This window comes from Bidens hawaiensis, unplaced genomic scaffold (assembly GCF_021521415.1).
Source record: "Bidens hawaiensis isolate Kalapana, Puna unplaced genomic scaffold, B.hawaiensis_p1.1 tig00015047_1, whole genome shotgun sequence".
Classification (NCBI taxonomy): Eukaryota; Viridiplantae; Streptophyta; class Magnoliopsida; order Asterales; family Asteraceae; genus Bidens; species Bidens hawaiensis.
The window spans coordinates 65549-137637 of NW_027492334.1; the positions used below are offsets into that span (position 1 = coordinate 65549).

Genomic DNA, 72089 nt, shown 5'->3' on the forward strand with positions numbered 1-72089 from the left:
CACAATCAAGCCATTTCTCTCATGGTTTCGGTTATGATATAAAAACAAAGATTTAACCGTAAAAAATTCGTTTTTGGTTCGTTTAACTCCTTTCTTTGACCAAGATCCCTTGTATAACCCGTATACATCACTTGATCATGCAAGAATCGGTTTCATCTCGGGTTTTCACCCTTTTTCACTTGAAACTTCATTTTCTTGTAATTAAACTCGAGAAAGGAAGATGAACACGTAATTAACTCGGTTTTTACCTCGTTGTTCTTGCTAAAACTTTGGATTTTTGGATCTTAAAGTGGATGGAATTGATGAAGGTTGAGAGATTTGATGAGAAAAAAGAAAATAAGTGTGGGAAATGAGGACCTTGAGTCCGATCGGATGGGTAAAGGGGTGGGGTGGGACCCACCTCTCCATTCTTGGCCATTCATTCAGATTTCCGTAATCTGGATAATGTTTTGGATAATCTGGTTCAGTTCGTTTTTTGGTTAAACGTTTAATTCGGCTTAAAACGAGGCTAAAACGGTCGTTTTTTCGGCTCAAAAATGAAATTTATATAAAACCGATTTAAAAACTTCAAAAACTTAAACCATGACTTTCATTAACTTAAATCATCATATTATTAATAATTACGCATCTTTTTCGGCTTGATCGATCGTCTCTTGCTCGGTTTGGTATTAAAGGTTTCGTTTAACGTACCGACGTACCGTTAAATCGAAAATTCTTTTCTGTGCTTTAATTCACTTATCCCGAAGCTTTAATACTTCGTAAACATCACTAAATATCATATATCCCGTCTATAATGTAATCCTCGATTCGTTCGGCCTTCAATAACCGTTAATCGGTTAATCGTATTTCCAATACGATTAACTGTATAATCGAGTATGATTCGTACTATGAATCATACATACTCGTATAAACGCATCATAATTCACATATTCATTCCTAAATAACACATAAATAGTATATTCCGGTTAGGGTATACCTGATTCTGCCGGAATCGTTACATTAATCCATTTTTTTCAAAATCAATTCATTTATCTATTGATTATTTTTGTGCATTGTCATATAAATTTATAAATTATAAATATATGATTTTGAATCTGTTCATTTATTTTTTGGTTAATTAGTTAACTATATATATATATATATCTGTGTGTGTGTGTGTGTTAAATTGTAAGAATAGTATATACCAATCACTTTCAAATATAATAACGTTTACCATATTTTGTTTATTGGTTTTTTTATATAAGATTGTTTCGAGTTTTTTGTGTAACTTAAATTTGATTGTTACGAGTCAAAAGTTGGCAAATAGGTTGTTTAGTACAAATTAATTACAGTTTGCTCAAAATTTGTTACGAGTAAGAAAGGTAATCTGAATATTTTTTTAAAAGTTTAAGAATGCAAATAGATTTATTGTCAGACTTGTTACGGGTTCAAAGTTTTGACTTGAGTATGTAAAACAAATAAAAGTTAAAATTTTAAATGTGATTGGGTTTCAAAATTATTTTCAATGACATTTTTGGAAATAATCAAAAGATTTGGGATTCGGAAAATTGAGTATTTTCCCACGATTATTAATATTTAAGAAAAAATGACAAACACTTCCGACATGCCATATTCAGGCCTATCAATAATTCTACCTTTTTGAAATATTTGTGTCAGCATTAATTTTTCCTTGAATAGTAATGTTGTATGTGAAGCATGTCATACAAAATTACGCCAAGTGAAACAAAACATTCACAAAACTGAACAGGTTAACGTGTTATTTTCTATGTATATTATCATTATCGCAAAGTCGAGAAACTCCCTCAAACTTATCAAAATCTTGTTCATGATGTAACTCAAAGCTATTATTTTATAAGAAGTATTCTCCGAAATTGGTTTATAACAAAAAATCTTTTAGTTATACATATATGATACTGAGAATGAAATTTCCAATAGATAGAGCGTTCTCGAGTATGTTTTATTAAATTAATTTTATTTTGAAAAAAAATCATTTTGTGATACAAATAAAAACAATTTATGTACACATATTATTGATACAAGCATAAATGTAATACATTTTTCCATATACATTATATATTGCTTTATTTGTATTTATTATTTAGATCACTTCGTGTGTTACATGAGCTCTAAAGCTAGTTATATATATATATGTGTGTGTGTGTGTGTGTAGGGTGGGATTATAATAAGAAGTGGAGTGTGTCTAAGAAGTGTAAGAAGTAATCCGGTGCGTTAGATATGTTGATTTGACGGTGAATATGGAAAGTGTGTTTATTGTGCGGTGTGTTTTATTTTAGTTGTGGTGTTTTTAATTAGATCTAATGGTGTATATATATATATATATATATATATATATGTGTGTGTGTGTGTATCAAACTCATATAACCTTGCTATATAACCTCGCTATATATATATATATATATATATCAAATTCATATATTTACTTTTCATTCTTGTAAATTAATATAATATACATATAACATATGTTTATCAAATCAAATCAATCAAGCCCAGTACATCCCACCGCATAGCACGCTATCGGTAGGTTCAGGGGAGGGTGGGATGTAGGCAAGTCTTTCCTCTATCCGTGAGAATAGAGAGGCTGCTTCCAGAGAGACCCCTGACTCATAAAGCTACATACAGGTAAACAGAGTAAACATACATCCTACAAGCAACGACACTTAGCAATATATAGATAGAAAACTACCAAATAACAAGGAATCCGTAACCTACTAACAATAGGGCATAAGAAGCAAAAAGCAGCATCAAACTAAATATATACATAAACAACAAGGAGCCAGGCTAGCCAACTAGACCCTAAATACAAAACTTAGCTAACTTGGTACCTTCCCCTACAAGTCGCTAACCTTAATCCTGCGTCTCCACGAATCTCTATCCTGGACCATGTCCTCAGAGAGGTGCAACTCTGTCAAGTCATGTCTAATTCTGTCATCCCAAGTCAATTTAGGCCTGCCTCTACTCCTCTTTCCTTCCACATTGAAGGTTTCCACTACTCTAACTGGCGCTGTTGTCGGTCTCCTCTTCACATACCCAAACCATCTCAATCCCCCTTCCTTTATTTTCTCTGATATGCTAACTATTCCTAACCTTTCCTTAAAGACCTCATTTCTAATCCTATCTAATCTAGTGTGTCCGAACATCCACCTCAGCATCCTCATCTCTTCTACCTCCATATTGCGCGCCTGTGTCTTCTTGATGGCCCAACAGTCTGTTCCATACAACATTGCAGGTCTAACTGCGACTCTATAAAATTTCTCCTTTAATTTAGATGGGTACCTCTTGTCTCACAAAACCCCAGTGGCTGCTTTCCACCTACACCAGCCAGCTTGTATGCGGTGGGTTATGTCACTGTCTATCTCTCCATTGCTTTGGACAAACGATCTTAGATATTTAAACTTCATTATATGCGGAACCACCTGGTCCTTAATAGTGATATGGGTGTCATCGCTATCGCTAACACCACTGAAGTCACAACAAAGGTACTCTGTCTTAGAGCGACTAATTCTTAAACTTTTATCCTCTAAAGCTATACGCCACTCATCTAGCCTTTAGTTCAAGCTTTGTTTAGTCTCAGCCACTAACAAAATATCATCTTCCAAAAGGGCATGCACCATGGGACAGGCTCCTGAATTGACTTGGACAGCTCATTCATGACTACCGTGAAAAGAAGCGGGCTTAACGCCGATCCTTGGTGGAGTCCCATCTCCACCGGGATATAATTAGTATCTCCTACCGGCGCACGAACACTAGCTTTAGTTCTGTCATACATATCTTTAATTAAGTCTATATACTTTCCAGGTACCCTTCTACCTTCTAAACTATCCCAAATTAGTCTACGTGGCACACTGTCATATGCTTTTTCTAGGTCGATGAATACCATATGTAGGTCCCTCCTTTTCTCCATATATTTCTCCATTAATCTTCTCAGTATGTGTATCGCTTACGTGGTTGACCTTCCTGGCATGAAATCAAATTGGTTAACCATAACCTGCGTTTCTCTCCTAATTCGAGTCTCAATTACTCTCTCCCATAATTTCATAGTATGACCTAACAACTTAATTCCTCTGTAATTTCCACAACACTGTGCGTCTCCCTTGTTCTTGTATAGGGGCACTGCTACACTACTCCTCCACTAGTCTGGTATTTTTCCATTCTTGAAAATAAGGTTGAATAGATCGAGTAGTGAGCCATTGAACTCCTTCATCCCCTAAACACTTCCAAGCCTCAATCGGTATGTTGTCTAGACCAAACTCCTTAGCCCTTTCCATCTTCCTAGGTGTTATCCTCACCTCTCCCTGTGTAATACCTCTACAGATAGGAGTTACTCCTTTGTTGTCTCTGCGCAACAGGGTTGTCTATTTCTCGTTGGTAGGTCTGTCTGCATTAAAAAGACTGTTAAATTATAGCATATGTTTAGATAGTAATATATATGGGAATGTGATCACATTTTCACTTCAAACATATACTTTTGTTGTCAAATACAATGTCAGTGTAATAGAAAAGTAACAGTGTCTGCTTTAACAAGCAATTACTGATTTTCTTTTTAATTTAAAGAATGAAATTCCATTTTTGTCCCTGTAGTTTGGTCAGTTTTGCATTTCCATAAAAAAAAATTTATGGTCATTTCTGTTCTCATAGTTTCATTTCCTTGCTATTGCAGTACAACTTCACTAACCCCTTTAGTTTTGGTTTGTTGATTGAGGGGGTATTTATGTCTTTATAGGTGTGTTTCAAAAATTATAGCATATTTTTATTAATATATATATATATATATATATATATATATATATATATATAAATAGCTAAAGACATCAATATGCTATAATTACTCTTGTAACAACATAAATAATAGCTAAAGACTAATGATATTGATATTTACTATAACATTTCGAGTTTTATTTCTTATTTTGTAATCTTTACCCGACTCGGTTTAAAGTCAGGTATTTCTTCAATAAAAATCCCGCATTGTTTAGTAATTTTTTTTATTCTATCGATAACAATTATTAGAAATGTGTATATTATACCCCCTAACTAACATTTTAACCCCCACAACTAAAGACCATGGTCTAAACAACAAATATTATCCAACTTTTGGTTTCCCTCCTTCTCCCCTTCACCACCGACGTCATCTCCATCCCCATACCGTATTCAATCCTTAAAACCCGGCCCAAATTAACAGAATTGGTGTTACCAAATCATTCTCAATCCTAAAAGTGTTCCACTGACATCATAATATTGAAAAACAATGACTATTTGATAGTTATTGATTCGCCTTTAAAAACCTTAACAAACCGGCCTAATCGAACCTTGTTACACTATTTAAACTCGTCCTTAAAACAATTAAATCCTACCACACCATCTTCTTAACATCATGACACAAAACCCTAACCTAACTGCATAGTACCTTGGCTGTTCAGACCTGTTTTGATTTTCCGAGTTAAGCCGTGAGCCCTAGTTCTTCGTTCTCCCTTATTCATTATTTACTTCAGCAATTGTTACATGCTTTCTAGTCGTTTGCATATGCTTAATCAATACCATAACTTAATCTTAATCAACAAGAAGTAACTAAAAAAAATCGGATTATAAGGTTTATCTTTGAATTGGGGATTCACTTTTAAAATATGCTTATATATTTTTCAAATCATCACTTTCACAAGTTATAGCACCAGTGTGATATTTGTCATTTTCGGTTTGATTCGCATCGTATTTGTATTGTAAAACCGACCCGTTTTGTTTCCGAATCATTTGATATTAATAAAATAGTGTATTTTAAGTTATAATCATGTTTCATACTTGTCGTTTTCTTTTAAGGCCCTTAATAGTGTTTTAAACGCTTATTCTATGCTCAATACGACCTAAAACAAACTACAAGTAGCAAAGTTGCCAAAAACCAACCAATATTAATTTCATAAATATTTTACCAACAATAAAGCATGTTTTTGTCCAAATTTACTTTAATTATTTTATTTAAATTAAATGTTTTACTTTAATTCAAAAGCAACCTATGACATTTTTGCATGAGATTCTATTGGTGGAGCCTTGTCACACTCTCAAGACTTTCTCTACACCCTTGGCCTATAAATACAAGTGTTTCAAAACCATTTTTAGCTACTCATAACATTCTTAACTCTCTAAATTATGATTTGCAAGGCTTTCTTTCCCTTTATTCTTGATGGTTTGACTTTTAAAGTCAAATATAAGCTATTTCTTGCTTTTAATCCACTTTGGGTAATTAAAACTTATGTTTTCTAGTTTGTTTATGTTATATTGCTTTTTTCCTTTGTTTTCCCTTCTTCAACCATGGTTGATTAATGTGTCTATGCCATCCTAAGGCAAGCCTTTGCGTATTTAGGCTATTTTGGTCCATTTTGACATTTTAACTTGTTTAAGCTTACTGTTTCGTTCAAGTTCTGAGTTTTTATATTAGATATATGGTTTTGGACATGTGGTAACAAGCCTCGGTCTCATATCGAGTCATGGACCAAACCAAAACCGAACTCCCATTTAAGCACTTTATTTAAATGATTAAAACTGAATTGTGTGTAAAATATAAGTTTCTATGCTCTTTTATTTACTTTTCATATTTGTTGTTATGATATGGATTTTTAAAACCAAGCATGGTCACATACCAAGCCTTGAGCCAACCAAACCAAACAAGCTGAACTAAACCGAGCTCACTCGCTTAAACACACTAGTTGTGTTTCGGGCCACGGAACCTCATATTCTTCTTTAAGATTTTGTTGTAAACTGATTTATAAATGTTTTCTCAAAATACTTGGCATGTCAGATCCAACTTGATCTTATATGTAAGGCCCTAGTCCCTGCGCCCTACTTTGGCGTTGGCTTTACTCATAAACACTGTTTTAAATATCATAGTAAATTAAAACTTTTCATGGAATTTAATAAGTCAACAATATATTACATAACATTATAAATATTGTCTTAACATCATTCAAATATAACATCATAACATTCTTTTCAAAATGTCAGTATCTTCAGTCAAATGCCATGTGTCTTCATTCAAGATAGCTGTCTTAGCCTATTCACCTGCGTGCATACTGAAAGTCAGCTACGCTGAGTGAGTTTTAGTTTAACAAGTCATATATTAATCTCACATAGGGATGGCAATGGTTCGGGTATGGTACGGGTTTAGGCAATCCCAAACCCATACCCGCTTAGTAAAACCCATCCCAAACCCGTCCCAAACCCATCGGGTTTTTGTCGGGTATTTACCCGTCGGGTTTCGGGCAAACCCATCGGGTTTCGGGTACCCGTCGGGTATGCCTAACCAAAAACCCATCGGGTATCTATCGGGGTTTAATAAATTATAACTAATTGATTATAACAAATGAACAATGATATGTACCGTAATATCTCTCAAATAATTGCCTAAACAAGTTTCATATAAATTTATGTATGTTGTTTTAATTTTTTTGTGCTGCTGAGGTAATAATAATAATAATAATAATAATAATAATAATAATAATAATAATAATAATAATAATAATAAGTTATGACGGGTATATAATCAGGTAAATGGGTTAATGTTATCGGGTAATCAGGTCGGATAATCAGGTATTTTAGAAATCCCAAACCCGTCCCAAACCCATGAACAATTTCATAACTAAACCCAAACTTGTCCCAAACCCTAATGGGACGGGTTTTACCCGTCCCAATTATGTCGGGTTTCGGGTATTTCCATCGGGTTCGGGTTTCATTGCCATCCCTAATCTCACACGTTTATAATACGTGTTTGTATCCGGAGATACTATTCTTGCCCTTGACCTATACTTACGTTCTAAATTTTTACATGTACATATACCTAGTCTCACACATTCTTACATACAATATAATTATTCATACATTCTTGCACATATATTATAAGGGTCTGCTGCCCTAACTCTTGCACATATATTATAAGGGTCTGCCGCCCTAACTCTTGCACCGATATCATAGAGTCGGCCACTCTACTCTTGCCCAGGTATTATAAGGGCCTGCCATCCCGACTCTTGCATTCTACTCTTACAATTACGTATATGAAAGCAAGGTATGACAAATTCTTACGAACATTCCCTCATTCTTTACTATAGCATTCACACCTACCACAGGTGTAAATACACACACACACACACACACACATATATATATATATATTCTACTACTTTTTCAAGTATGCACACAGCCTCGAAAACATTCAAAAGGAAGGGGCTAGAAACTCACCTGTGTCCTGTTTATGGTTACACCTCTTCTCATTTGGGCATGACTAACTGTGTAGCAATTAACAAGCATCATTTAACTACTCCTAATTACATCTTATTTCAAGGCTAATGAAACCACTAGCTAACGGGGGTCCGGGTGCAGCGCCCCTGGCAGCGGGGCTTTAGGGGCGGCAGCCCGCAACAGGGTTCTACAACCGATTAACCCAAACACTCGTTAAAATCCCGTTTTGGTTTTTATATAACATGGGGTCGCGCGCTATTGCACTAAACCAATCCCTTCATGTTTATTAATAAAGGTTACGTAAAACCAATGGATATAACACCAAGACTCGATTTTGAGTTAACTTACTTTTCAAATCGTTACTTTAAATACTCAAGTCTTTACACTTTTAAACCCCAAAACCTTGTTTACTTATTTTGTTTTGTCATTTTATATTACTTTAAGTTTTCTCAAGACACAATACTAACTCAATGATCTTTCAATCTAGGATTTGCACGTTAACTCTTTGAGCTAATTTTCTCGAAGTTTTTCTCTTAAGCAATTCTTCATCAAGGTCATTTGTTCCAAGTGAGTAAATTTCATCGCTGTTTTCACTATTATACTTTGGGGGTAACATGCATGTTGATAAAAAAATGATTTAAGATATTAGATCCTCAAACCACAAACTCTATGGTGTATGTTGCTTGGAATAATCGCCCGATTGTGTGTTATATGCCTCATATGATTATTTGCTAGTTGTTTATTGCTCTTGTTGGTTGGCCTCATCCTCAATAACTATGATCATACGTCCCTCCTTGTAATTTGGTAGTTTTACCTATTATAAATGTGTCTCATTTATTTATAATTTATATTCCTCAACTGTTGCTATTATTTATGGTTTCATATACGAGTTGTGGATTTTGCCTTATATTATGTATACACAAAAGTTATGGAATTGCTCACCAATATTTGTGTTGAACAAATATATTTTATGAAATGTTACAGGTTTAATAATTGGTTGTTTGAAGATTGGTTTTTATTGGTCCCAAATTAAACCAATCCCTTCATATTTGTAACCTTTATAGAAAAAATTGGTTTTTATTGGTCCCAACTATCGTCTTTTGGTCACTGCCAGTCCCAACTAACGAATTGGCTGTTGGCAACCCCAACTCTTAACTTATTTGTTCCTAACGGTCCGCGACTAACAAAATTCTAACATCGTTAGTTTCAGGTCGCCGTAAAAATGTTTTTGGCCGGAAAACACGATTTTTTTCCCGAAAACTCAACATTTTTTCCCAAACATCATGGTAACTTTGTATCGTACCTTTAGGAACCTTTTTCTAGTAAAAGCCTCAATTATTGAGATTGCTGGAACCTTAGAACCATCGTCGGAATCAGTTGATGGGGCTTAAGTGATGGTGGTTGGTTGCGGTGAGTCAATTGGTGGTGGTGGCGGTGCTCAGGTGGTGTTTTCTGGCAAAAAATATTGACTTTCCCGGCCAAAAACGTTTTCGGGCGACCTGAAACTAACGGCGTTAGGATTCTGTTAGCCGCGGATCTTTAGGAACAAATACATTAAAATTTGGGACCATCAGTGACCAATTCGTTAGTTGGGACCGGCAATAAACAAAAGACAATAGTTGGGACCAATAAAAACCAAATTTCCTTTTATTTTTAAGACCGTGTAGGTTATTAGTTAAATAAACTATTTATTCCTTATAACTTGGTTTATATTGTATGAACAATATGTGTTATATTTGATGTTGAATGAAATGAATGGGTTGATTAAATATTGTCACTTTAATAGTGTCATTGTGCTCTTGAGCAATCCGTCATGGCCCGACATGTTCCGTCACCTTTGGTCGGGGTGTGACAACTAGTGCGTGTTGTTTAAAGTATTAAGAACTGGGCATGCGGGTTCGAGCCCCCTGGACCCGGTTGTTGGTATTTATTTTTATAACTCCTTTTCTTTTATATTATCTTTATTACATATTAGTAACACTTAATGAATATAATTTTAACAAAACAGAACCTTCGAACCCCTTGGACCCGGTTTTGTTAATTTATTTTTGTTTTAACTTATTTGTATCTATTTAATCCTTATATATATACATATATAAATAAAAAGAAATAAAATTTTTACCACTTCAGTGACAATGTGACTTATAATGACAGGTTCCATGTATTAAGCCTCCTCATCCCGCATATGGTAACTCCTCTCGAGTGTGCCATCAATAAGTATATATCTAACTTTCCTTTGCAAATTCAAGACTCTATCTTAAGTCATGACCCAAATATCCTCCACGATGTTATAACTCGTGTCCGTACCCTCACCAAAAACCACGTTAAGGCTGCAACTTTAAAGCGTAAAAGTACCATAAAGCCTACCGACAAAGACATGACCAAACTTTCTAACGAGGTCAAGGTCGAAACCTTATCAAAAACCACTCACACCAACACCAACCACAACAATAAACGCAAACACCAAAGATATGCCCTAAACAACTCAGACCCAATACCAATCCATGATACCTAAGGTCAACCCAACAAAAATCCATACACGGGAACCTATCCTTTGTGTAACACATGCAGGTACCACCACCCTGCTACCACAAAATGTCGAAGGTGCTTCAACTTTGGTAGTTTTTGTCACACCCCGACTTAGGTCCTAGGCGTGTGACCACCAGTTGGTACCTGTTTTGTAAATATATCAGAGTTATGGGTTAATTTTAGTAGAAGACTTTAAGTTTGAATATAATATTAATTTAAATTGAAAATTTACTTGGGAATTAAATACCCAAGTATTCGTTTACAATATATGCGTTTCATATTACAAGGATTTAGTTTATCAAAAACGGAGCCATCTCGTAACGCGTTTCTGTCTTCATATAGACTCCAATTCTTGCTATTTCTACTAATGCTTAATTACTAGCAGTGGGTTGGAAAAATACGTCAGCTATGTACTGGTGAACACGTATGACTCTAAAAATAATTTGAATAACAGTTACAATACAAATATAGTTTTCTTAACAAGCTCAGCGAAAGTCTTTCTACTTCCGGTATATGTACCACTGCCCTACACACACAAAGGTGTTCTCCGAGCCACGTAGCCCTTAATGGAGAACTAGTTATGACCGTTAGCCTGCGGCCACGTAGCCTTTGACTGTTTAGGCTGAACAATTATGTTTGGATCCGGACACATGTGTAATCGGTGTGAGTTGATTTTATTTTCTACTTTGTATTATAACGTTTTAGAGATCACGTAATCTCATGAAAACGTTGACTGACTCGTTAAGACAAACACCCTTTCATCTTATCGAGTATAAATATGTTTTGACTGTTTGTAAAGGTTAACGTATTCACCTGTACCGTCGGTGTGCGTTTGAAACCTTGACTGTGACTGAGAATGATATTAACCTATACAAGAATAGGTTTGTATAAATATTTTGAATGGTGTTTCTTGATTAAGCATTGATTGCTAAGCTTAACCTTGAAATCGTTTATCTTTGTTTGTGAATGAAATACTTTTTATGTGACGTTTGATATAGCATGCTTTGGCTTAATAGGTTATAACACGTTGGTAAGTTTCTCCAGGTAAGTAAACGGGTCCCTTGGTTGATTGGGATTTGTATGAATTACTTTTCCTTAGGCAAGAAACTTACTACTAGTATTATAACCCTTACATTTATTACATGCCCGCCAAAATATAACTTTTGTTAACATTACTTTGCTATGAAGTAACGTTTATGAAAACTCGTTTATGAATGATTATAGAATGTTTATAAAATACTTTCCAGGTTAAAGGCCATAGCCTCGATTGATATCTAAGTTATAATTCAAATAACTTAAACATAACTCCTACCTTAGTATATATACTTGGAATGATAATACTAAGAAACCTTGACGGTAGGATCTTGATCTAATTGCTTATGTGATTGCTATTCGTTTATGACTTCAAAACTTGCACAAACTTCGAGAAAATGGCACGTCGGTTTGTCGCGGCAATTGAGCACGCTTTTCTATGTTAAGTATGTGAAAGAGAAGTTAATTTTGGGATGAAATGGTTCAATCCCGTCACTCCCCCTTTCATAGGCGGATTTGGTACCCATCGCGATATGCAATGGGTTCCTCTTTACCCCGTCGCGTATCGCGACGCCGCAATATGACGCCGTCTTACCAGATGGTGACACGTGGCCTGTCATATCGTGCCACGTGTTGACACGTGGTTGGACACGTGTCCCCATTACTTAGCCTTGTCATCGCTCTACGCGATGGTCCTATGGGGTGAGCCATCGCGTATCGCTACGCCGCCCAAGGACACGTGGCGGGGGTTATGCCACGTGTAGACACGTGGCGAGACACGTGTCTTGTTGTCAGACTGCGTCATCGCGTATGGCCTACGGCCGTCGCGTATCGCGATCGGTCGCAAAGGCAGAAGTTTCAGTTTTGGTCCTCGAGGTTTAAACTTTGGCAATTTTTGTCCTTTATCTTTTGAACTTGGCAACTTTGATCCAAAACTTTCGTGATATTACAAAAATTGTCTGGACGTTTAGCTAAGTGGGCGATCGAATTGGGGGAACACTCAATTGAGTAAAAACCACGACCCGCAATTAAGGGTCAAGTCTTGGCAGATTTCGTCATAGAAGTCCTAAGAAACAAAGAACATGTGTTTGAATGAGGTACAACCTACTACACCGCCTAAGTTGACCCAAGTTTGGTAATTATTCACTGATTACGGTTGGTTAATCCTGAAGGTTGCGAGTTTACGTATGCAATCAAGTTAGACTTCAAAAGCACTAACAATGAAGCTGAGTATGAGGCGTTCCTCGCATGCCTATGGGACACTAAAAAATTGGGAGATTGCATCTGGAAGTCCGGTTGACTCGATGTTTGTTGCTGGTCAAATCAATGGACTTTATGAGGCTAAGAATGAAACAATGGCTTCATATTTGAAACAAGCAACATAACTCATACAAAAGTTCGCCGGGACCTCGAATGGTCGTTGCAAAAATCATGAACGTGGGATACTATTGGCCGGGAATGCACATTGACGCTGTAAAAGAACTGAGGAAATGCAGGTTTTGTAACCTTCACGTGCCTAATATTTTCCGGCCTAGGAACGAGTTAATACCAATAACCTCAGCTTTGCCATTCCAGAAATGGGCCATTGACATTATGGGCCATTCCCTGAAGCACCGGGCATAGTGAAATACTTGATTGTAGCAATTGATTACTTTACCAAGTGGGTGGAAGCCAAATCAGTAGCATCAATTACCACGACATGTATGAAAAAATTCATTTGGGCATCATTTGCCATTTTGCCGGTTTAGTTTCCCACTTACTTTAGTAAGCGATAACGGGACGTAGTTCACCGACCAAGGTATTCAACAGTGGCTAGCGGACCTACAAGTCATACAAGTATTTACTTCTATCGCGCATCCCCAAGACAACGGACATTTTGAGCGGGCCAATCCAAGTATTGAAGATGGAATCAAGTCCAGGCTTGGGGCGAAGCAAACATGCTAGGTTGACGAGCTTCCGCATGTGCTTTGGGCATATAGAACGCACAAAAAAACCAGCAACTCTGAAACTCCTTTCAGCCTCACTTATGGAACAGAAACTATGATTCCTATTGAATTAGAGATCCCATCCGCAAGAAAACTCCTTACAACAGATAATTAGATGGAGTTGCGGATGAACCTAGAGTTGTTGGAGGAAAGAAGAGAGTTGGTAAATATCAGGGAAATCAATTACAAACGCAACTCCAAAAATATTACAATACAAGGGTAAAAATCTATGAGTTCAATGTGGGTGACTACGAGCTCCGCAACAACGTGACTTCGAGCGTAGATACTCTGGGAAATTAGCCTTAACTTGAGAACGCCTATACAAAGTCAGTGAAATCCTAGATAAGGGGGCGTATGCACTAAAGCGGCTGGATGAAATGCCAGTCCCACAGAGTTGGAATGTGGCCCAATTAAAGCGTTGTTATGTATAATTATTTTGTTTTTCAAAAGGCCTGCGTGTCGAATCTTACTTTGGAATTATTAATGGATAACTCAGTATTTGGCCCAGTCAAACACATTCCATAAAAGCCTATTAATATTTTTGATCCGCGTATCAATCTTTTCCTAGAATAACTTTTATCTTAAGTCTACATCGCCTATGCCCTATCCCTTTAAGAACGCAGCCCGTGTTCTGTTAGTTCTCCTAGACAACGTGTGCTCGCATACACTATACCGAAAACTTAAGAAGATTTTGGTCTAAGCTTGGAAGCTAAAAATTCTAAGTATTCTCGGTCTGCGCATCTAATTAATCGACCCACACGTCACGGATAAAGGCCCGCGTGCTCAATTGCTCGATCTAACAAGTTTTACATCACAAGGTAACCTATCAGTTAAATTTGGATGTATCATGCGATTCAAATAAAACATTTATATTGTTCATAAAATAACAAACAAAATGTTGAAACCCTTAATATATTACTAAAATGAACAATGGTTACATCATGAACAAACGTTGAGGTTATTAATTACAAAAAAAACATGAGGATTACACAATCCTAAGTCTATGGAGTTGGCGGGTCTTCAATCGCATCATGTGCATGATTTTGAACCACATCATCGGTGAGATTCTGAGCCATGAATGAAGAAGGGACTTGAATAGCATGGTCGGATATATCCTAAAGCGCATGAATGTCTTTCGGAGCTACATAAATTCCTCCATAAAAATTTGGATCGATCTCGAAATATTCTCGGAGACGTCGCACACCATCTTCCCTAGTCGAATATTCTTTGATCAAATCCTGGATCAAGAAAGTGAGATCATCGAAATCCTACGGCCTATCAGTATACACCGCGCCATAGTCCTAGCCAAATAGTTCATGATCCCGCGGCATCTGATTCTCCCGTGCAAACTGCTTACCTTCCTCAAAAACCTGTTTGCTAACCAGATTGGGAGGAGGCGTGCAACGTACGTGCCAAGTAGTCCCGAGCTCAGGACCATCTTTGATGTGTTCAATGACTTAAATAAGAGATATGTCATAATCTGGCGGAATCTGGTCATAAAAGAAAAAAGGGGGGGGCGAGAAACTTTTAAAATGAACAAGTAACTTACCAGTGGTAATCATGCGGTCATGAGCCACTGCCGATCCGTGGTTACTTGACCAGCTAACGACCGGGACTCACCAAGCTCCCCTACAAGTCTGACATTATCTTCCGTCAGGCTGGATACAAGTTTCTCCCTCTCAGCGGCCTCCATCTTCAAGCGCTCAGTATCAACAATGTTATGAGCAATCAACTCCCCCAGAGTAATAGATGTCGGAGTTCGCTTGAAGCACCTTCACAAGTTCAGCATCCTTCGAGCGCAATGATTCCAGAGTAGCCTCAAGAAGCATATTCTGCTGCTAGCAAGCAGCGTCCTAAGACATGGTAGCAGTGGCTTGCCTCTCCTTCTCAGCAGCCAAGACCTTCTCAACATCTCTTAACTTCCATTGAGCTGACTTGGCCTCATGCTTATATTTCTCAGCATCTGCTTTGTGTTTCTTTATTACTTCTTCAGCAGATCCCCATTCTTCCCCCATCGCCATCCACTCACGATAAAATTTATTGACCAACGGCTAAGACATTTTCCATGTCGTAAGCATAAGCATTGGTAAGCTTGAAGCGAAGACGGCCCCGCTGGAACGCCCATTCAGCGGGAGGAACACCGCGGCTCAAAAATTCCTTACAAAGGTCATTAACAGAAAACCGGGCGCCCTGCATAATATTCCACCATGGCTGGTGGATAATGGAGTCCTCTTTAGGATTTGAAATCCCATAAAAATCAGAGGAACTCCCCTCGCCCTCATGGTGGATTGGAGAAGAATGGGCGGTTCATTTAGTAGAAATTTGAGAAGAACCTCCCTCACCCTCATGCAAAATAGGAGCAGAATGAAGAGAGTTTTGGTGGATATATTCCTTCTGCAGTGGAGGCTCGAATGAAGACACATGTTCAGCATATGCAGGAGTAAGCATAAACTTCAACTTCTCCCCGGCACGACCGGCGTCCGTGGCATCTTTCGGTGGTGGAGGTAGATCATGAATCACAACGCCTTTCAATGGCGCTTGAGCGGGACCTAAATAATACGTAATACAATCTCAGAAAAGTAATAGATTAGCAGTATATGGGAGAAGCGTTCGAACACTTTACCCATAGAAGGATTCGATGCAACGTTTTAAATGCGCCCGCTAAGGTGGTTTTCTTCACCTTTTTTGGGACATGAGCATGGGTCGGGCTCTTCACCCCTTGATTAGACCTCTTTTCTTTCCCCAAGAATCAAATTCTTGTTGATGTGACTCTTAAATGTCGAAATCAGGATTTGCAGGCATAGATCTTGCGATCTCAGTAGCAGTAGACCGGTGCTTGCGCTTAAGACCTAAATTCGAAAGCGCACGTAAGACATCCGTATAATCATATATATGTGAGAAATTACCGTCTTCATCAGATGATGATTCATCACTGGATGTAAATAACACGGTTACTCCATCTACAGTAAGAGTAGTCAAAGGTCCCAGATTTATGAACTCCTCACATGTTGAGTACATGGCCTCAGACACAATAGGTTCAGCACGGATACAAATAGGAATGTGAAACACATCATGCGTTTGATCCAGTATGGACAAACTTTTTAGATCACGCAGACGATGATCCATCACCTAAAGAACATCATCCACTAGCACGGCCAGCAGAGGACCCTCACCTAAAAACAGGTTAAATTCTTTTATTGTTAAAAGATTTGGTGATGGGCAAGTTTAGAACACTTACTTCCGTCTGGTTTAGGACCCTCAAATGATCCCGCCTAAATCCCTTTCTTACAATCCTATTCAAATTTTAAACATATCAAATCTTCAGATATCTCATATCTGCATCAAATATCACCAAAGCATTCTCTCTTTGTCACACACAGACGCACATGGAACCACCACGCCGTTCACCATTCCATCGCCGGAAGTTGCTCTCTTGAACCACCACAATCAAGAACAAGGTAAACCTGCAAACCCTAATCCACTTTTCGGTGGTTTAATTTCTTTATACGACCGATTTCTGGTCCTTTGTAGTCATTTTCGGGGTTTAATTTCGCTTCCTATGACGTCTATTGAGAACGATTGTAGATAGTTGGCTGCACGCCCGAGACATCTGGTGGTATGTTGATGAAGTTTTCATTGTTGGTCGATTGAAGGAAATGGTAAGAATAGAGGATTTCAAGTTGCTCTTCCTGAGCTTGGAGCCTTGTCCTGTACGTGTTCAAAGTTCAAGATTTAGGGTTTTACTTTTTAACATTTATAAATATTTGAATTTCAAAATGGAAGATGAGACTTATTGCTTTCGCCGTGAAGTCAAATGGCACAACCCTCACACAAGAGTAAGTTAAGCAATTAACAGTTTCAAAGTGGGTTTTTGATAACTGTTTGAATTTGTTTTTTGGTGTAGGTTTGGTTCCCGTTTTACCGGCTTGAATCTTTTGAGCTGAAATAAAGTTGGTGCTACACATAATGAAATTAGTTAAAAACAAAATTTGTGTTTTTGAAGAGAGTTTGATTTCGGTTTTTTGGTTTTCGGGTTCGGTTTTTAAAGTTTCATCATTTGGTTTAAAGTTTTTGGGCTAAATAAAGTTGGGTCTAATTTTTTTTTGTTAGTTAATAATGGATTTATTGTAATACATGTGATTACATTATTTTTAAAATGTTATTCTACATAAAATTTGACTATATACGAAAATCCACAACTTAAGTTTGGTTTTCTGGGGTTCATTATGGAGTTGAGAGGTTATGAATGTTGCAAAGCTGGTGTGGAACTGGAGTATGTCTCCCTATATAAGATTGATGTGTTGAAGTGTGAAAATGTAGCTCTGATTCAGCTCCACTTATTCGTGAACAGAATGGAAATGACCAAGTTATAAGGGTCATTTCTGTCTTTTTACAAGTTATTAAATGTTTGATTATTTTTGACGTGTTATACATTAATTTAAACTGGATTTGAACTTGCTATGTATTATGTTAAACTTATGTTGTATGTGATTAAACCTTTTATGTATTGTGCATTAAGTTGAACTCGTTATGTACTTATTATATATTAAAAATTTATTGTATTAGAAACTACACTAGGGATGTTCAAAACGGTTTGGGACTAGGAACCGGAACCGGTTCCTAACCGGTTCCTATATTCAAAACCCCCTTTTAAACCGGTTCCAGGCTCGAACCGGTTAGGGAACCGAACCGGTTCTCCCACCCTCGGACCCCTACCTATCTAACCGGTTCTTACCGGTTCCTAAACCGCTTCATACACTGTAACCGACCGGTTACAGTGTAAATTTTTTTTTTCGTTTTTCGTTTGCGATTTGGATTCTAAACTACGATTCGTATTTGTATAGTATGAAAAATAAACAAAACAATTAACATAAAATTCATTTTATTTACTTTAAGAAGTTCAAAAAAAAAAGGTTACATGTTTTAAAATCTTCAAAAACAAACTAACAAAACATTAAACTTATAAATATAAAGTTGTGACATATTATTTCTAGAAAAGCCTTCTTGTTCGTCGTAATTATTGAGCGGTGACTTCTTCCTCGGAATTACTTGTAGAAATGCCTTCTTGTTCGTCGTGCACTCGAACATCAAGTGGTGTTTCATCTTCGAGAGTGGTTACGTGTTGAATACGATCGATTGAGTCCAAGTGATCCTTTAAGCAAATGCACATCTCCACCGACTCCGAATTTAGTCTTGTTCTTCTCACCGATATTACCCTGCCACTAAGAGAAAAAGCGGATTCCGAAGCTACCGTAGAAGCTTGGACGGTTAGTAAATCACGAACCATGGTGGCAAGAATCGGAAACTCGGTTTCCTTTACCTTCCACCAAGCCAAAACATCAAAGTGCCATATTCCTCTTCGGATAAACCGGTAGAGTAATCATTTGCACTATACCTTCCTAGTTCGCTTGAAGGGGTGTTACCCCTTTGTTTTTTAGCCGTTACGTTGCGAACGGTGTTCATAAGGCTAATCATGGGATCTCGTACTCTAGTAGCACTTGAACTTGATGAAGACCCCCCCGGCATAGGCATGTGTATGTTTGACCCATATTTATTTAAATAAAAGTCATACATAAATTTAAAATTCAAGTTAAAATAATTTTTTGCCTCTGTTGAAAAGTTTGGGTCAATTTCATGCATATCTAAGGCTGAAAAAATTTCGTCTATCACACATTCAACCCCCGTAACATTTAAAATTGAGTTTAAAGCGGCGGCGCAAGTAAAAACCGGTGGCAATTCAAGAAAGTATTTTTTTTAATTTAAACTTCATTGGTAATATGATGTTTGAAAACATTGGACTTTTATTTTCAAATTCTTTAAGATTGTTAACCATTAAAAATAACTCCGAAAGAACCAAGGGACTTGTCGGATAATACGTTCCCGATAGTTTCGTAGTTGATGTTTTAAAAACTTCAAGAAAAGTCGATAAGTCATTGATAATTTCCCATTTCTCATTTGAAAAGGGGATTGCCAAATCATTCTCGGCAAGACTAGAATGAAACATTTGTAAAGTTTCTCTTTGTTCCAAAGCACTTTGAAACATTGTGCAAGTGGAATTTCATCGATGAGGTACATCCCAATTAGCTCCCAAAGCTTTTCTTCCCGTATCTTTACAAAATTTTCTATAATCCATTTGTCTTTTTTTACTTTTCTTAAAAACTTCATGTAGCATTAGTCTAAAATCGTTTATAACCGATGTAACCTCATCCGAAGCAAGTCCATCTGCACGATTAAATTAATGATATGTGCAACACACCTTGAGTGAAAAAATACACCATTGCAAATCGGCGTATATTTTAATTTTAATTTATCAACCGCCGATGTATTATTCGACGCGTTATCAAATGCCATTGAAAATATTTTATTTTCTAGTTTATAAGTTTTTATAACATAATCTAAAATTTCAAACAAATTATCTCCCGTATGTGGATACTCAAAGAGTTCGAAAGCAATGGTGCGTTTCATCATTTCCCACGATGACGGGTCTACCCAATGAGCGGTGACACAAAGATAAGATTCGGGTAAACCATGTGGAGCCGACCAAACATCACTAGTTAAGTTTATTCCCGTATTTATATTTTCAAAATATGCAATTTGTACCTCTTTGGCCTTCTTCCACAATTTTAAACAATAACGTTTAAGAGTATGACGACTTACGTGAGTGTATTGTGGTTGAAGCGTATCTCGAATCATGGCGGTTAAGCGAGGGTTGTCGAAGTGGCTAAACGGCAAAGCTTCTTGAATCACAAACTTCGCCATACGATCTTGAACTCGATCAATTTGGTATGTAAATATTCCGCCTTCACTATCCATTTGCGTTTGTTGCGAATCGACGTTCTTTTTCAACGCCTTGCAATACGGTTTTTCGATGTGTTTCTTCAAATTTGAATTCGAAAGTGCGTTTAAATAAACCTCACAAAACTTGCACCGAGCCTTCAATGAATGGTCACTCAATTCAACCAAATCTCAATTGCACCAAATCTCTTGATTACGATTATGAGGTACAATACGAACGAAACTTGGTTCGGCGTTGGAACCTTGACCAACCGATGATTGTGAGGCAGCCATAACAACAAATATGAATATAGAAGAAGAGAAAACAAAAGATTAGAGAACTCAAAACGTTGTAATAGCGTTTTTTTGTATTTTTTTGCGTTCGGGTTTGCGTTTTGAGTGTTGTGATGAACCCATGACACCAAATACCTATTTATACTAGTAGTGGGGTGCTTGGGGGAGCCAAAAACGGCTATTTTTGACCCCAACGGTCAAAAAACGGCCAAAAAAACGATTTCCAACGGTTTAATCGATCCAACAGCTAGAACCGGTTCGGTTCCGGTTCCTACCCGCCCCCACTCAGAAACGCAAGAACCGGTCACGGATCATCGGGTTGAATCAGATAGGGTCCGGTTCCTACCAAAAACGGGTAGGAACCGGTTCGGTTCCGGTTCGGGTCCACCGGTTCGGTTCCAGGAACCGGTTTTTTTTTATCAACTCTAAACTACACCAAGTATCGTTACCATATTGGTTTCATGACGAAGCGAACTAGCACAGACTACCATCATGGGTATGAGTATCGTTATTTGTAGGATCTAATAAGGCTATTAGTTTACTAATCGAGCAAGATAGTTAAACATTGGTTTTGAAGAATGTCGTTGGCAACACTACTCAGTGTTGGGAATTTTGTGTAGGAGACACTTAATTCTGTAAATAGTTTGGAGTTTTGCCATGCTAATGGCAAGACTATTAGTGTCGGATGTCAATTTCCGACCCTAACAATGTCGGCTAGACACATAGCGATACATGCATGTTTTGTATAAATAAATTTCATTTTAGGCCATTTTGGTTGTTTGTTTGCTTTGTAATTTCATGTCCGTGTGTGTTTTGCTTGATTAGAGAATATGTAATAGACGTAGCAATGGCATAATATTGTATATATTTGGCTTGTTACCAATAGAAATGATGTTTTCATTGATTGTGTATATGTGTTTTTCATCTATTACGTTGTCTTTCTATAAACCGGTGTTTGATTATATATCTAACCGTTTGGTATTTCAAGCATATGATATTGTTTATTGTCATCTTTAGCACGAGATTCTAATAAAATGTACCTACAATTTGGTATCAATCGAGAGCGGTCCATTTAAAAAAAATGATCAGGGGTGACGGTATTCCTTTTTATGACTTTCGATCGATGTAAAGCATATGCTTTTTATCCTTTACAAATGGGTAGCGGTGTTAGTATGGTCGAGACCGGTATCAATATTTGTCTTTGTCATTCCCAACTGATCGATGTAAAACCCTATTGTCACAATAAGCAGATAAATTTACTAGTTACCAATAAAATAAAATTTATGAACATCATTAGTCACATGTTGATAGAAATACGTGCTGTCCTTCTAGAAAAAAACAAATACATAAAACCAAATATCACCAAATACATTAGAGAAACGTTAATGTTAATTTATTTTATTACAGAAAATGAGAAAAAGAATAGAAACAAAGGTGCTCATTTCTATACAAAAGTTGACTAAATGGTTAAACTTGAAATTCAAGTGGCAGTTTGGAGAACCTTTATGTAATTCACTCACTCCATTCTTTTTCATATTTCTCTCACCCTTACTGTGTGTGTCTGTGTGTGAGAGAGAGACTGAGATGAAATCCCACAAAACAAGCAGCAGCTTCTATCAATTAAAGAATTAAAAGAAGGAACAGCAAGAGAAGCAGAAGCAGAAGCAGCAGCAGCAGAGAGAAAGAAAAGAAGAAAGAAGTTGTTGCTTTAATGGCTATGGCGGCGTGGCAGACCTGTAATATTTAGCTTCTTTAATACTCACGTACAACCACCACACAATTGAATTAATCATCTTCAATTCTCTCATTCTCAAACCACAATTTTAGAATTTAGATATTAATTTCAATTAACCAAAAGATAAAAGTAAATTTTTTACTTTTCTTTAATTATAATAATAATTAAGATATCTAGGAAATAGGGTTAGTTAGGTTATAGTTTTGTTTGGCTATGGATAAGTCACAATTGGGATGTTGTAGGAGTACTTGTCTCTTGCAGAAGCTATGGCTGCCTTCTTCTCATTAGGATCTACAACTAACCATATCCAACAAGACCCTACTGAATCCAGTAGCAGCTGGTTGTTGTACAGTTCCACCAGTACAACAACCAGAGCCACACATCACCACCACCAGCGTCCTATCACCACAAGAGATTTCGAGCTGTGGCAGGAACTGCCACATGCTCATAATTTGCTACCCGGAGGAGTAGCAAATTATTCTATGGGTGGTGGTGGTGGTGATGGACGGTTTATAAATTTCGCAGATGAATCCACCTGGGGATCTGCTAGTTTTGTGGTAACGGGTGGTGGTGGTGGTAGTGGTACTAGTGGTGGTGTGAGTTGTCAAGACTGTGGCAACCAAGCAAAGAAAGATTGTCCTCATATTAGGTGTAGAACTTGTTGCAAGAGCAGAGGGTTTCAGTGTCATACGCACGTGAAAAGCACGTGGGTTCCGGCGGCCAGACGCCGGGAAAGACAGCAGTATAACTTCGCCACAAAACAAGATGACAACCACCGTCATCAGCTTCTTCAAAACACCAAAAGAACAAGATCGGTTGAAGATCCTGAAAACCCTAATTTGGCTAATCCAATTACTGCTGTTGCTTCAGGTACTAGATTCTGTAACCAAGATTCTCTAGATTTATGTCTATATTTTGTCAATTAAATTAATTATTCTTATTCTTTTTATATATTATTGCATTAAAAGATTGTGTATATATTGAAGAAATTAAACCTAATTATTCTTTGTTCTTGTGGATGCATTATATCTTTATCTTTCATTTTCACCAATTTTGGAATCACTCAATTATGTGATCTTACAAGCGGATTCTAAGCAAACACGAATATGAAAATATGTCATCGAGTTCTTTAATCGAATAATAACTCATAACATGTTATCTCGTGACTTTGATTGTTGGAGGGGGGGGGGGGGGAATTGATGAAGATGATTAAGACTTTTACTATATTTTTAGTCCTACCAAACATATTTTTTAATAAGATAAGCTTAAACGTGCATATAATACTCATTTATGACCCTAATTGTTAACGTTAATGAAAAAGTAAATTGAATTGATTAAAATAATTGCTAGACTACGTGTGTTGGTTAATTAGGTTTTCAATTATTTCCGTTATATGGTATATGTTTTAGTATGATACGCAGTATATCTATTATTGTGTTACATGTTTGTTTATTTATGATGATGAACACTACACTAAATTATTTGGAGGATAAAATAAATAAATAAAAACTTAAAATGTTTGATTTCTTGATGATGGTTCGTATTTATAAAATTTTTGTAGTTCCTAAATACAAATCTATATGTTATCTGCATAAAAAAATCATCTAGCTGATTTTTTTATGTTTTTTTTCTTCTGTTTTATTTTTTTTAGATTGTAAACATGTTATATTGTATTTCAGTTATTTTCTTCTGTTTTATTTCTGTAGATTGAAAACATAAATGATTTATATTAATGTACCGTGTCATGTTCTCACAAAAACTGAGTTTTGACCTAAGTCGGACGCTATTGATTAGTGTATTTCATTTGTTGGATTTCAGAGGTCAGAAAAGAAATATATGTATGTTTAAATAACTGCTAGAGTCCTATATAGGTTAGATGTTCGTTCATGTTATTGTAGCATACTATTTGTAGGGCACAAAAATATATGAAATCCAATTTTATCATGTTATACTATACCCTCAAGTGTATAGATTGGTTATAATATAACCATTATTTTCTAGGACAGAAATACAAGAACTTATATATTAATGATTGTTTTTGTGTGTTGTGAAACTAGGGTTAGAAGTCGGTAACTTCCCAGCAGAAGTGACAACACAGGCAGACTTCAGATGTGTAAGGGTTAGCTCGATCGATGAAACCGAAGACCAAATCGCATATCAAGCCGCCGCGAATATTGGCGGGCATGTGTTCAAAGGAATTCTCTATGATCAAGGTCCTGAAAGTCAGTACATGGGCGGAGACACCTCTTCCGGTGGTGACACATCTTTTAGTCATTCGATATATTCGTCACTCGGTGGCAACAACGATTACATGCCCAGTACGCAATTCTTCCATCAAATTCCAAGAGACTAAATAAACACTCGTGATCAATCACATAATAACTTCAATCGACACGCAAACTGGACTCGCTAGTTAGTGTTGTTTTCGGGATATTTATGCAGTTAACTCGAAACTAATCTGATTTTGTTTCCGGTATATATATATATATATATATATATATTTGGATGGAAAGTTTAAATTAAGGATTTAAGGGGTTATGTTAAATATAGGGCATACCTACGAGTAATGGTGGTATATGTAGCCGGCAGCACCTACGAGTTCAGTCCATAATGATTTTTGGTGTTTTCTTTGTGTTTTAATAAAGAAATAATTTAGTTTATGAATAATTTCAATTATTTGTCTGTCTCGTGGTGTGAATTTGTTCCAAAAATCTCTTCTTTTCCTTCATTTTCGCCTTAAAGCTGTCTAATTAACCTCTTATTTTGTTCTTTTATTCTATGTCTTTTGAGCCTTCCAGCCATGCAAGAAAAGTATAACACACAGTCTCTCTCTCTCTCTAAATATATTATTATTATTATATACCTATAGTCTTGTCCAAGGTATTCAGTAAAAGTTGACTTTTTTTTATCTTGCTGGATGCATCGAGCCACAAAAAATTATGCCTAGATCTTCTTTCTTGTGTTTTTAAAGGTTCTACAGTTTTGAATAAGTACACAAAAGAATGAACATGGTCGGGTTAAATGCGATTTTAAATTACCGGTGAATAATACTTGTAGTGTGGACATTATTTGCATTTCTAACATTCTTTTTTTAATCAAACAAACCTTCCTGTTGCAAGAGTATTTGATCTCACCACCTTATATTTGTAAAGGGAATACCATACCAAGAAACAAATAAGTTATGGGCACTTGTGTAACACCCCAGCCCGGTTAGGGCTGACGTGTCACTCGATACGGTAATTACTGACATTAAAAGCATTTTCTTTAAAGTCTTAACCCTAATTGAAAACCGCACAACGGTAAAAAAAAACATTCCAATTAAAAGTACTTGACAAAACGAAAATAAATTAAAGTTGTTTAACTCAAAGAATTTATTTAGTTCCTCGATTTCTTCTAGTCTTTTACTTTTACTCTCTTATCACACATTCCCATGGTTCCCTTGAGTACCTATAACAAATACAAGAAAACACAAAACAAAGAAACACGGCTGAGCCAAAAATTGCCCAGTAACGAAGAAAACAATAGCAATTACAACAAACGATGAAGAACGATACGACAAAACGAAGAATCAAAAAGAAGCAAATACAGTCTGTTAACAATTTGAATTTAACGATAACAATGACACTATACCCTGAACAATCAGTTATGAATCAGTAAAATAACAATAAATATATGAAAATACTCATGTGAGCCAGTAACAATAACAGTAGCAATACAGTATGTACATTAGCTGCAGACTAATGCACCAATAATTAAGTGAGATAGGAATGTGGGTACACACACCTAACCATCTCACTCTAGTAACAATATACCTAGGATCGATCCATACGCCTCTCAGTAATCAGTATATGCTCTCATCGCACAATAAAATAGAGACGCTGTGGACTAATCGCTCCGCCACAGATAGAGCACGTCAAAGGTGCCTCGATTGACGCCCTATGTCCCCATAGGTGGATGTGCTCGGGTATTGAGATCAATGAAACAATATATATTTCAATAAACAATAATAAATAAATAATAACCATATATAACGATCCAATAACTATAATCAATGATCAATAGGAACATGCGATAATGATACTAAAGGATTAATCTACCGCATGCATGTCAACTTCACTTATCAATTTAACAATGATCAATCTAATAATTTGTAACAAATAGAGAAACGAAACTATTTAATAACGGTGACATGATACTATGAAACAACTCAATAATTATAACGCACTTCACAAATTAAGGACCCATATACTATGAGAGCGAAGACACGGTATGCTACAAGTGCAAGACCACGAAGTCCGTACACTATGAGATCGATGAAAACAATATTTATACTATAATTTAAATACCACAGAATCCGTACCTTATAAGCGAATGGCAATAACCGCAAGAAGACTTAAACTTGATTAAATGTTGTGAGATCCTACAATAATTTATTGTAACTTGGATTATTATATATATTGGTTGGGTAACTCGTTGATCAATGACTGACTTGAATCATCAAATACTCTCATATAGCTTACTACAATTTACCCCTTATAAATTGTACTTATTTCTTTATGCACATATTTACATGAATATAGAATTATCCAAAGTGTAAATTAAATATTGTTGTATACGAGATTTATTTGAACAACTTTCTAATAACTCAAAAATCTTAGGATAACTACAACTGTCCAGATTTATACTTATAAATAAATTAACACAACAGCTTATGTTCAAAATGTTAAGAAACATATTTTGTTTAGAAAAATAACTCTGATGGACAAAAACTCCATTTATTTTCTTTGTTTGATTTGTTCTGAAAATAAACATTTTAGCGTAACGGAACCCTCCTAAAAACACAATTTAATTGATTTAGTTTATATTAACCAATTGTTTAAATTAACAGTATCAAAACTTCAAGCAGGAATCGATCTGGTGTTACCTTCGATGGTGGCTACGGTGGCGTCGGCGGTACCGAATCTAGATTACGGTGGCTTTTCTTCAAACAACCAACGAACAACAAGCAGAGCAATCAGAGATGTTGGTTCGAACTAGTGACGGTCGAAGGCTTTTCCGGCGACGATGTTGTAGGTAAACAAGCAGGTTGAACAAGAAGCAATGACGAGACTTTATTTAGTGTGGTTTTATGGAGAATGTGTTGCTAGCATGTACGTTTAATATTATTGACTGATTATTTTAGAGGGGATTCAAAATCCCGTAATTTACGATTTCCATTTTTAAGAAAGAAAAAGGCAACGTTAAATATGAAAAGAATTTTAGAAGGGGGCAAGGATGATAGCTAGATGATCAAAACTCTATTAATTTTTTCCTTTCCCTCATTTGTTTACTTATTAAATTCCTGTCGGTTGCACATGCAATAGAGGTTACCAACTTTCCATATTATGATTTCATTTAGTGGTAAAATATGTTGCCCAATACAAGTTTATATTGTTTATACAAGTAACAACATAACGTATTATGTATATTATTGTGGCTATGAACTAGTAGAACACATTAAATAATACTCATTGTTATTACTATTATTATTATTATTATTGTTGTTGTTGTTCATGTTTAGGTTACGAGACGTTATTTTATCTAAAATCCGACAAGGTAATGTGATATTTATTAAATTTTAGGGTTTTTAAATTTTTCAGATATTACGACTTGCGATCTCTAACTTATTATTATACACTAGTTGGGTGTTTGCATGATGCGGCGGGGTGGACGTGCAATATGGCATCGAACGCATAATCAGTGTTGTTACATTCGTCATCTGATGACAGTGCACACATAACTCAAATGTAGACGTGTAATTCATGCAAAGCCAATACGCATGTAACCAAAGATTGAACACGCGTAACTGGCACCGGCATGCACGTAACAAGTATTAAATTTGCATAACCAACACCTTGCGTGTAATTCAGGCCGATTATTGGTGCATGGCACTGAGTTTTTACCGATGTTGGGTTAATTACGCGTGTTACGTGGCGCTTGACACGCGTTTATCAGTCCTCGTACATATAATCAATGTCATCCGCATAACCGGTGGCGAAAATCAAGTAGCAAAACTGAAATATACTGTAATTTCAAATAAATACTTTTTTTAAACCAACCTGTTTTAACTCGAATCCTATTCTAACCTGAAATCTGTTCTTACCTAAGTACTTTCTACTCGAACCCGTACCGTCACGAACCGAACTAAATTAACCCATTTTTTTGTATCAGTTCGTTCCAACGCTAATTTGTTCTTACACATAACCCGAGCTTGCCAGCTCGATTTGTTTCCGGTCCTAACCGGTAATCACGTAATGTGTTAATTTTTTAAAGTTAAAAAAGTATAGCAATATCGTACTCAAATAAAAGAAAATAGAAATGCTTGTGTTTATGGTGTAATTTTTAAAAAATAATATTAACGTTTGAAAAAGTGATGGCCGTTAAAAAGTCACAGAGGTAGTTGGTTTTGATTAGGGTTAATTGTATAACTATTATATAAATCAACAAAAATTTATTGCATTTAAAGAAACAAACTTTTAACTATTTTTAAAAAAATATAAACTAATATTGTACATGATGTGCCCTAAATACAATATAAACCATAAAATTTTACATAACTTTATGCATTACATGTTATACCTTTTTACATGAAATTTTGTACCTTTTAAAATTTAAGAGATCTCTCACTCATGCATTATATATATTATGCATTTATTTTTTATTAAATGCCAGGTTGATTGATAGTTTTAGTTGTGACCTTCTCCATGTTTTTAACTTAATTTTGACTTTACGTCTGTCGTGTCGGTTTAACGTAACGATTGTGTTATATATTATGTAGGGTGGGTTGATGATTGTGTAGTAAAGTTTGTTGATTCGTCGTATTGTGATCGTTGTGTATGGGATAATAATCTTATGTAGGCCAAGGTTCCTTAATGTATCTTGTGAATATGTAGGTAAAACGTTGTTTAATGTCAAGTACTATAATAGAATGTTTAGAGGTTATCATTATTATGTAGGATAATATACTGTTAAATTATTGTTGGATAGGGATAAAATACAATATTGTGAAGTAATCTTGAGTAGGTTTTACAAGTATTCTCTAATTTGGGTTCAGGTAGCTTTGAGTTGGTTCCGGTATTCTTGTACGGTTAAAAAACACACCCCCTATTATGGAGATTCTCAGTTTGAAATGTAGATCAAGGAATAGCAGGACAAATCACATACTTTGTTATGTGGCTTTATCTCGTTTAGGGCACGATAACAGGTACACTAGATGTGTGTTTAGCTTCCCGGTCCTCGGTCTCGTACTAGGGAAAGGTATCCACTTTCTGGAAGAGCCTGGCTTTCGTGCTTTGATTGTTCTCCGAGATCATTTTTTATGGAATGAGTTGGGAGATAGTATATTAAACTCTTGACGAGGTGTTTCGAAAAAAATGAAGAAAGAATAATTTGTTTTCATGTTTCCTATGCATGTCAAAATTTTGTTATGTGAGCCTTCTTAGCTCAGAGGTTAGAGCATCGCATTGAACTATTTGTGTCAGTGGATTAGTTTGATCCAAAACTTGAGATAATGGGTGTGAATCAGAGGGGAGGGGGGGGGGGGGTGTTATAAGTATCTGTTAATGGAGCTGATTTTACCAAATTGTGAAAAATTGGTGTCCAATTATACTTAAGTGTTGTGTATATGTTTCCTCGAGCCATATTTTTTAAACGAACCAACGCCAACCCAAATTGCAACCCTTATTATTGGATGATCATAAGACTTGCAAAAATTCACAATTTTACTATAATAATTGGATTCTTCGTGAAGGAAGCTATGTACATCAGCTACGATTCACTCGGTTTCTTGAGGGTTAGAGTACCCGCCTTCACATGATTTTCCGATAGCGCACCGGCAAAAGTGATGGCGTCCTTAAGATTCACGGGTTTGCTACTCATAACGGAGTCCCGGATTTGCATCGGTAAACCCCCAATGTATTTATCAATTTCACGTTCGGTTGGGGTAACCAAATAAGGGACAAGAATGCTCAACTTGTGAAAACGGAGTGAATAAGCGGCGTTATCACCACTTTCTTGTTTTAGGTTCCAAAATTCTTCCTCAAGCTTTTGGAGCTCGTGTTTGGGACAGAATTTCTTCATCATAAGCGTCTTGAGATCGGCCCATGGAAGAGCCATAGCCGTATCTGAAACTTTGGAGGTTCATAACACTACCCCACCATGTTAGAGCGGTTTCTCTAAACATGCTTGACGCGAAATTTGTCTTTTTCACGTCGGGGCATTCGCTGTGTCAGAACACACTCTCGGCCGATTCGAACCATTGCAACAAGGTAGTCGCACAATTGGTTCCAAGGAACTTGGACGGGTTGGCACTAGTAAATTGCTTGTACAAGTAAGTTGTGGGTTTGGGTTCAACAGGTGCAACAACGGGTGCAGGTTGGGTAGCTTGGATTTGGGTTATAAGTTCGGGAATCACAGCGGCCATTTGTTTGGTGATGAGAGCGGCCATACGTCGGGTGGAGTTCTTGCGCGGTTGGCGTCTTAGCGGAGGCATGCTAAAATTTATAAAAAAAATGGGATAAGTTTTGGGTAAAAAGAAATGAATATAAGGGTGTGTAAAAAAAATAAGATTTCAATTTTTTTGTGATTGTGCATCCTAGAGTTAGTAAGGAGAAGATGTTAGTGTTAGATAAAATATAAAACTTTGTTTATAAATAATAAAACCAAAAACAAACATAAAAGATTTTGAGATGGTTAAATCTTGAAAATTTGAGATTTATAGAGTCGGAAAATCGTGCATGAACAACCATGACTTGATATTCCAACACTAAAAGTTTATAAAACATCATGTTGGAGTCTAAACATGTGCACAAACCACCACGACTTTTTCATGTTTTTGAATCAAATAGCGATAATAACACAATAAATCGAGATACAACGTCATGTCAAAACACTAATCTACGAACCACCGTAGTTCTATTGTTTTAACACCGAAAATTTGGATGGCAACCAGAACGCTCGCATTCGACTACTTAAAGTATTGGCATATATAACACGACGTGTGGCCTAGAAAACGAGCACTATAACTCAACCATCCTAGGTAAGTAAATCACCTTCGATCCTTGGAATTTTTTTGTCAAATGGTCGTTTTATAATGTTTTGTTTTCTATGATGGCTACAAACCCGATATAAACGCAACCTTTAAGGGATTTGAAACAACGGAATCTAAGTTAATCTTGTAATCCATAAAGCACAATGAAAATCTACTTTTTTTGCGTTATAAGGTAAGGATACATTGGAAATACTATAAAAGTGTGTGTATGTGAACATTTAGGATATTGGTGAATTTTAAACAAGTTTATAAATAAATAACATGCGATATAAACAATCAATCATAGAGTAAACACGTATAAGCACACGTATAGGACCCTAAGCATAACAATACTAGGTCGTTACTTCTAACCACATATCCTATTGTCAAGGATTTGATACCAATCTGTCACACCCCGACCAAAGGGCGGAACATGCCGGGGTGCAACGATTGCTCATAAGCGCATGACACTATTTAAAGCGACAATATTTAACAAACTCATTTCATTTCACAACATCGAAAATGTCACATAACAATATTCATAAGTCAAATACAACAACATATAACAAAATATAGCAAATCAAATTGTCCATTTTTGCTAATATTCTAGAGGTATTTGTGACGTTTTTTTCTCGTAACACCACAATCAACCTAAATGCAAACCTGTAACATTTCATAAAATAAAATTTATCAACACAAAGGTTGGTGAGCAATTCATAGATTTTGAGCAATATGTATATAATAAGAAAAGTCACAATCTTATATACAAAAAAACAAATAAATAGTAATAATTTGGATAATATGAGGTCGCTAATAAGATATATTAGCGGCACCGTCTATAAGAGAATACCAAATAGATTCGGATTTCATGGGGTCGTTAATAAGAATACATTAACGGCACCGTGCTATAAGAGAATACCATATAGTTCACGGATTTATGATTCAACCCTCCAAAAGCGGTAAACACATAAACATATAATCATATAAGCATAGAACACCAAATCGAGCCTTTATTTAAGTAAAGTATACAATAGCGTTTGTGGTTTAAGACTCAAATATAAAGCATTTAATTTGAATAAGTATGAAATGTCACCCCCAACACAAAATATGGAAAACGGGGGATGAATGTACTCACGTTCAAGTAATAAACTTGAAAAGTTGGTAATTTGAAGATTTGCCGGAACGACGAGTTTAACGTATGAAGCCTAAATAAAAGAAAGTCTTGAATTTAGAAAGGTTGTCTTGAAGATATTTAAATAAAATAATTATTGCAAAAAGTAAGCAATTAAAGTTCAAGGTTTAAAATGTAACTATTTAAGAATTTATAATAATAACCCTTTAAAAATGTAAGTTTACTCGAAACCGGGTTAAAGTATCTAACCTCAACATTTACTTAACCTATGTTAAGTAATAAGGTGAGAAAAATTCTAAATGCAAGTTCCTTTGGGACAAAGATATTAAAACGGGTCTTTAACGAGTGTTCGGGTTGTTGGTTCGGGTCTTGATAATTGGTCAAACCCAAAGTCAACTTTCCAAAATGATGAATGTTATGAGATAACTCAATAAAACTTTATAAGACTTAACAAAGTATGTAGATCTATTGTTTTAGAACTAACAACGTACGTTAAGCGAGTGTTCAGTTTTGTCGGCCCAAACTATGTTATGAGATCAAGTTGGATCCAACATTTCCAAGTACTTAAGAAAATAATTAAAATCATTTTGTAAACTATTTTTAAAGAAATATACAAGTCTTGATGGCTAAAACACACTTGTGTGTCTTAAGCGAGTAAAAATCGGATCGGTTCGGTTTCCATCTCACTATACATTCCTTGATGGTCTCCACATGCCCAGATAACCAAGATCTTGTATAAATGAATTTTAGAAACTTAAATCTAACATAAGCATGTTTAAAACAATTATTTAAAACTAGTAACAAGTTCGGTTCACGGTTTGGACTATTTACGGTTAAACCGAGGTTAGTCTCTACAAATCCCCACCATGGAACTTCATAAATATGACAAACAAACTAAAAAGAGCACAAGTTAAACAAGATTAATATGTGCAAACAAGTTATGTGTGTGTGTATATCAAGAGCACGAGATTCTCCATGAAGCCTTGCCTTACGAGGTCCGAAACTTAGCCAACCGGATTTGGAGAAGTAACTACCAAAGGTAACAAGGGGTGTGTATTATATATATGTTGTGCCACCATAAACAAGTATTAATAAGACTACATAAGCTAAATAGAATGAAAGATTAAACTTGGTTTGACATTTGGAAGTCAAATCTTCAAGAACACATAAATAAAACAACCTTGGATCTATGGAGAATTGAGAGTTTTTGGAGATGTAGCAACTGTAAAAATGAAGGAGATGGGTGTGTATATATAGGGTAAGGGTCAAATCTTCTTTGCAAGGTTCTCTTTTATGTTTGCATGAAAATAGATTGGTTAAACAAACAAGCAAAGCACAAAACAACAAACAAAAACGAAATAATGTTGCAGGGGACTCTAGGCGCCGCGCGACGACCTTCCTTGCCCTGGTCGCGCGGCGCGGCGTGCCCAGGGGGGCTGGTCCAGCTCGTCTAGCGTGGTTCGTTTCGCGTCCAGAAGTTCGTTTTTGATGTATTTTGCTCGTTTTAAGTGCGTTTTCGAATCCGTGAAAGGGGTTTTTCAAATTAAACAAATGGGAATGATTTGGTAACATAAAAGTCCAATATTTTATATATCATGAGTTTCGGTTTACAAAACGGGTCGGTTTACAACATAAAACAGTGCATATACGAATACAAACAAGACCCAAAATTGACGAATGTCACAAAAGGAGTCTTGGTGGTGGAATAAGATAGTGCAAGACAAGATTAGGGATAAACAAGGACGTTTTAGGGAGCTTATGAGGTGTACAGACGAGGAGGAGCGAGTCGGATTGAGGGAGATGTACAAAAGGGCCAAGAAATAGGCGAAAAAGGCAGTGTCGGAAGCAAAGAGCATGGCCTAGAAATTAACGTATGAACGTTTGGAAACAAAGGAGGGGGCACGATATGTTTAAGATTGCTAAAACTAGGGAGCGTAGAAGGCAAGATCTAGGCAATGTGAAGTTTATAAAAGGAGAGGATGGGCGTGTATTAATTAAGGAGCAAAAGATCAGGTTGAGATGACAAGCCTACTTCCACAACCTTTTCAACAATGGGAGCATTCACCAACAACAAAATGACAACACAAATGTACAACTACGAAATAATTGCTACTGTTGGCGTATCCCTCAAGAAGAGGTGAGCAATGCACTTAAGAAGATGGGAATGGCTAGGGCAATTGGCCCATACAACATACAATCGAGGTGTGGAAGCCCACTCACGGCTGGCATATAGCTGTTGAGCATGGTGAAGACCCCCACCGTTGAACCATATAAAAAGCAAAACAAAAATCATATATGGAGATGAAGATTGAAAGTGGAAGATGAGTCGGGAACCAAATCTTATGAAAATCTACTATTATAATAAATAAAAATGATAGTTGAACCATATTATACCTAATTGACTGAATATTTTGTCAAGTGGCACCATATCTTTGAAGTTTTAGGTCATAAATATTTATAATTAAATTAAAATAAAGAAATTAAAATCTTCCATATACACAACTAAATGTATTCCTTGATTTTTAAATTCTTTATTCTATGGAAACAAAATTTCATTATCAATTAATAATTAGCAATTTCCTTTGAGTTGCGTATCACTAAATACGTAGACAACTAATAATCTAATATACAGTAGCTATTAGTTACCGTAAAATTTGTTTATTTCCATTAGTGATTTCAGTCAGCAACAACGAAAACCAAATTTCTTTGGTCTGCTTCATTCCTTAGCACTAAACACTTTTGTTTGATAGTGTTTGTACTCACAAACACACCTGAAGAGACTTTAATAGCTCTGCTCTTCTTCAATCAATTTACCTTATATACAGCAAGTCATACATCCAATTATGTATTCTATATTGCGCATCATATATTAGTATTGTATTTTTCACACTTTTAAGCATATGTGAATTACATGTATATCAACTAGGTGTCTTCTGGTTGCCTTTAAAACCATTAAACCGGCCAAACTTACCATCTTGAAATGAAATTCGTCTTTAAATCAGCTGTTTATGTTTATACAATGTTATACATATAGTATATACTTGGGCTGCAGACATCATATTCACGTGGTTTTCTTATAAAATTTACATGTACCTATTGGATGATAACTTTAGCTTCCATAAAAACATGCATGAACTACTTCATTATTCCATAACTAAATAAATATATAAAATAAAATTTAACAAGGCGTTAAACTAGAATATTAAAATGAAGTTGTTTTATAAAAAATGACCGTTCGTCAACGATACAATAAACATAAAGGTGGTACCTCACTAAAAGTTGTGTAAAATCATGACCAACGGTTTGGTTTATGATTTTTATAATTATGGGTCGTATAAACCAAACCGGACTGTAGGAGGTGTTTGGTCAATTTTAATTTTTATCATGTTGTTTACGCTTTAAATTCATCGTTAATGATATTTTGTACTTATTCTACCAGTCATATGATTCCTTTTTATAAATGTATTGTTTTATCCAATGATAAGGCGATGTCTAAAAGATCAAAAGCTTATCTTATAAATTCGGAGAACGATGTTTCTAACAAGAGTTATACAACAAAGTATCATTCGTTTACCTGCTTATAATTAAATTTTAGGGGATACGTATCTATTTTATATTACAACTAACATATAAGATTGTACCTGTTTGTTTTAATGTTCCGGTTAATGAATCTACAGGTCTGTTGTCATATATTTCAAATGGTAGTCCATTGTTATTTAATTTAACTTGAATTTAATTTGAAAAATAAAAATTTAAATTTACTAAACACATTTGTTTTAGTTCCATCTAAATATCTAAATAGTTGTCTTTCTTACAGTCTTTAATACGAACAAAGCCTATTCTGATGTCGCTGAAAAAAGAAAACAATGAAAACTCATCCTTAATATAATAAACAAAAATATAGTTATGTCACTTGACACCTAATTTGACCATCTTTGTGTCACTTGGCACTTCAATGTTCCAAATAAAACTATATCTCATCTCATATTGCTCCAATGAGAAATCAAGAAGAAAACCAACATTTATAAAAAACAAGGTAGTGTATCCGACTTATTATTATCACTAGGAGGTGCATGAGCTATTGTGTACATCTACTTAGTTTTAAAAATATTTAATGTTATCCCGGTTGTTGTTTTCGATTTGAAAGCTGGTTTTTGAACAACCAACCATTTTTTTATTTTTTTTATTTTATTTGTTGGTTAGACAGCCAATATGGTCCAGTTTCTAAACACTGCTTTTATCTCAAATGTGTTAAAATATTAAATAAGTTGAATTTTATTTGTAACAAAAATCAAAAAGAAATATTTGAATATTTAAGAATTTCCAACATGTACATATATTTTTTCATATAGGTTAATATGTAATTTAATATACCGTATAATGCATATTTATATAAACAATTTAACACATTAATTTTTGGTATTTCTTATAATGTCGTCATTTGAATAAATTTATTTATTCTAACCCATGTAACCCGAACCCGGAACCGGACCTGAAATAAAAACCCGTAAACAGTATTTTTAATACCCGAACCCGTACCCGACCCCACCCGACCCGTAGGGTACGGATAGAGTATGCATTTCGTTACTAAAACCTGAACCGGACCCGATTTGTACCCGGTAATACCCGAAAACCCGAACCTGTTCCATACCTGGAACCGGGTTTTTCCAATACCCGAAACTGGGTACCTCAAATACCCTATGTATACCCGAAAAATACCTTAAAATACCCGAAAAATACACCTAAAATGTGCAACATTTTAAAAAATCCAATCTATACCCGGAAAAAAGCCCGAAAAACCCCACAAATAGGGTTTTTTCAATACCCGAAAATAAGGTATCCAAATACCCGGTTTTAGGATACCCGGTTATATACCTGGCCCGAACGCAATGCATAAGGTATAGTTTTTAGAGACAATACCCAGACCCGAACCCAACCCGATTATTACCAATACCCGATTTTTCAAAACCTGGTTTTATATCCGAACCCGGGTATTTGTAAACCCCGTTTTATGCACCTCTACACACGGGTACACCTAGTGGAAGGATAAAACAAAAACCCAGAAAAGACTTTCTTTTATTAGAATTGGGTTGCCCAATACAAATAATCCGATATAACTGGATTGGATGTCGAAAAAGATCAGACACAAAGAAAACGGGAATAAATTTATATTTTTTTGTTTCTTTTTTATTTTGTTAACGATGTTTAATGTTTTCTTTTCATTATAAAATTATCTATTAAATTATACTATTGTATTAAATTTTAAGAAAAATAAATAAAAGGAATGTCGTCGAGACCCAAGTTTGTCTGAATCACAACATGCTTAGGTGGCTAAAACAAGAGGCTTCAACGAGTGTACAGCCAACGTCCAGTAACCACTGCATGACACAATATTACTAGATGAACCCAAGATATAGCTTCACCGACAACATACAGTCTTATTAAAACCCATGCCTATGTTGCAGTGGCTTGCCGAGTGTTTTCCGCCTTTTAGTGGAACCAAACTGATGCCCAAAACGTCCCTGGTTTTTTTATAACCGATTTCATGTAAAGCCCCATCAATCACATGCCTATAATGTTTCTATGAATCTTACCTGTAGTTACCCTTTGTACTCAAAAGTAAGATGTTGCAAATAACCCCCTAATTTCTCTAGAAATCTCATATTTAACATAAAACTTCCATCTACAGTTTGATTAAACCCTGAACTTTCGGGACATTTTATTTGTGACTTTCAAGTTAAAAACAATCAGAAACATCAAGAATAAAGTTAGATCAAGCACCACTTAAGCACAACTGCTAACACGATAACCATTCTTTATACGTCCAATGGCGCACTACGAGAGAGTAAAAGCTAAAGATACTCGACCAAACTAGTTAACCAAATTTCATGGGTATTTCTCATATTACATGTTTCTGCTTCTTTAGAAACTCGAGGCGTGAAGAAAGTTCAGCACATTTTCTTTTCGTGTCTGCAACTTGTTTCTCTAATTCGTCCACCTGATTCAAATTGAAAAATTAAAAAATATGCACTCGAAAGATCAAATTGTCACATTCAAAGGGTTTAGCTAAAAACTTGACTTACAGTAGATTTCAACTCCGTCTCCCTTTGCATATACTGCTCACACCTACAAAATAGTATTAAGGTATAAAAGCTGCCAGCTACACATTAAGAGCATTTGCAAGGGGGGCAAAATAGTAATTTCTACCTCATGAATAGTTGAATGTTCTCATCACATATTTCATCAATAGACCTAGAATCATCAGTAGTACACGCCACTTCTTGATCAAGGCTCACTGTTTGGAAACCGGGAGGAGGCCGAACCATTGCTCTGTCATGAATCTGTTGACCACTTACACCAGGGCTCGGGCTAACCACGCGACCCGGAACGGTATGGTTAAGCGGTTCACCTCGGGTTTGAAGAGGTACAGAATTAGTCTTTTGCAATTTGCGCAGGAAAGTTGGATCGGGTTGGTGACCTATTAAGTGACAGTGTTCTCTCCTGTGTTTGGGAACAAATTAATAAAGAAAAAAACAAACTCAGCACGTGATAGTGTTTAAAATAAACAAACCAGTATTCCATTTGCATCTGTTTTAGCTTCACTTCCAGTCGTGAAAACACGGATGATCTTTCAAAATCCTGCTTATCGTGTGCCGGTTCTATGAAATTTGCTTCTAGAACTCCAACAATTCCATACCCTTTAGAATGTCCTTCACCCGTTACTTTCCAGAATGGCTGAAACAGTTTGACTTATATATTAACCTTAAAACATGCTAGAACAAATCAAAGTCTCGATATTAGAAATGCATACACGAATTAGACGGTTTTTATGGTACACGTTAAATCCAGTAATCCCAAGAGCCGGTGCTTCTTTGATGAATCCAAGAGTCGTCTCCGCAACAGCCTACATCAAATTGACAATTAATAACTGTGTGTTTCTTTTATACTGTTTCACATATATGGTTTTAAAGTTGGGGGTCTCTTTGTAGTACGGTTTGCCTACATCTCACCCTCCCAAGATCCTACTAATAGTGTTGCTATTCATGGGATTTTTACCGGGTATGGTTGTCGTATATATATAATCATATAGATATATGTAGGATTTATTACGTGTTGCACAGAAGAAACTTGTGGCTTGTAGACGATTACTTCCCGAAACTTCAAATCATCTGCTATATTATACTGCTCTACGGGTTTCCCTCTTAAGATGATTTTAAAGTTGTTGAACTTTTGGAGGTATAACATAGAAGCATACGCCTAGAAAAGAAGCACAAAATGTCAATAATGACACCAATTATAACGTTTTAATAGTTTTAAGATTTAAATAGTCACCCTTAATGAATGAAGAAGGCGGTAAGAAATGTGTGCCTGCATATCTACGGCCTTCTTGCTCAGTTTAGACACACGAGCAGCTTCATCTCTCAGTTTTATATCCTATATTATTATCATCAATATAATATTTAGTACTGGTGTAATAATATTAATATCAACAGTATTCAAAAGATAACCTCATCATCTTCATCAAAGTTTAACTCATAGATGCCTTCATCATTGAGCCATAAGTTATATATCAATATCTTTGTTCCGTGTGACCCGATATCTTCAAACTGGAAAAAATAATTAAAAAGATGTAACGAAAGCTTATATACTGTAAGTCATTAAATAAACTCAAACAAACCTGTTGAATTAGGTCATCTTTTGTAGCAAACGGGGACCACTCGAGAATTGTGTTTAAGTTAGTGGACCAATCCTCCTGAGTGCCATATAATATCGGTTGTGACCAATGGTTCGTGATATCAAAATCAATCTGCCAATGGGACAATTACATAAGTAATTTCTAAAAAAATCATGAGTTTAATTTAAATACCTACCATTGGGACAATAACGTCATCCTGTCCGGTTCGGCGAAGAAACGTATAGGATAAAAGACCAACACTCTGAGTTGCCCGTCTACAAAACATTAGTATCAAATAACAAAGAGCATAATTGTCCATTGCAACACAAAGATTCAAACAACACTAAACAGTACCCATTCCTATATGCACTGCTGAAAACAATCACGTCGGCTCCTAATCGCATAGTGCTTGTTTTGAAGCCGTTACCATCTGAATAAAATGCAAAACAAAAATACTTTCAAATGAACTCAAAGTCAAAAACTTTTATACATTAAACAAAAAGCTTCTGGAAGCAAAATGGAGTTACATTGCCCAATTGTATTGTTGGTTTTCTTAGTTGAGTATCCCAAACTCATGCACTTCCGAATACCATCCGGATCCATTCCGCCTCCATCATCTGTAACAGTATTTCAAGTTACCGAACTAACCTTATAAAACCTTATAACTACCACAAAATGCATCAATATTAGTACCAAGAAAAAGTAACGCGGGGGAGTTATCTCTTTTGCTGTAAACTCGGTCCACCTTCACAAAAGTTGCTCCATTGTTAATCTGTTACACATGATCAACAACATTAATCTCATAATACAAACTAAATATCTCAATTATGAATGCAAGAAAATGGAAATGCAACCACTAAAGACTTAATGTGTTTATCACATCAAAGCTACTTATAAATTTCCTGATGTCAACGACTAATAGTTACCTCATCAACCGCATTATCCAAGAGTTCAGCAATCGCTGCAACAAGACACAAGTACATTGTGAGTATTAACTCTGAACAATAACATCAATAATATTAAATCACACCTCCAAAAGCCCATTTGTGTGAAGTTGCATTAGAATGAAGAAACTTCGGGTGCACGCGGGCATGTTCCAATTCACCTGCAGCAAACCAAAACACCATTCAATAACCATGCAAGTCAATTATGCACAATTACAGAAATTTCTATTTTATAACTGTAATCATAATTATAGATTTACTGTAAATTGTTACAATGCAAACCCTAAAATGTATTAACCTTGAGAAGGATTCCATTTTGTTGGACCAATATCAAACGCTCCGGCTTTCCAGAAACTCCGGTTCTCTAATCTCCGGTCATCGACCGGGTTATTCTGAACTTCCGGTCTAGGTGGTCGATCGTCGGCTTCGTCATCGCTGTCTAGAATATTTAAAACGTTTTTGGGCTTCTGGGAAAAATTAGACATTGTAAACGAGTATTTGAACAAAAATTAGAGATGGGTTTTGATTGGGAGTACGAATTGAAGAGATTTAATGGTTGAATTGTGTAATTAGGGTTTTGAACGTCAGTTAAAAATTGAAATTGGGGGGTTTTGTTGTTTTGTTTGAAAGAGAAAGTTTGATGTATGGATGATGTTTTTTAAAGTCCTTGGATTGTATTTGTTGTCGAGCCTAAAAGAAACCTCATTTAATAATGAGCTCGAGCTGTATTTATCGAGTTCGAGCTGACTAGCAAACCTAAACAAGCTTGTTATTTATATATTTTTATAAATATATATATATATTAGTATACATTATAAATATATATATTAATAATTATTAATTGATATATATAATTTTATAAAAAAGTACTAAATAACATATATTATTTTATATATAAAGTTATAATGAAAATAAATACACAAATATAATTATAAATATACAAAAAATAAATAAATAAATATTATACGAGTCGAGCTCGGGCTCAGCTTGCCTCGTTTGCACCCCTAATCACTAGTCCTTTCACTTTAAGGTCAAGTGTAGTGAGCGAATTGTTTGGCGAAATGGAGCGTACTGAGGCGCGAGCACCGCCCCCATGCGATTTTTGGGGCGAACCGTGAGGGGGCGACAACTATTTGTCGCCTGTTGTGTGTTTCTGTTAAATATTAGGGGTGTAAACGAGTCGGCTCGGCTCGTTTAACTTACACAGAGCTCGAACTCGAGCTCGACTCGTTTCGAGCTCTATTTTCAAAGCTCGAGCTCGACTCGTGAATGGATTTTGAAGCTCGAGCTCGGCTCGGGCTCGGCTCGTTTACTATTTATCAAATATTTTTTTATATAATTATAATTATTTTATATATTTTTTGTCTATTGTAATTTTATGTATAAAAGAATATATATTATTTAGTTATTTTTATTTATTTTTTTCATAACGTTATATTTATTAATTAATAATTATTAAATATATATTTTAAAAAAATTATATAAATGGCAGGCTCGTTTAGGCTCGCGAGCCGGCTCGAGCTCGATAAGTAAAGCTCGGGCTCGGGCTTGTTTATTAAACGAGCTTATTTTTAGGCTCGAGCTCGGCTCGATCGAGCTTTTTAACGAGCCGATCTCGAGTAGCTCGCGAGCAGCTCGGCTTATTTGCACCCCTATTAAATATTATTATAAAAGGGGCCACAACAACATTACACCCCAAAATTAAAAACCCACCATTTGCTGACTGGGAATCACATGGCACAAAATGCCCCATTTTGTAGCCCCTCCACTACACATGGTCTAAGAATGATGATTAAAGGTTAAGACCCACGAGGCGTCTCCTAGGTGAGAGCTCGGGTTTACAAGATCAATGCCACAATTAGCCCAAGGGTTCACGGGACGAAGATTAACGGGTTCGCAAACCCGTTTCAATATGGGGGGAAAGTTAGCGTGGGTAAAGGGTTGGAATGCAAGGGGTTCAAGTTATGGGTGTTTCATCTTTTTCATTATTTAAAACCTTAAAATCCAAGTGCGATCAAGATGACGTCGTTGACACAATAAAACAGTAGGCCTTTAGTAATGAAGGTGGGTCTTAACATGGCTTTTGGGTAATGTTTTTTCCCACAATTGTGACAAAACTACCAACGATGATTTTCGATAGATATAGTGACAACTACCATGACAATATAACCGATGGATCAATGACTGGTAGATCATTACATGCCTTATCGAAAGAATTCTTATGCATAATTGAATTTTCTAGTTTTCAATGAGATCCATTGGTGATGCTCTTTTTTTTTTCTAATAGTGTGACTTCTTTTATCAGGGCATGACAGAGCATAGATATTGATCACATCACAGACATTCAAATAATGGATAATAAGTTGTGTCAACATATTTAACGTTAATAAATTTACTTTTTGACATGTAGAAGCATATATATTTTTTATAAGTAAACACTAAATGTTATCAGATGATATAATAGTTATAACATGTTGGTTTAATCAAGAAGTTATTGGAGTAAAATTTTTATTTTAGGAAAACTCACAACAATAACCATTTGGCAAGAACACTTTGTAAAATGAATACATCTCATTCAAATTTATGTTGAGAAATTGGTTTGCACGAAACTGAATAACATATTTGAATAATGTTTAATGAAAAATAAATAAAAAAAATTTATAAATACTCGATTGAAAACTACTTTTCGTTTACTAGGTTTTAATCAATTACAATGCCATGTTGCCAATTATTCTCATTCAAATTATTGAATTAAAAATTTGTTCGGACAAAAATATTAAAATACTTTTTCTGAAGTTTTGGCAATGGGGCAAAGGCGTGAGCGTGCTCCATATGTTGAAGGGATAGATCATGCTTTTTAGTGCTATCTTTTCTTCTTCTTTCTTTATTTTTTCTCTTCTAAGTGCTATTTTTATCGAACTAACATGATAACCTTTTCACTTACAACTTAAAATTTTGAGTCAAGATATTCTCTCTTCATAAAAGGGGGAGAGAGAATAAACATATAAACGCATGTCATTACTTTCAGTTAACATCATTTACATTTAAAACACATGCTAGACGTCCTTTACGTTTCCTTTTTATTTCAATTTTCATCCACATGCGTACCTAGCTTAGAGGCATTGGGTGCCACCGTACTTCATGATATATTTACCTTTTATGTATATAATCACAAGTGACCGATAAACTTTTTTCTAACGATCTATAAAGTTTTGAAACCGACCACATGATATATTGACACTTACAATAAAAAAATATTTTAAAACTTTAAACTTATATAAATATAATGAGTTTAAAACTTCAAAAGAAAAAAAAATGGATCTTAAAAAACCATGCAGAAATATGAATTTAGAAAATTTATTTTTAAAAGCGTAACGAAATTATTTCTTAAAGTGACAGTTGTGCTAGAAATTTTTATTTTATCTTTTTAATTACATAGCGATATACAATAGACCTTAGAAATTTCCAGTCCATTGAAAAAAAAATGTGGGCCCACTACTGTTCTTGACATAATTCTTTAAAAATATTTAATGAACAAATATAAACAATCAAACATTAACGAAAAACTGATGTAAACTAACTTATTATCAAACGTTCACGAACACCAATAAATGAACATAACCTTTGTTTGTGTTCTTTCATTTTGTTATTCAAACCAAACTTCCTGTTAACATTCATTCATTTATTAAACGAACAAATAAACAAATTTTCCGTCAAACAGTTCACAAACAATTCACCGATAACCATATCCACTTTATGAATCATCTACGTTTACTTGCGCGTGATACTGAAAAATGAAATAATAATCGTAAATCTTATTACATACAATCCAATCCATGTGTAATAAACAAGAGGAACCCACCATACCTCCGGTAACCGAAGCCACCGTATCTCCGCCACTCGCCGCCGCCGCTATGACCGCTTCCTCCGTTTCCTCTCGAAAGGTCCCATCTTTCTCACTTTATCCATCTATATATACAAACACGCGTGTATATACATGTATCAGTAATTAATTATATATAATTCATTCATATGTGTTGATTAATTATATGAATTTTGATTACTAATTAGGTTTTAAGCAAAATCGCCACCAATAGACTTCAGAAGGAGCTGACGGAGTGGCAGATCAATCCTCCATCTGGATTCACACACAAAGTCACCGACAATCTTCAACGGTTAATTATTCTTTTAATCCATTTATTTTATAAATTAAATCAATCTTGGGCTTATTTCGTTCTTTCATTTCCAATTGCACTGTCAGATCAAAGGGAAATCCTTATTCCAATTAAGGGTTTCTTAATTGCATCAAATTGTTATTTGTTTGTGAATCATGAATTTATTTATTTTTTTTGTAAAGGTGGGTGATTGAAGTGAATGGAGCTCAGGGGACTATTTATGCTAATGAAAAATACCAGCTTCAGGTTGATTTCCCGGAGAATTATCCGATGGAAGCGCCTCAGGTGAAATGATAGTGATTTGAGTCAGGTCAAAATGCGTTTTGGGTAATTGTTTACAAGGTGTTTGATGAAATGTCACAGGTGATATTTTTGCATCCGGCTCCACTTCACCCTCATATCTATAGCAATGGCCATATTTGTTTAGGTAGGTACTACATCGTAACGATTTGATGCGTCTTGGTATGTATAATTGCAACTTTTCGTGTTCTTTAAGTTTGTTTTATTCACGCTGTAATTAATATGCTTTGTAATCAATACGCTTTGGATTTTATAAGCCTCTCTTTCCTATTATGTTAGGGTGTATATATTATTTGATTATATGAATTATGGTGATTTAATAGGGTTTTTTTCTTTTGTAGATATTTTATATGACTCGTGGTCACCAGCCATGACTGTTGGTTCCATCTGCATCAGCATTCTCTCTATGCTATCAAGTTCCACAGTGAAGGTTGTATTCTATCTCGGGCTTTAACAAGTCTAGTATCTTAATTCTTAAGCCAGACTCTCATAATTAAAATCAGTTTCATGAATCATTTCTAAAGTCTAAACATCCTTGTGAAGCTAAATAGTACACTACTACCTCTGTCTGATGAAACTTTTGACATAAACGTTGCTTGAAGAGCGTATCACTAATAGTCAAATGTCTTAAATACCCTTTGATTTTGATAAAATGTTGAAATTCTTGGTACCCGAATAAACCAGTTCATTTTTTTTTTTGTAAAATCACTAAGTTTTGGCTTTAAAAGTTGTCAAAAATGAAACTGTTTTCTTTCTTATGTACCATTGCAGGAACGACCAGAAGATAACGATCGCTATGTCAAGAACTGTAGAAATGGTAGATCTCCAAAGGAGACTAGATGGTGGTTCCATGACGATAAAGTTTGATGAAATTAAGAATGAATGAGGTGCTGCTTCGTGTCATATTTCTGTAAATGAAGAGCAAATTTTCTTGTTTGTTTGCTCAAAAAGTAAGAATTTATTGTGACTTATGTTTCTGAAGCAAATTTGATATATTTAACTCTTTTCGTACAATCTTTAATTTCATATAACAATATACCATGATCACCAAATCTTTACATTCTTGAAATAGATAAACTTTACACACACACATTTAAAGCTTTGACTTTTCAGTTGTTGACCCTCCTGCAAATCTTTCTGATCTCTCCATGATTACCGGTCAATGGAGTTATATATCCCATCTTGATCATAGACTTTGCAAACTGCTTAAAAAACTCATCTTCATTCTTGGCATAAAGTTTTACCAAATCATAAGTTTCTTGGTTTTGTGTATAGAGGATTTCATCTGAGCTTAACAGGCCCTTTAAGGCCAGTAAGTTCTTGTAGTATCCATTATCGAACTTTGTTGGCGAACCAGGGTCCAATGGAAACAGGTTTTGGTCACCACCTGTTCTTGGGCAGTTCGCACGCAATTGGGCAGCATATGATCTTTCTAGTTTAAAGTCAGGCTGCCCGTTACCTGTGTTGTTGTATAGCCTTTGCCTGAAGCTCGTGCACCTAGCGTTTCCAATCGTGTGACTTCCTGTAAAACAAACACAAACGTAAGTGTAGGGGTATGGTACTAAACCCGGCTTACGACCTTAATTTATTATGTCTGGCTTATTTTATTATATGGACTAATACAATATTATTGGGCTGAGGGGGTTTTGTGGAGGTAACCCTAACTGGGCTAGGCCCATTAGGGTACCATGATGGTGGCCATGAGGCTCCCTATATAAGGAGGTCTCCACCTCCTTATTAAGGGTTGGTTGTTCTCAATAAGAGCCACCACCATAACCATTTTTGTGTCTGTAAACAAGAGATCATTGAGATTTCTTAGCAGTCACCTCCACACCCCCAAAAACCATTGCAGATCTTAAGCTACCGGAGAAGAAGATCGAGTCGTGGTTCGTTCATCTCGAAGACCGGGGAACATCGTCATGGATCAGGTCAGATTCATTTCATGTTTCTACATTGGCGCCATCCGTGGGACCGGCAACGAACCACGTCTTGTTTTTTGTCTCGGTCCTCCGATCTGTTCATCAAATACTCTAGGTTCTACGATTTCTTCTTTCAGATATGTTCTATGGAAGTCCAAAAATCCGTAGATCTGAAAATATTTCTAGATCCTGAAATATACAAGAAGAAATACCACCAAACTTTGGGGAAAACCCTTAGATCTGTGTGTTTTATAAGTGAAATATACCAGATCTAGTTATGATTTTTTCAGATCTGGGTTCGTTTGAGCAATAGTCACCTTTCATATTCATAGATCTATAAATCCTTTCAGATCTGTTGGTTTTTACATAAAACCTACCTGATGTGGATATTCAGATCTGTTCCACGCGCGCTCAACCCTTCGCCATGCATGCGCGCTCAACTCCCGCCATGCATGCGCGCTCAACTCCGCCATGCATGCGCGCTCAACTCCCGCCATGCATGCGCGCTCAACCTCGCCATGCATGCGCGCTCAACTCCCCGCCATGCATGCGCGCTCAACTCCGCCATGCATGCGCGCTCAACCTCGCCATGCATGCGCGCTCAACCCCGCCAAGCATGCGCGCTCAACTCCCCGCCATGCATGCGCGCTCAACTCCCCGCCATGCATGCGCGCTCAACCCCGCCATGCATGCGCGCTCAACCCCGCCATGCATGCGCGCTCAACGCCGCCATGCATGCGCGCTCAACTCCCCGCCATGCATGCGCGCTCCACTCCCCGCCATGCATGCGCGCTCGACTCCCCGCCATGCATGCGCGCTCAACCCTCCGCCATGCATGCGCGCTCAACCCTTCACCATACATGCACCGAAAGCTCTCGCATAACGTGTGTTAGCCTAATAATATCCCAAGCGGCCACGCACCAAACATAAAGGTCGGGAGCCTAATAATATCCCAAACGGCCACGCGCCAAACATAAAGGTCGGGAGCCTAATAATATCCCAAACGGCCATGCGCCAAACATAAAGGTCGGGAGCCTAATAATATCCCAAACGGCCACGCGCCAAACATAAAGGTCGGGAGCCTAATAATATCCCAAACGGCCACGCGCCAAACATAAAGGTCGGGAGCCTAATAATATCCCACATGGCCACGCGCCAAACATAAAGGTTGGGAGCCTAATAATATCCCAAACGGCCACGCGCCAACGTAGGTTGGGCACACCTCATAATTTGCCCGAGGATGGGAACCTTGTAATACATCCACTTTTAGTTGATATGTTTTTGCAGGTTCGGCTACGAGTCGCACAAGCACATATGACATTATTATTATTATCTGGCCGTTTGTGCCTCCATTATTATTTTGAAGACAAGCCGGGATACTCATCCTGCGTAGAAGAGGCCCACAGTCATTATCATCATATTATAGCTCATAAGCCGCAACTCGCGCATGCTTCGTTATTTTATAGCTCGTAAGTCGCCTCGCGCGCAAGCTTCATTATTTTTATAGCTCGTAAGCTGCCTCGCGCGCAAGTTGCATTACATTATTATTGAGATGCGCACTCTATCTTTTATCAGGCCCCGCGCCACTACTGTTATGATGCGTGCTATATCTTATTCATGCCAGTGCACCATTATTATCATAAGGATCACAACATGTCACCATCATGGAGGAAACCTCTCAAAACTCAAAGATAATAAAGACAAGGCCGAAGAAAGAGGAAAAAACCGCCTCATATCCTAACACACCTTATGAAGTCCAGCGCTCCACCTAAACGCTTGCACGCCTAGGAACAACACTGGACTTGGGGGGCTTGTAGGGGTATGGTACTAAACCTGGCTTACGACCTTAATTTATTATGTCTGGCTTATTTTATTATATGGACTAATACAATATTATTGGCTGAGGGGGTTTTGTGGAGGTAACCCTAACTGGGCTAGGCCCATTAGGGTACCATGATGGTGGCCATGAGGCTCCCTATATAAGGAGGTCTCCACCTCCTTATTAAGGGTTGGTTGTTCTCAATAAGAGCCACCACCATAACCATTTTTGTGTCAGTAAACAAGAGATCATTGAGATTTCTTAGCAGTCACCTCCACACCCCCAAAAACCATTGCAGATCTTAAGCTACCGGAGAAGAAGATCGAGTCGTGGTTCGTTCATCTCGAAGACCGGGGAACATCGTCATAGATCAGGTCAGATTCATTTCATGTTTCTACATTGGCGCCATCCGTGGGACCGGCAACGAACCACGTCTTGTTTTTCGTCTCGGTCCTCCGATCTGTTCATCAAATACTCTAGGTTCTACGATTTCTTCTTTCAGATATGTTCTATGGAAGTCCAAAAATCCGTAGATCTGAAAATATTTCTAGATCCTGAAATATACAAGAAGAAATACCACCAAACTTTGGGGAAAACCCTTAGATCTGTGTGTTTTATAAGTGAAATATACCAGATCTAGTTATGATTTTTTCAGATCTGGGTTCGTTTGAGCAATAGTCACCTTTCATATTCATAGATCTATAAATCCTTTCAGATCTGTTGGTTTATACATAAAACCTACCTGATGTGGATATTCAGATCTGTTCCACGCGCGCTCAACCCTTCGCCATGCATGCGCGCTCAACTCCCGCAATGCATGCGCGCTCAACTCCGCCATGCATGCGCGCTTAACTCCCCGCCATGCATGCGCGCTCAACTCCCGCCATGCATGCGCGCTCAACACTCCGCCATGCATGCGCGCTCAACCTCGCCATGCATGCGCGCTCAACTCCCCTCCATGCATGCGCGCTCAACTCCGCCATGCATGCGCGCTCAACCTCGACATGCATGCGCGCTCAACCCCGCCATGCATGCGCGCTCAACTCCCCGCCATGCATGCGCGCTCAACTCCCCGCCATGCATGCGCGCTCAACCCCGCCATGCATGCGCGCTCAACCCCGCCATGCATGCGCGCTCAACCCCGCCATGCATGCGCGCTCAACTCCCCGCCTTGCATGCGCGCTCAACCCCGCCATGCATGCGCGCTCAACTCCCCGCCATGCATGCGCGCTCAACCCCGCCATGCATGCGCGCTCAACTCCCCGCCATGCATGCGCGCTCAACTCCGCCCTGCATGCGCGCTCAACTCCGCCATGCATGCGAGCTCAACTCCCCGCCATGCATGCGCGCTCAACTCCCCGCCATGCATGCGCGCTCCACTCCCCGCCATGCATGCGCGCTCGACCCCGCCATGCATGCGCGCTCGACCCCCCGCCATGCATGCGCGCTCGACCCTGCCATGCATGCGCGCTCAACCCTCCGCCATGCATGCGCGCTCAACCCTTCACCATACATGCACCGAAAGCTCTCGCATAACGTGTGTTAGCCTAATAATATCCCAAGCGGCCACGCGCCAAACATAAAGGTCGGGAGCCTAATAATATCCCAAACGGCCACGCGCCAAACATAAAGGTCGGGAGCCTAATAATATCCCAAACGGCCACGCGCCAAACATAAAGGTCGGGAGCCTAATAATATCCCAAACGGCCACGCGCCAAACATTAAGGTCGGGAGCCTAATAATATCCCAAACGGCCACGCGCCAAACATAAAGGTCGGGAGCCTAATAATATCCCAAACGGCCACGCGCCAAACATAAAGGTCGGGAGCCTAATAATATTCCACATGGCCACGCGCCAAACATAAAGGTCGGGAGCCTAATAATATCCCAAACGGCCACGCGCCAACGTAGGTTGGGCACACCTCATAATTTGCCCGAGGATGGGAACCTTGTAATACATCCACTTTTAGTTGATATGTTTTTGCAGGTTCGGCTACGAGTCGCACAAGCACATATGACATTATTATTATTATCTGGCCGTTTGTGCCTCCATTATTATTTTGAAGACAAGCCGGGATACTCATCCTGCGTAGAAGAGGCCCTTGTGGGCCAGTCATTATCATCATATTATAGCTCATAAGCCGCAACTCGCGCATGCTTCGTTATTTTATAGCTCGTAAGTCGCCTCGCGCGCAAGCTTCATTATTTTTATAGCTCGTAAGCTGCCTCGCGCGCAAGTTGCATTACATTATTATTGAGATGCGCACTCTATCTTTTATCAGGCCCCGCGCCACTACTGTTATGATGCGTGCTATATCTTATTCATGCCAGTGCACCATTATTATCATAAGGATCACAACATGTCACCATCATGGAGGAAACCTCTCAAAACTCAAAGACAATAAAGACAAGGCCGAAGAAAGAGGAAAAAACCGCCTCATATCCTAACACACCTTATGAAGTCCAGCGCTCCACCTAAACGCTTGCACGCCTAGGAACAACACTGGACTTGGGGGGCTTGTAGGGGTATGGTACTAAACCCGGCTTACGACCTTAATTTATTATGTCTGGCTTATTTTATTATATGGACTAATACAATATTATTGGGCTGAGGGGGTTTTGTGGAGGTAACCCTAACTGGGCTAGGCCCATTAGGGTACCATGATGGTGGCCATGAGGCTCCCTATATAAGGAGGTCTCCACCTCCTTATTAAGGGTTGGTTGTTCTCAATAAGAGCCATCACCATAACCATTTTTGTGTCTGTAAACAAGAGATCCTTAAGATTTCTTAGCAGTCACCTCCACACCCCCAAAAACCATTGCAGATCTTAAGCTACCGGAGAAGAAGATCGAGTCGTGGTTCGTTCATCTCGAAGACCGGGGAACATCGTCATGGATCAGGTCAGATTCATTTCATGTTTCTACAGTAAGCATTTTTTTTTTTAAATATGATTTATGTGTTCATTGGTTGACTTTTAAGATTACCTGAAAGAGTTACAAAGTCAACGATGTCAAGACCCTTGAGTTTGAATTTGGTGAGGATGGTTTGGAAGGTGTTGTTTGGGGCTGGTATGTTTTGGTTTGAGCCACTCAAACTTGCGCCTAACGAATCCCGTCTTCCTAATGGGACATCCCAACTCGGCCCACCAGTCTGCATAAACCATAATTAGGTTGTTGGTTGACTCGTTTGAAATAAAATATAACCAAAATATATTAATTATTATGGTACCAATACGGTTGAGTCTCTAACTGCCAAAGCCAAGATATCAACGCAGGAAACGGTTTGAGGATAGATTTTCTCAACCGCAGATTTGATCTCGTCAATGACTTCAAATCCACGAGCTGAGTTACGGTTGGGGACCGATCGCTTCTCACTGGTTATGGTTCCACTGCTGTCTAGAAGTATCGACCCATCACAACCCTGCATTATTAGTGGCAAACATAAGTAATACTTGCATCTAGATGACAATATAATGAGGGTCATTAGTTGTTAGTTAGTTAAGTTAGTAATATGAACCTTAACGAAACAATCATGGAAATGGAGGCGGAGCAAAGAAGCCGCCATACGCGGTTCTTTTGCAACCGCCTTTGAAACAATAGATTTGACAATATCATTGACTTGTGGGCATGAGAAGTCGTAGAATTGCGGGTAGAGAACATTGGCAGCGATGGTTGTCGGAGGGAAGGAAAGTAGAAGAGATAAAGCCAGGAGTACTACCAGGATTGCATTGTTAATGAAGTGAGCCATTGATTGTTTGTGATGGAAAACAGGAAGTGATTTTGTGGATTTATAGAGTAACTGTGAATAGTGATTTGGTGAAGGATAGTACAGGAGTAGAAGCACCTACTCTACTCTCTTTTCAAAATGGATTCTCATGTCAATACAATATTGGAAAATGAATAATATGTTGGATTTGTTGAAGTTAGAAAGTTTTAAAATTAATTAAAAAATGAGATTGGAGGCTACTGTTTTATCGGTGCGAACACTGAACCGAACCATCTTCCCAGTTCATCAGTTTGAAGCTACTGTTTCATTGGTTGAATTATACAAGGGCATAGTATCAAACTATCAATATACAAGGAAAATCGAATATAAATTAAATTTAAGTGAACTAGTTACTAGTGAACATCTTCTGCTCAAATTAGGCTCAAAGTTTACGAGCTGACTAGCTCAAGGTTAATTATGAGCAACTTTTGGCATTTGTGGGGTTAACCGCTTGATACGCACAAACAATAGCTGTAGTTATGAAAGTGCACTAGATTGTAAGGTTACTCGTGATTTTTAGGTAGTTGACGTAACCATGTGTCATCAACTTAATAAATACAACCAATTAAAGAAAAAAAATGGACATCTACAGTGGTAAGTATAACGATAGATGATACTTGTATGTTAGGCCTGATTTGACGTGCTTAAAACATGTTCAACTCGACTCGGTAGGGTTAAGAAGGTTCTACTGGCCGCCTGGGAAACGATTGTTGTTTGAAAAGATGAAAAGTTTGAACTAAAAGGTTTTATTGATACATATTAGGTTAAGTGTTTGGCTACAAGAAGATGTGTCATGCTTTTAGTATTTTTATTTTTTTGGGAGAAAGGTCATTGTTTCTCTTAAAAGTAACAAACGTGTAGTTGTTTCAAGGTCAGCCGCTGAATCAGAGTATCGAGCAATGAACATAGCTAGCGATGAGTGTATATGGATATTGAAAGTTGTAAGTGATCTAAAAAATAGTCAAAATTTATCGTTACTGTGGTAATTAGGCAACTATTTTAATTTCAAATGAACTATTTATGATTAAACCAAACATTTTGAAATCGCTTTGCATTTCACGAGAGAAAAAAGTTATGGCGTGTGTGCTAAAAGCCGTGAAGATTAATTTTTAAAAACAACCTGCAGGTACTTTTACTAAAGTACTAAGAGCAAAACAAACAAAAGTTATTGTGAACTATTCTAGGGTGTTGAAATTACGTATTCAAGTCTCATCCAGTTTGGAGAATGAGTATTATTATCATTTCCATGTATATAGGTTGTAGAGGTAAGGTATCAAAAAGACCCAAATACTCTTAAGTACAACCCGCGGGTAAGTTGAGGGTCCCTCAAAAGGCACCCGCGGGACATACGGATCACCCTCTTAACCATCTAAGGAAGAAACACCCTCATGGCATATGCGGAAGCATTCTAGCACCCTCAGAAGTCATCCGCAAGATGGAATACCCGTCCGCGTAAATGACCAAGAGGTAATGCCGCGGGATAGCTGTCAATAACTAATTACCTTCTAGAAGATTTACCGAGATGCTTTCTTGGGCAATACGTGATCTCTCGCCCAGTAAATAAAGGACACCTGGCAAAGCCGTTATAACCATGCACATGGCCAGGGTCGTCTGTCATCCTGTCCCGTTAAGACACGTGTCCAGGTTGTTATACATGCACATGCGACGTATAAATGAACCTATCATTTGGGGACACGTGTCCAGGTGGTTACGAGAGCATCTTCTGAAAAGGACAGCTGGCCCAATCATCTTTCCACACCCTTCGGCTATGAATACCTTCTCAACCATCATGAGGTAGCCATTCACTCTCACTGCACTCTCTTTATATACTTAAGTACTTATCTCCGTCACCTTTGTACTTATTCTCACATCGGAGGGTGGTTACGGGAAGATCCCCCATCTTGTCCTTCCCGTAATGAGCTCACGATGTCTGTTTTGCAGGTTCTGGTCACTGGACTTCGGGGAATTGGGCTTGTATCATACTGGTTGTTATCCGTATCCTACCCTGTGGGCTCATTGGATCTAAGTCCCGTCAAGGGGAGTAGATCCGTGTTTCTTCATTGGCGCAATCCGTATTTTTGTTAGAACAACAATAAATTTTTTCTGTTTCGTTGTACGATATGAGTCAGGTTCCTGAAGGGCCGACGGGGACACCTGCGCCTGATTCACGTGTTACCGGAATAGAAATACCTGAAGGCTTTGCTTCAAGTGTATATGCACGTGTCACGGCTCCTAGTTTACGAACTGCCGATGTAACGCCTGGAGGACGTACCCTCGAGCGTATTACAACACCAGTTGGGTTAACCCACACTAATTTGGGAAATATCACAGCACCAGAATGATCGAATCTAGATGACCTGGGAAGAATTATGAGGGAAACCCACCAGGCTCGTTCGGAATTAGGTCTGGAAGATAATTCTGGTGAATCTAATCCAGTGAGAACTCATCATCAAAATTCCAGATCTACGGGACTCTTGTCTCCGGATGAGTGACTTCGCATCCGGCAAGAAAACATGGTAGCTGAATACGAGCGTAGAGTACGCAATGAGCGTTTCCATGCTCGAAATCTGACTTATGAGGAATCTCCCAGGAGGTCCCTTTCTCCTCCACCAACGAGGAGAGGAAGTCAGATCAGTTACAGTCAACAAACGGAACAAGACCCAGGGGAAGTAAGAAGGTTGCGTCCTCGTCCTCGTATGGATATGCGGATGCCATCTTACATAGGACTGTTCAAAGGGTAAGACCCGACCCTTTTACCTAATACCTTACCCGGACCCTTTACCCTTTTAGGAAGAAAAGTAGACCCGAGACCCTACCCTCTAAACAATAAAAAGGTCAGGTATAAATAGGGGTTTCAAGGGTCCAACCCTTTAAGTCAGTAATCACAGCTCATTTTCTGCATTTACTAGTTGCATATATCATATATAACTTTAATATATGAATCCTAAAACAATTATACTTTCATTTAATAACATAGTAAAGTCTAACTTCGAAAGTTATCAACAATTTGAACTGACGCAAACAATATTCACATTCACAAATTACATGTAGAAAACAATTTAGTGATTCCTATATATATATATGTATCCATTCAGTATTATGGCCCTTTATTTTTATTTTTCTTAGTAGTTGGGAATTTTCGGATGAATCATATATAAAATACAAAGCTCTCCTACATTTCAGATTAATCGTGAATCTAATGTATATCTATCTAGAAACTAGTAAACGGGTCAAGGGTTTGAAAAAGGGTAGGACCCTTAAAACCCTTTTACCCTTTAAGGTTAAATTTAAATACCCTTTACCCGACCCATATTATATATTCGGGTCTAATTATGGGATTTGCGAGTCGGGTAAGCGGGTTTCCGACCCTTATCTTGCTCACCCCTAATCTTACATGGATGAGTTTGATAGTTAGGATTCGACGTATCGTCCTGACGGTAGTTATTACACCGGTGACAGTCGACTCCATTCGCGTGGAGGGGCTAGTCATCCGCAGCTAGTTGTTCGCCATGCGGAGTATCACAGTGATGCTGAGCCATGATTTTTCAAAACCGTATCGTCCAGAATCCTTTGCTGAAAAGTCAAAGTTTATCTCAAGCATTGCGACAGCTCCATTCCCAATGAATGCAGAGATTCCAACATCTGTTGGGACGTACAATGGAATGACAGATCCCAGCGATCATTTGCTAAGATTTGTAGCGGTTGCAGGAGTTAACGGTTGGACTCCCCCATATTGGTGTCACATGTTCGCTTTAACGTTCACTTGGGCTGCGCGGGAATGGTTTGAAAAGTTACCTGGCAGACAGATTAGGAGTTGGAATGACTTTGTATCCAAATTTTCTCAGCATTTTAGCCAGCAAAAGAAACATACTCTGACCCTTCAAAAATATTAGATGTAGTAAGGCGAAATAATGAGTCTATAGAAGACTTCATTACTCGTTTTAACAACGAGATCCTTAACATCGGGGGGGGGGGGGTTAGCGAAGATTTAAAGAGAGGAGCATTCCGTAAAAACGTGAATAGTGATGCGTTGATCCGTACTCTAACTGGAAGAAACGGAATGCCCGAATCTTGGGATGAGATCATGAAGGCAGCCAAATTGTTTGCGAGAACAGAAAAGACTTTGGGTTCTAGTAGTCAAAAGCAATTACCAAGGGTCGAGTTTCAAACTCTCAGACCGAACATACAAGCTAAGGGAACAATTTGGTCAAGACTTCAGCCAACTTCAGAACCACCAAAACAATTTGATGCAAGGTCACTGATCGGTAATAAGAACAAACAAAACTTTTCAGCTTGGCCTTCTAACAGCTGGACTCCGTTGTCAAAGACTCCTTCAGAAATTCTCACCACCGATAATTTAACTTTCCGAAAGCCCCAACCATTATCGAGGAAGTCATTCCTCGATAACAAAAAGCATTGTTCATATCATAACGACATTGGACACAATACGAATGAGTGTGTGGCCTTAAAAATGAGATCGAAGCAGTTGTGAAGAATGGTAAACTTGAACATTTGGTCAAAGGCACAAGACAAGGGGCTGGCAAACCTCCCGCGCGGGATAGTCAGGGCCCAACCAAAACACATGTTAAGGATTTAAACGTTCATATGATCCAAGGTGGATATAGGATTGGCGGAAAAAGAAGAGAGTTCTTGGATGAGGAGTGGAAAAATGAGCCAGTAATTTTTCCAAGAATAAAAGGTGGACCATGTAACAAGAATCCTCTGATTATCATCGCTCTCTTTGGTCATTATAGATCACAATACGTCTTTTTCGATACTGGTAGTACATCTGACATCATGTACGAACAGTGCTTTGAACAACTTGATGACGAAGACAAAGAAAGGTTGAAACATATTCATGCTCCAGTATCCGGTTTTGGAGGGGAAGTAATGCACCCGCGAGGGGTAAATCGTTCCCAGTCACTCTTAGTGATGGGATCCATTCAAGAACTGAGGAAGTTGAGTTTTTAGTTTTGCCAGCAACTTCTAAACATGAGATAATTTTAGGGCGGGAAGAAATTGGTGACTTCAATGCTCACCCGTCCACAGCCCACGGTGCGGTAGGAGTTCCAACCCGTACTGGAGTGGTAATAATTCATGTCAACCGGCATTGTTTCGTAACTAAGAGTTCGAAACATAGCAAAGTCCCAAAACAAGCTCAAAGGACTGAACCAGAGAAGTGGGTTTTGAACAAGAAATTTCCTAATCAGATAGTCATAATTGGACCCGCTATTTCAGAAATAGCGAGGACTTTTTTAAAGCAATTGTTGACTAAAAATATGGACATCTTCGCTTGGCAACCTGCGGACATGACTGGTGTCTCGCGAAGCATAAATTGAGGGTAAACCCAATGTTTACACCAATTGTCCAGAAAAAGCGGAAGATGGGCCCTGAACAGACGAAAGCCATGAATGAACAAGTTCAGGATTTCCTTCATGCTGGAATCATTCGAGAAATCAAGTATCAGACATGGGTGGCCAATCCAGTCATCGTTCCAAAGAGTAACGGAACATGGCGGATGTGCATAGACTTTAAGGACCTGAACAAAGCTTGCCCGAAGGATGGTTACCCATTACCTGAAATAGATCTCAAAGTCGATGTTGTGGCCCCATTTAAATTCAAATGCTTTTTAGATGCTTAAAAGGGCTATCATCAAATCCACATGGCTGCGGGTGATGAAGATAAAATAGCATTCCGAACAAACCAAGGCACTTTTTACTATAAATGATGTCTTTCGGACTAAAGAACACGGGTGCCACATATCAACGGTTGATGGATCAAGCATTTAAGAACCAGATTGGTCGAAACTTAGAGGTTTACATGGATGACTTGGTGATCAAAAGCATTGTAGAAGATCAAATGTTGAGAGATATCAAAGAAACTTTCGAGACTTTGAAAGACATTAACATGAAGTTAAACCCGGCTAGATGTTCTTTTGGGATGGAGGAAGGAAAATTTCTTGGAGTTATTGTTACGGGTGCGGGTTTTAAAGCTAACCCGGATAAGGTTCAGGCTCGCATGCCCTCAAGGAAGTACAGACTCTCAATGGAAGATTGGTAGCATTGAATAGGTTTCTGGCAAACCATGCAGCCAAATCTTACCCATTCGTTTCAACTTTGAGGAATTGTCTCAAGAAAGCACAATTCAAGTGGACCACGGAAGCCGAACAAGCATTCCAAGAAGTCAAGAAATGTGATGGAATTGCCCACATTGACAGATCCTTATGCGGGGGAACCATTGACATTGTACTTATCAGCATCTGACATTGCTGTGGGAGCCGTATTACTGACGGACAGAAAGAATGTCCAAACTTCAATTTACTATGTCAGTAGAACGTTGTCGGATCCGGAGACCAGGTACTCAATGCTAGAAAAGCTTGTTTTAGCACTGGTCTATGCAGCCCGACAGCTCTGCAGGTATTTTCAGGGACACCCCATAAACGTCTTAACTGGATATAAACTCAAGAATGTGCTAAGTAAGCCAGAATTGTCCGGGCGATTGGCGAAGTGGGCCATTGAGTTGGGTGAATACGCGATAGAATATAAGCCCAGGCCAACAATTAAAGGGCAGGTGTTGGCGGACTTCGTTACTGAAGTTCCGCAACACAAAGAGAAGGAATGTTTGATTGACCAACAACCCAAAGCACCTCCTGAACAAGGGCAAATTTGGTCATTGTTCAAGGGCGGAGCTTCAAGCAGTGAGGGATCTACCGCAGGCCTCAGGATAGTCAATCCCGAGGGCCATGAATTCACATACGCCATAAAGTTAGACTTTAAAAGTACTAACAACGAGGCAGAGTATGAAGCCTTTCTGGCAGGCTTGTAAACAGCTAAAAAGCTTGGGGTAAAACACTTGGAAGTACGGGTGGATTCCATGTTAATCGCTGGGCAGATTAATGGAACTTATGAAGCAAAAAACGACGTTATGGCTTCGTATCTATTACAAGCAAAGAACTTAATACACCAATTCTCCTCTTTCAACATTGTTCACATCAAGAGGAGAGAGAATAAGTCAGCGGACGCCCTTAGCAAATTGGCTTCAACAAATTTTGAGCACTTTGCTAAGGATATTCGTGTAAAAGTTCTGGATCACCCATCTGTTCCACAAAATCAAGTTCTAGTAATTCAGACTGGTAAGGAATCCTGGATGACACCAATTATAGCATATCTGTCATCGGCAGAAAAGGCCGCGGCTCAAAAAATCAAGCATAAGGCCTTGAATTACCAAATAAATGATGGCGTGTTGTATCGGATATCGTTTTTAGGACCGTTGTTGCTTTGTGTGGACGCGGAAGACGCGAACTACTTAATACGAGAAGTACACGAAGGTATCTGTGGCCTACACGCTGGTCCTAGAATGACTGTGGCAAAACTCATGAATGCGGGGTATTATTGGCCTGGCATGCATTTAGACATTGTGCAAGAAATCAGGAAGTGTGATTCTTGCCAACGTCATGCTACCAATACCTTGCGTCCAAAGAACGAGTTAATTCCTGTGACATCTGCCTGGCCGTTCCAGAAATGGGCTATTGAAATCATGGGACCTTTCCCGGAAGCTCCTGGGTGAGTCAAATTCCTGATAGTGGCCATTGATTATTTCACCAAATGGGTGGAAGCCAAACCAGTCGCATCAATCACTACATCAAGTGTTAAGAAATTCCATTGGGAATTCATTATCTGCTGGTTTGGTCTTCCGCAGGAACTGGTAAGTGACAATGGGATCCAGTTTGCGGACAACGGATTATAAGAATTGCTACGAGAACTTCAAGTTATTCAAAATTTCACATCTATAGCCCATCCGCAAGCAAACGGTCAGGTTGAATGAACCAACCAAAAAATTAAGGAAGAGATCAAAGCGAGGTTAGGAACTAAACGGAAAGGCTGGGTTGACGAGTTGCCCTATGTACTTTGGGCTTTCCGCACCCAAAATAATTCCAGCAACTCTAAGACGCCTTTTAGTCTAACCTATGGCACCGAGTCCATGATCCCAGCCGAAATTGGGATTCCATCCGCAAGATTTTTGTTGATCGACGATAAAGATCACGAACTCCGGATGAATCTTGACCTCCTGGAGGAAAGAAGGGGAACAAGCATCGATCCGCGAGCACTATTATAAACGCCAGTTGCAAAAATATTACAACACGTGGGTCCAAAAATGCGAGTTCGATGCGGGAGACTTTGTCTTCCGCAATAATGAGGCTTCTGGCCAAGAGCCTCCGGGCAAGTTGGCCCCAACTTGGGAGGGACCTTACAAAGTTAAACAAGTGTTATCTAAAGGTGCCTACAAGTTAGAGAAATTGGATGGAACTGAGGTTCCTAGAACTTGGAACGGAGCTCAGTTGAAAAAATGTTACATATAGCACGTAAGTTTTCATTTCATGTTTTGGCCTGTGTTCCCAAATAGACTAGCAAAAGATATGTAATTTCATTTTTGTAATTCGGCTTATGCCTAATCTAAGGAAATTTTATGTTAGCCTCATGTAGTTTTGTTAGTTTGTAATCTTTTATTGATAACAACGAAGGTCCTACAAAGAAGACACTTATATTATGAAGAATAAGACAAAGTGTACCGGACAAAAACAAACTTCGTATTATTTATCAAAAGAGATTACATAAACAAAGATGATTACAAGGAAGATAAATATACATCTATGGGGCAGTATCCTCGCCCTCCGTGTTTTCATCCTCTATTTCATTTTCAGGCTCTCCATCTTCTTCAGCAAGACCAAGAAGATCCTACAGCTGATCTATGATGTCCTCTTTATCTGCAAGCTCGGATATCTGCTCCGCAATAGAAAACTTTAAAGTATCAAAAGTTTTGGTTTTCTGGATAAGTACGGCAGCAGTATCCTGGTCTTACAAAATATATTCTTCCGGAAGCTTGGCTTCTGAAGCAAATTTGTAGCCTTCCTGGAAGCCTATTCGACGTCCAGCCTGTTTGGACGCATTCAAAAGAATGGCGACACAATTCCCAAGCTCGTCACTACCTTGAACATGGGCGATAGCCTGTTGGAATAGGTAAACATAAATGGTTATGGGCAGTTTGATTATTTACAATAAAATAAGATAGATACCTTGGGGACTCCTTCCGCCAACAGCCACTTCTTGTCTGCCATAGCCCGGAGAAGCTCCAGTTTATGACCAGCACATTCCAAGGCCTCGTCCCGGTTTTTGGTGGCAAGGTCGGCCAAACGCTTGTCCTTGGCTGCTGATTCGGCCTGCAAAGTTCTTATCAGATCATCACGTTCATCCAGTTGTTGTTGGAGAACACTCTTGGCTTCCTCAGCAGCTAGACGGCTAGCCTTCTCCGCCTCCAAAGCATGACGGCTCTCCTTAGCCTCATTCATAGCCCCGAGGGCTTCTTTCTTGACTTCGGACAAATTAACCTCCAAGTCATCCCATGCTCGATTCATCCCCAGCCAGTCTAGGCAAATTTCTTGGCTGGTGGACATAGTGTTCGCCGAATGATAACGATAGATATTCTGCAATTCTTCACGAATGCGATGGCGTTGACGCTCCCTCTCCGCAAGAGGAAGGCTCTCTTGTAAATACTCCATACAGACGTCCGTATCGCTAAATATTGAATTTTGGAGTACGTTCCAATGCGGACGGTGTATGGGAGCCTTTTTCTCATGAGGAGTTGGAGATGCTTGGGGTCCATAGGAAAAGGCACTAAATCCTCCCTTATCTCTAAAGCGTTGGACAATATGGAGGGAGGAGGAAGCATCAGGATTTTCGAAATCACCATCTTTTTTCCCCTTAAGAGGGGAATCATCCACAACAACGATCGGTTCTTGGACGGTCTTGGGCGGTGAAGATGGCGGAGATAGAGGTGGTGGTGCAGCCGAGTTCTTCAGACCTGAAACGTCCTCAGAAAAATCTTTCAGGGCTACTGTAGAATGACAATCATACATCAGACATGTGTTTGATTCATAATAATTGACGAATTTGAGAAACATTGAAATTACCTAAGGAGATGTCCTCAGAAGCAAGTTGGTGAAGGCGCGTTTCCAAATTAGCAAGTTTTTGCCTTTTTGACTTCTTTGATGGAGCAACCTTGGCAGGTTGAACCTTGCGTTTACCAGCTGCCTTGGAAACGCTTGCATCAACAGTATGATGCTCACCTTCATTGGTGACATCATCGGTCGTTTGATGATCACCCTCAATAGTGACATCAACACCGTCATCGCCCGCAGTGGCGCTAGTGGCTGGATTCTTACCGAGTTTTCGGGTCAAACCTATAGATGAAGGCAAGACGTTTGTAGAATCAGTAGTATCAATAAGTGCTTCTCCATCACGGGGCGGTGATTCTTCACTGGAAGACCGAAGTACTATCACCCCGCTAGGAGTCATGTCAGTAAGAGGTTAAGGTTTTAGAATTCCCTCACATTCGGCGATGCTCTTCTCACCTTTCGCGTACATAGCCTCAGACACCATGGGTTCTGGGCGAACAATGGAGAAGAAAAAATTGTTGCGGGTGCGTTCAAGAAACGGCAACTCATTGGGATGAATGGGACGGTGCACCATCAGACCTTCCACCTTATCCTGAAGGGGGCAAAGAATAGAGCCTTCACATGTAATTGAAAGTGTCACGATTACGAAATGAAATTCTAAACAATAAGTTAAAGACTCACTCTTGTTAGAATTCTCGAAGTATGGCTCCAAGTAGGGGAATGGCCATAGCTCATCTTCGCACACACCAGTGCCCCTTCATGAATCGCCCACAGTGGCGTAGGTGTCTTGGTTAACGTGGTGTACCAAGGTAGGTTGATTTCGGTAGTAGCAATAACGGATGGGGGGCGTCACTCGCCTTGCGACGAGTCATCGCGATTGGGATTGCATCTTCCCGAACCCAGAAAAACTTGGGTTTCCACTCATAAAGACTCCGGTACCACTCGGTACCAATTGGACCCTTCTTGGTAGAAGCCCAACCGTACCACCCATCGCGGCTCGTCAATTTATAAAAAACGGCGAACCGACTAACTGTAGGCTCAATAACGTTGGCCTGACAACAGAACTCAAAATCACGAACACGCAACATCCCAAAGGGATGAATCTGGGACAAATGAAGACCATAGGACGTCAAGATGGCCTTCATAAACTTCGTTACGGGTAACCGGAAGTTCCCCGTCGTAAAAAAATCAACGTATACATCCATTTTTCCCGCCGGAGGTTCAGTAGCAATCGAACAGTCGGCCGGACGTTCGGGGCCCCACTCCGGCGCCAACCCGTACACATGGACGACGTCATTATAAACTTTTTCCTTTAAATTTACAAAAACCTCATGAATCGCCGGAGTATTCTTCTTTTCACCAGCCATTAAATTAATGTTGGTTGCTCAGGAGATATGAAAGCAAACTATAGAAGTTTTAGATATGATATTCAAGAGAGAATAAGAGTTGAAAGATAAGAACGAATAGGATGCCGCGAGTTTTTATTTATACTCATCGCAATAAATGCGCCTGACGCACTGCCAGAAGAAAGAGAAAATGCGGACCGTTAGATGACTGACACGTCAGGCGGGAGATTCAAAAAAGTGTGAACAGGCTGTCAAAAGGCGTTGTATACGGCTTGTCAGTTGTCCCTCAATATATCTCTCTCCGCCACGTCATCGCAACTGTTCCACTTGCAATAATTCAAAATATCATACAAAGGATATTTTCCCTCATACAATATAATGTTAACAAAAAGACAAAACAGTTCTTTCTCATTAATATTCAAAAGAAGATTACAAAAAATATGATAAAACTGTTACAAATAGTAAAGTTCATGTCTATCCTAAGGATTAGGAGCAGATGTGCCCTCCGGAGGAGTGTCTTCAGACGAAGCGTCCTCAGATTCATCATCTAGGTAGTTCCTCAGTTGTTGCATGCCCTCGTTAACGAAGGAAAACTTCGGAAGCATATTCTGTAGGGGAAATACCAGGCTGTCATACTCCTTAATCCGAATATCGTATTCTTGCTTAACATCAAGGCCGTGAAGCGGATAATTTTCAAAGGAATGACCAGATTGAGCATACTCCATCCCTTCATTAAAGCCTTTCATGCGGCCGGCCTGGGAGGAAGCAGTCTTTAAGTTCGCGAAGCTATCAGTAAGCTCAGTACTTCCCTTGATATGACGGATGACCTAATAAAATAAAAGTGGTTCGTTAGGGTCAATAACACCAAATTTGAAAAGAAAAGCGTACAAAGGAAACTTACAGAGCCAAGTCCTCGGCTGAGCAACCACTGACAATCTTGCTCTGCACGTTCAGCCCTTTCTCGGAGTTCTTGAAACCCGTCAGCCATCTGTTGTTTTTTATTCAAAGCCTCAGTGGCACGGGCTTCTGCCTCTTCACGAGCTTTCAAAAGGGAGTCATAGGCAGCACGTATCTCGGCAGCACCTTTGTCTTTGAGCTCAACCTGCTCCCTTTGCAGCTTTAATTCTGCTTCAAGTTCTTGAATCCGGTTTCCTTGGCACGTTACCTGGCTTTCTAAATCTGAATTAGCTTCAAGGGCCCGCGCCAAGTCATCCTTCTTATTCTGAGTCTCGGCACGAGCAGCCTCAAGGATTGCATTTTGCTTCTCACAGGCTTCTTTCCATTTACCGGTAGCGGCGGCATTCCGGTCCTTCTCACCCTTAAGGACGATCTCGGCATCAGATAGTTTCCACTTCGCCGTGTTTGCCGCTGTCCGATGCCCCCCGCTTCCTTTTTAGCATCCTCGACGGCTCGAGAATCTGCTCCAAGTTTGCCTCCTACTGTTTGCCATTCGCGTAAAATTTCTTGTCCGCATGCCAAAGTGTTGGCGAAAGACGAAGAAAAGTCCATGTGAAGATCGTGGCGAGAACGACCACACTGATGGATCCGCTCCGGGGTGGCACGCATTGCTTAATAAAAGACATGCATACACCAAGGTCAGTAAAGCGAGACCCATTAACAAGATCCCAATGAGGGGTAAACAAATGATAATCATCCCCTGGGTTCGCCTCTCCGTAATAATCAGAACTCAATGTGTCAAGGCGAACCGGGATAGAGGAAGATTGCTGAGGAACACCATGTGTCAACCCTCCTCCAACATCATGGACAGATCCTCTAAACCGAAACTATCCTCCTGCACCCATAGGCAAAGGTAAGGAAGTGAAAGGAGATTGAGGAGGAGGTCGAGGAGGAGATTCTTGGATCCTGAAACCCTCCTCATTCACAACCGGATTATTCTCCTAAAACCAGTAGCGTCCCCAGTTTGAAAAAGATAGTCTAAGGAGTCATTAGCTCCTGATTGAAGATCGGACCCTCCAAATTTGTCTCAGTGGGAGGGGTAGGAGGCTTATCTTCCGTCTCCTTCTCTGGAGAAGGAGATGGTTGTTTCTCAAACGTCGGAGTCGGTGATGGTAATTTTTCTGACACGTCATCTCCAACGATCGACGGATCTGCACAAGGAAATCACACTTAATTACCTATCAAAGCAGTAAAGTATAGAAAGTAAGTACGTACCAGTTACCGTCTTCATACGTTCAGCAAGACTAGACTGCGGCTTCTTGGGACGATGAGTCCGCTGTCTCTTAGCTGCTGGTTTGCCTTTGGTACTTGCAGCACTCGTACCTATGTCGCTCGCCTGAGAGGACTTGAAAGTCCTCTTTTGTTCCAATTCTGCAAACAGATGCGAGATGGATGAAAATTCAGAAGCATCATCAACGCTTTCTTCTTCTTGGGTCGCAGAATCATCACTCAATGATAGAATGACGACCACCCCATCAGAAGTAAGGACGTTAAGTGGAGGGGGGTTTAAAACGTACTCACCTGAATGAAAGGTAGCGTTCGAAACTAAGGGTTCGGCTTGCACCTTTACCGGGAAAAGAAAGTTGCCCTTAGACTTTTCAAGAACGGGCCTATCACCCGCATCACGAATGCTCTTCCGCATACAACCCCTATCATCAAACAGAGCGTTTAACATGGGTCCCGGACCTGTAGAGGAGACATAAAAAGTCAATCATAAAACTCCAAATGAAAGAAAAAAGAAAGAATACAAATTACGATCATCCAAACCAATGAAAACGGGCTCCAAATATGGAGATGGCCACAAAAGGCTCATGCCTGCCCATACAAGGGCTTCCTCGGGTAGTGCTCGCATTGGCGTCGGCTCCGAAAATAAGAGACGGAACCACTCCTGACCCTCATGGGAAGCCGTGACAACTTCCGGGAGCGCTTCGGTGGCCGGACGTCGGACCATAGTATTGGGCACTACGTCCTCAGATATCCAAAAAAACTTACCACGCCAATCCTTAGAACCGTTCTCGACCTCGTAACCGATACTCCTGTCGGCTAGTCTCTGACACGTGAACCAACCATCACGGTTCGCGAATCGGTAAAAAACAGGAAATCGGTCAACACGGGGCAACATCCCATGTGCAGTACACACAAATTCGTAATGGCGAATTCGCATAGCAGCACGGGGATGTAACTGGGATAAATGGATTCCATAAGTGCTTAGCACCTTCATGAAAAACTTAGTCATGGGAAAACGAAAATTCCCATAAACAAAAAAATCAGAATATACAGCCATCTTGCCAGACAGTGGCAGACTAGCTATATATCTGGCAGAGGGGAACTCCGGTCCCCACTCCGGGGGAATACCATAAGTATCGATCAGCATCTGATAATCAGATTGATCCCACTGAATTTCTACCTCGTCAATTTCAGACTGACTAGTCGTCATTACAGCAAGATATGATGAACAATGAGCAGTTGTAAGAAGAAATTGAGCGGTTAATCGAAAAATTCAGAGATAAAAGGCGATAAAACTTCGAAGAGAAGTTAAACTCCACTATTTATAACCATTGCAATTAATGCGATGGGATATTAACAGTGGAGAGAAGACGTCGAAATCCAATCAATGGACGCCACGTCACACGGGAAATTCGAAAAAGTAAAAAGGTGAACAGTCGGGTACAGTGACAGCCTGCATAAACGTTACATCTTCTGACACACGCGCCTGCAAGCTGTCACCTCGTACTATTGTATGGTTATCCAATGCGAAATATCCTCAACACAACTTGCAAATGTCAGAAAGTTCCCAAAATCACCCTTAAGTCCAAAATTTCACCCGCATAAAATACTTCACGCGGAAGAAACACTGGACTGGGGGAACTTATAGAGGTAGGGTATCAAAAAGACCCAAATACCCTTAAGTACTACCCGCGAGTCTGTTGAGGGTCCCTCATAAGGCACCCGCGGGACATACGGATCACCCGCTTAACCATCTAAGGAAGAAACACCCTCATGGCATATGCGGAAGCATTCTAGAACCCTCAGAAGTCATCCGCAAGACGGAATACCCGTCCGCGTAAATGACCAAGAGGTAATGCCCTGGGACAGCTGTCAATAGCTAATAACCTTCTAGAAGATTTACTAAGATGCTTTCTTGGGCAATACGTGATCTCTCGCCCAATAAATAAAGGACACCTGGCAAAGCCGTTATAACCGTGCACATGGCCAAGGTTGTCTATCGTCCTGTCCCGTTAAGACACGTGTCCAGGTTGTTATACATGCACATGCGACATATAAATGAACCTATTATTTGGGGACACGTGTCTAGGTGGTTACGAGAGCATCTTCTGAAAAGGACAGCTAGCCCAATCATCTTTCCACACCATTCGGCTATAAATACATTCTCAACCATCATGAGGTAGGCATTCACTCTCACTGTACTCTCTCTATATACTTAAGTACTTATCTCCGTCAGGATTGTACTTATTCTCACGCCGGAGGGTGGTTACGGGAAGACCCCCCCTCTTGTCCTGCTCGTAACGAGCTCACGGTGTCTGTTTTGAATGTTCCGGTCACTGGACTTCGGGGAATTGGGCCTGTATCGTACTGGTTGTTATCCGTATCCTACCATGTGGACTCATTGGTTCTAAGTCCCGTCAAGGGGAGTAGATCCGTGTTTCATCATAGATGTTAACATTAAAGTTGTGGAACTTAAGGGCTGAAGCTGGTAGATTGTATTCTGACTAATGCTGAATAATGTTGATAGTTAGGAGTCTATATTAGATTGTGCATTTGTGCCTTTTCATAAAGTTTAAAAAGTCAATGCTGATTAAAGATTCGATGGATCTATGCTCTTCCTGTGATGGGCCTTTTCATAAAAGTTTTTACAAAGCTTATCTTGTGACCATGATGGGTAAGGCTCAGCTTAATTAGTATCAATCATTGTGTCAGACTTTAGTATTTACCACGCAGGAGGATTATCAAATTAATCGAGTATTTGCTCAATTATAGTTGATCCTGAGTTTAATGTTGGGCCTCTAATGGACTTATTGGTACTTGTGATGAAATAAACCCGGCTAAAATGAGGGTTACAATTATGTCAGGTTGGTGGATGAATTTACGACATTGTGCGCTTTTCATATATTTACGTGTATAAAAGATATCAACTCTATTCTAGATGCAATTAAAAATTATGTCACACGGACATGTCCTATGTAACCCCTTTTATCTAAATGAGTCACATGGATTGGCAAACTGAAATGAATTTGTTAAACATGTCATAAAAGAGGAAGGGGGGGGGGGGGGGGTCAACGAGTTGATCAAATACATATTTTTTTCTCTTTAGTTTAAACGGATATCCTGCCCAAGACATTTTTATTAAACAGATTATAAATGACTTTGACAACCTAAAACCTGACTGAATTGCAAACCCCGACTGAAATACTAAATGGGGTGCGCAACATTAAATTTTGAAATTGATTAATTATGATGTCCGAGTATAATGAATCTGGTTTTAATTATCTCTGGTTCTGATTATCTAATTATTCGAACTTAATAATCCATCTTAGAGTAGTTGTAACAAAAGATGTTATGTTATAGAGAAGTCATTTTACATGTAAATCCTTAAATAATCATAAATTGTGAAACAAGCTACTAATTATCACAACTTTAACAATTAATGCGTATCCAAATACTACTTCAAGCCACCCTTTAAGGATCTGATTCATATATGCCACATAACGCAATCGTTATGAAAACACAATGCCAAAAACATCTAAGTTGCATATAACTTAGTAGGCTATTAGGTCCCATACTCCCGTGAGTTTTTTATAACAAGTTTTCATAGTTAAAAAAACTAGATTGTTTTCTGTTGCAGCAAGCTAAATTAGTCTATAAAGGCACATGCAAATCCCAATGATCACCAACTAAATGAGGTAGTCTTTGCCAAAAATGGAAAATCCAATAGCAAGTCTTTATTTCAATTACTTTATAAAAGTCAGTTGATATTCTTACTTAATCTTCCATGATCAGAATATATTCTCTAAGTCTAAGTTCTTGAAAATCTTGTGTTGAATACGGCCCACACACATGCACGCCCCCATATACATTGCTTAAACGATGCCACTTGATTTTGGAAAATGCTCGAACAAAGTTCGATGTTGTTGGTGCTATAAATACAACCTTTGCGAACCATGGGAACTTGCCATTTTAAGTTTTCAAGTAGATATTTATCAACAACAAGAGAGAGTTTGTTTGGTAGCCAAGGATGACTTGCCTGATTCTTCTATTCAAAGGGTTTGGTTTTTTTTTCTAGAACGATGATGATTTAAGACCCTTTGTTTGGTCGGTTATCAAGCAGTCTTCTTGGCTAACCTGACAATCTCTCTTTACTTAATTCAATAAATAGGTGTTAACATGATAGCTTTTCATAGACTTTTAGTTGTAATAAATGTATTTTTATGTTATTAAATCATCCATTACTTAACAAACTCTACATTGTTATTTAGTTGAAAAACTACATATATATATATATATATATATATATATATATATATATATATAAGTTTTAACCTTGTCATTTAACATGCTTGTGTGGACATCACAAGAGTGTCCCTCTTGTTGTCCTAAGAGACAATGGGTTTGTTGAAGGTCAGGTCGCGTTGAAGGCAAAATTAGGCAAAGGTGCCAACCACAAGAAAGCTTGTTTAGAAAATCAACACGTGTTTCTACCATTTACTTTTGATACATTCGGTTTCCTGGCTCCGGAGGTTATGGTTATTTTACCATGGTTCAATGGGTCGTGAGCAGTAACTTTTCGGCTCGTAAAACCCAAAACTTCGTTTTAATATGACTGGATTTGCTATTCAAAAGGGATAAGGTTATGGTTAGTGCATAGTACACCCCTTTATTTGAAACCACATGATAAAATCTTTAATTTGAACCAAACCAAACATGTTATCCGTATAATTTACTCGTTTCGAAATATATTTGTCCTAATCCTAAGGCATTATGCATTATAAAGCTCAGGTCAGGGTTGGTTCAATAAGGTAAGCAAGTAAAACTAGGGTTTTAGGCTTCTAAATTTTTGAGGCCTCGTTTTTAAATAAATAAATTAATAAAAAATTTTAATGTATATTATCTTGAGTTTTATTCTCTACGCAGATGCATATACTTAGGGCAATGGTAAGATTGTTGTGCTTATTAATTTGTGAAAGCCCGAGCTCGAATCACGGGAGCCTTGCATTATATTGTTTTTGCATTTAGATGGATCATGTTAAATTTCATTCTCTCCAACTGATCATTCTTTTTAGTTTATATCAGTGACTGGCTAATCAATTATTTCATTTTTTTGTGATGAGTCTCTTTTATTTTATTTCCAGTGCCATACTCATCATTTTTTTTACCTCATGTTTAACATGCAAATGGATAATTGTCACATCCCCATCTAAGGCCTAGGAGCGT

General features: G+C 38.3%; 5 protein-coding genes across 5 annotated transcripts; 3 read left to right on the forward strand and 2 right to left on the reverse strand.

Annotated features, from left to right (window-relative positions):
* Window positions 1-22729: 22729 nt before the first annotated feature.
* On the forward strand, window positions 22730-25189 carry LOC143548296 (protein EXPRESSION OF TERPENOIDS 1-like). Its single transcript, XM_077039501.1, has 2 exons — window positions 22730-23457; window positions 24645-25189. The coding sequence occupies exons 1-2, from the start codon at window positions 22854-22856 to the stop codon at window positions 24938-24940; spliced, it is 900 nt and encodes a 299-aa protein (XP_076895616.1). The 5' UTR covers window positions 22730-22853; the 3' UTR covers window positions 24941-25189.
* A 13360-nt stretch (window positions 25190-38549) lies between these two features.
* On the reverse strand, window positions 38550-42021 carry LOC143548313 (protein MICRORCHIDIA 2-like). Its single transcript, XM_077039517.1, has 16 exons — window positions 41704-42021; window positions 41492-41566; window positions 41388-41422; window positions 41155-41233; window positions 40989-41078; window positions 40816-40891; window positions 40658-40736; window positions 40465-40593; window positions 40295-40393; window positions 40119-40220; window positions 39897-40043; window positions 39598-39690; window positions 39358-39521; window positions 38994-39287; window positions 38870-38912; window positions 38550-38784 (listed from the first exon to the last, which is right to left on the reverse strand). The coding sequence occupies exons 1-16, from the start codon at window positions 41888-41890 to the stop codon at window positions 38686-38688; spliced, it is 1791 nt and encodes a 596-aa protein (XP_076895632.1). The 5' UTR covers window positions 41891-42021; the 3' UTR covers window positions 38550-38685.
* Window positions 42022-45195: 3174 nt separating this feature from the next.
* LOC143548315 (putative ubiquitin-conjugating enzyme E2 16) lies at window positions 45196-46916 on the forward strand. The gene is made up of 6 exons (XM_077039519.1): window positions 45196-45349; window positions 45477-45580; window positions 45763-45865; window positions 45944-46007; window positions 46222-46310; window positions 46652-46916. Exons 1-6 carry the CDS (start codon window positions 45242-45244, stop codon window positions 46745-46747), a joined length of 564 nt encoding a protein of 187 aa, XP_076895634.1. The 5' UTR covers window positions 45196-45241; the 3' UTR covers window positions 46748-46916.
* On the reverse strand, window positions 46860-54289 carry LOC143548314 (peroxidase 72-like). The gene is made up of 4 exons (XM_077039518.1): window positions 53136-54289; window positions 52848-53039; window positions 52604-52769; window positions 46860-47402 (listed from the first exon to the last, which is right to left on the reverse strand). The coding sequence occupies exons 1-4, from the start codon at window positions 53364-53366 to the stop codon at window positions 46990-46992; spliced, it is 1002 nt and encodes a 333-aa protein (XP_076895633.1). The 5' UTR covers window positions 53367-54289; the 3' UTR covers window positions 46860-46989.
* Window positions 54290-59579: 5290 nt separating this feature from the next.
* LOC143548304 (uncharacterized) lies at window positions 59580-60950 on the forward strand. Its single transcript, XM_077039510.1, has 2 exons — window positions 59580-60110; window positions 60276-60950. The coding sequence occupies exons 1-2, from the start codon at window positions 59580-59582 to the stop codon at window positions 60948-60950; spliced, it is 1206 nt and encodes a 401-aa protein (XP_076895625.1).
* Window positions 60951-72089: the final 11139 nt, after the last annotated feature.

Bases quoted from the DNA above. Each gene is read 5' to 3' on its own strand.
- LOC143548296 (XM_077039501.1), top strand. From the start codon at position 22,854: ATGGCTGCCTTCTTCTCATTAGGATCTACAACTAACCATATCCAACAA. The intron at 23,458-24,644 runs GTACTAGATTCT...TTGTGAAACTAG, and splicing joins AATTACTGCTGTTGCTTCAG to GGTTAGAAGTCGGTAACTTC.
- LOC143548313 (XM_077039517.1), bottom strand. From the start codon at position 41,890: ATGTCTAATTTTTCCCAGAAGCCCAAAAACGTTTTAAATATTCTAGAC. The intron at 41,423-41,491 runs GTGTGATTTAAT...GTCTTGTTGCAG, and splicing joins ACACAAATGGGCTTTTGGAG to CGATTGCTGAACTCTTGGAT. The intron at 40,892-40,988 runs GTAACTCCATTT...CATTTTATTCAG, and splicing joins CAACAATACAATTGGGCAAT to ATGGTAACGGCTTCAAAACA.
- LOC143548315 (XM_077039519.1), top strand. From the start codon at position 45,242: ATGTGTAATAAACAAGAGGAACCCACCATACCTCCGGTAACCGAAGCC. The intron at 45,866-45,943 runs GTGAAATGATAG...GAAATGTCACAG, and splicing joins ATCCGATGGAAGCGCCTCAG to GTGATATTTTTGCATCCGGC. The intron at 46,311-46,651 runs GTTGTATTCTAT...GTACCATTGCAG, and splicing joins TATCAAGTTCCACAGTGAAG to GAACGACCAGAAGATAACGA.
- LOC143548314 (XM_077039518.1), bottom strand. From the start codon at position 53,366: ATGGCTCACTTCATTAACAATGCAATCCTGGTAGTACTCCTGGCTTTA. The intron at 53,040-53,135 runs GTTCATATTACT...CTAATAATGCAG, and splicing joins TCCATGATTGTTTCGTTAAG to GGTTGTGATGGGTCGATACT. The intron at 52,770-52,847 runs GTACCATAATAA...TGGTTTATGCAG, and splicing joins TTAGAGACTCAACCGTATTG to ACTGGTGGGCCGAGTTGGGA.
- LOC143548304 (XM_077039510.1), top strand. From the start codon at position 59,580: ATGGAATTGCCCACATTGACAGATCCTTATGCGGGGGAACCATTGACA. The intron at 60,111-60,275 runs GTCAATCCCGAG...ATCGCTGGGCAG, and splicing joins CTACCGCAGGCCTCAGGATA to ATTAATGGAACTTATGAAGC.